The sequence below is a fragment of the Triticum urartu genome, chromosome 1, assembly GCF_003073215.2.
Source record: "Triticum urartu cultivar G1812 chromosome 1, Tu2.1, whole genome shotgun sequence".
Taxonomy (NCBI): domain Eukaryota; kingdom Viridiplantae; phylum Streptophyta; class Magnoliopsida; order Poales; family Poaceae; genus Triticum; species Triticum urartu.
In genome coordinates this window covers 508,149,781-508,220,829 of record NC_053022.1, presented here as the reverse complement: position 1 = coordinate 508,220,829, position 71,049 = coordinate 508,149,781, and the positions used below count along the sequence as shown (strand labels likewise).

Genomic DNA, 71,049 nt, shown 5'->3' with positions numbered 1-71,049 from the left:
CTTGAGGAGACTTTGCAAAGATCTCATATTGACATGGGCTAAACGGCGATGCCAAAGCCATCCCACATCAACTTTAGCCATTAGGCATGTCGCGGTCTTAGTGGGTCGCTCTGAAAAGTTAATCACATAGAGACCATTCTCGACATGCCCAACAAAAGCTACTTTAAGAGTCTTGCTCCACAAGAGGGCCACGGTATCTATATCAAAGAAAGTGGCAAAGCCCATGATAGCAAGTTGACGAACGGAAAGTAAATTGTATGCAAGGGACTCAACAAGCATGACCTTCTCGATCGTGAGATCATGAGAGATGACCACCTTGCCAAGTCCCAATACCTTAGAAGATGAGGTGTCACCCCACTCGACATTGGTGGGCATAGATGGAACTTTGTGCACGTCCACCACCAAGTCCTTGCTTCCGGTCATATGATTTGTAGCTCCGCTATCGAGCAACCATGATCCACCACCGGAAGCAAACACCTACAAGAGATCAATGCTTGGTTTTAGGTACCCATTTTGTAATGGGTCCTTTGATGTTAGTAACAAGGGTCTTAGGAACCCAAATAGACCATTCAATGTACTCATGAAGAGAACCAACAAATTTGGCATAAACATGCCCATCACTAGCACGACATAACACATAAGAAGGGTTAAAATCGCCGGCTTTGTTGAGAGGGGTGACATTGCCCTTCTTGACATTGTTCTTCTTCTCCTCAGGGGCACTCTCTCCCTCCCTCACAAAGGTTTGCATGAGGGGAGGAGGTCGTTTGGTCTTGTCATTCTTCTTCTTGTTCTTGGAGTCGGGCACGTACCCAACCCCTTCCTTGGCCACACCTCCCTTTTGGTTGATCAAGAGATCGTTGAGGTTCTTCTTGCCTTGTATGCAAGTCGCAAGACCTCTCTCAAGTTGCTCCTTTAACTTAGCATTTTCCTCAGCAAGATGTATATGCTCACAACACGGGTTAGTAGCATTTGCATTATCAATTAGAACCATATGAGGAAAAGTTGCTTTCTCCTTAGTTAGCTTCACTTGGAGTTGATCATGAGACTCCTTGAGACTAGCGTGAATACCCTTCAAGGCCTTGTGGGCCTTGTCAAGTATATCAAACTCCTCTTTGAGTCTAGCAAGATCAACGCCGAGTTTGGCCTTCTCGGAATTTAGCACACGAGAAACAATGAGGACATGATCATAATCTTTCTTTAACTTAGCATGATCAACGTTGTGTGACTCCTCAAGAGCCAAACGAAGACCACGCTCTTCCTCAAGAGCATTGGAAAGATCCGAGATCTCATCGGCATAGTCACGACTATGCCCTTCCATCTTAGAGATGGTGTCTTCGTGAGCCTCGATCATGTCATTGGCTTCACCAAGTTGTTCCAAGAGAGCAACAAAGTGCTTCTTGGATTTTCCCTTGAGTTTGCCCATAAAGGCCTCAAACTCGTTAGCCTCCACATTAGCTCCCTCAAGTTCATTAATGCTATCCGTCGGGGAAGGATGATTAATGATGGTAGTTTTGATGTTGGAGGTTACCTTGTTGGTGGCTTTAGCCATGAGGCACTTGGCGGTGATGCTCTCGTTGGGTGAATCGAAGAGAGACACCCGTGACGTTGTTGCAATGGCAACGGAGGCCATGGAAACCGACTCACCATCTTCATCATCGTCATCATCCTCATTGTACTCTTCTTGCACAACCAAAGCCTTGGGAGGAGTCTTCTTGGTGAAGTTGTTCTTGTTGGGGAACGACTTGGCCTTGTCCTTTCGGATGAGCTTGCCACCATTGTCTTCCCTCTTCTCATACGGGCATTCCGCAACGAAATGACTCACGTTGCCGCAATTGTAGCAAGTCCTTACACGTTGCTTGCCCCTTGTGCCACTCGAGTTGCTTTTGCTAAAGTTTGGCCTCGAGTTTTTATTGCTCCAAAATTGCCTTGAAGCAAGTGCCATGTGTTCATGATATGCATACTTCGTATCTTCGGGGTTGCTCTCCTCTTCTTCCTCTTCTTCTTCTTCCACGGTGAGCTTGGCCTTCAATGTAAGGTTAGGCTTCTTTGCCCGTTGAGAACGGAGCACCGCATTGTCGGTGGTCTTATCCAAAATGTTCATGGCCACAAACTCATCCAACACTTCACTTGAGGTCAAAGTGTGGAAGTCCGGTCTTTGACGAATGACGGAGGACATGGCCTTGTGATAGGGCATCATTGCCTTGAGGAATTTGCGCTTGATCCAATTGTCATCCGTGTCCTTGCTCCCGTGATCTCGTAGTGAGATCGCGAGTTTGGTTACTCTCCGGTAAAGCTCACGAGGTTCTTCATCTTCTTTCATTGCAAACTCATCGGCCTCATCTTGTACCACTTCATAATTGGAGCGTTGAATGCTTGCGCTTCCCCGGTAGAGAGAGACAACACAATGCCATGCATCTTTGGCCAAGGCGAAGGGATGAAGATGAGGTAGGTCTTCGGGTGGAATTGCATCTTGAATGATGAAGAGAGCATTCTCATTGAATTGATTATCCACGGCTTCTCGAGGAGTGAAGTTGCTTGGATCATGCGGATAAAAACCTTCTTCAATGATTCTCCAAAGGTTAGTGTTCACATGATTTAAATGATGTTTAAAGCGGTAAACCCAAGAATCAAAGTCCTCATTTTTCACAATCTTAGGAGGAATACCGGCATGATTCAAATAAGTGGAAGGAATCGGTCCACCAAAAACAAGTGGTGGTTCCACATGGGCAAAGATGCCGGTGCCATTCTTACCACTAGAAGAAGGAGCCTTTTCACTATTAGCTTCCCCCTTGTTGGGGATAGCATCAGTCACCTTGTTGGCGGGATCACCCACTTTCAACGGTGCGGTGGATAGTTTAAGCCCCTCAAGAAATTTAGTAAACATGCTCTCAACTTCGGTCGTCATGGAGGTTTTCAATGTCTCCAAGGCCACATTGAACTCCTCACGAGAGACCGAGGTTCCCCCATCGCCCGTAGACGAGATAGGATTCACACCGGAGTGTTCCTCCACACCGTCTACGGTATCAACCATACTCTTTGGACGGTAAAGTCCTTAATAAATAGACGAGGCTCTGATACCAATTGAAAGGATCGATATGGTTGACTAGAGGGGGGGTGAATAGGCAACTAACAATTTTTAGCTTTTCTTTAGCAACTTAAACTTTGCATCAAAGTAGGTTGTCTAGATATGCAACTAGGTGAGCAACCTATATGATGCAACACGGATAGGAACACAAGCAAGCAAGATATATGAAACAAATAAGCTTCCACAAGTAAATGCACGAGATAACCAAGAGTGGAGACGGTGGAGACGAGGATGTGTTGCCGAAGTTCCTTCCCTTTGAGAGGAAGTACGTCTCCGTTGGAGCGGTGTGGAGGCACAATGCTCCCCAAGAAGCCACTAGGGCCACCGTAATCTCCTCATGCCCTCACACAATGCGAGATGCCGTGATTCCACTATTGGTGCCCTTGGAGGCGGCGACTGAACCTTTACAAACGAGGTTGGGGCAATCTCCACAACTCAATTGGAGGCTCCCAATGACACCACGAAGCTTCACCACAATGGACTATAGCTTCGCGGTGACCTCTACTGTCTAGGATGCTCAAACACCCAAGAGTAACAAGATCCGCAAGGGATTAGTGGGGGAATCAAATATCTCTTGGTGGAAGTGTAGATCGGGGCCTTCTCAACCACTCCCGAGCAAATCAACAAGTTTGGTTGGCTAGGGAGTGAGATCGGGCGAAAAATGGAGCTTGGAGCAATAATGGAGCTTAGTGGTGGAAGAGGTGAGTCAACGGGGAAGAAGGGGACCCCTTATATAGTGTGTGGAAAATATCCAACCGTTACCCACCAACCAGCCCGCGGCCAGCGGTACTACCGCGCCTGGCCAGTGGTACTACCGCAAGGCCGCGCGGTACTACTGCTTGCAACCAAGCGGTACTACCGCACGGCTGTGCGGTACTACCGTACCGACCCACGGTACTGCCGCAACCCCAGCACAGAACCGATAAACAGACGCACAGGAGCTGGGGGTGGTACTTCCGCACGCGCGGTACTACCGCGCCCCCCATGCGGTACTACCGCGAGGCAAAAATCCCAGCCAGGGGAGAAGGGAAACTTCCGTGCCTACTTCCGCAAAGAAATGGAAGTAGCAAAAACCCGACACAGTAGTACTGCCGAGGGGCGGTACTACTGCTTGACTGCATAGCGCGGTACTACCGCTCGGCGAAAACGGTACTATCGTGGTAGGTGCGGATGTAAAAAATTACATCCGCTCCTACTACCGCAAAGGGGCGGCACTAGCCTGGTGGGCAGCGGTAGTGCGGCTCCAGGGGAGCGGTACTACCGTGGGCACCTGTGGTACTACCGCGCCACCGCGTGGTACTACCGCGGATGCCTATGGTACTACCGTTGACCTGGGAGCAGTACTACCGCAACCAACAACGGCAGCCAGACAAGGGAGGCAAGAAAACCGAGGAAGCTCCAAGGAAGAGGGAGGGGAGAAGAAGGAGACGTGTACGTGATGATTTCACCCAAACCTTTCCAACGCGGACCCTCTCTTAATAGTACGGCTTTCCTATGACTCAAATCCACCAAAAAGAAACGTAGAAAAGACGCCGTCTTCGTCAGTCTTCGAGGGGCACCCAATCGTCTTGTGCCTAGCAAAGAAGTGTCTGGAATACTCATGGCACACGATTAGTCCGCAAATGCGTTGTCATCAATCACCAAAACACTTAGGGATAAATGTGTCCTTACACACATGTGTGCGAAGCACGTCGGTAGAACCAGTCTCGCGTAAGCGTACGCGTAATGTCGGTCTGGGCCGCTTCATCAACAATACCGGCGAATCAAGAATCAACTAGTGACGGAAAGCAATATGTATATACCCACGCCCACAACTCCTTTGTGTTCTAATCGTGCATATAATATCTACGCATAAACCTGGCTCTGATACCACTGTTGGAGAACGCAGTAATTTCAAAAAAATGCCTACGCACATGCAAGATCATGGTGATGCATAGCAACGAGAGGGGAGAGTTTCGTCTATGTACCCTCGTAGACCATAAGAGGAAGCGTTATGACAACGCGGTTGATGTAGTCGTACGTCTTCACGATTGACCGATCCTAGTACCGAAAGTACGGCACCCCCGCGATCTGCACACGTTTAGCTCGGTGACGTCCCACGAACTCACGATCCAGCAGAGTGTCGAGGGAGAGCTTTGTCAGCACGATAGCATGATGACGGTGATGATGATGCTACCAGAACAGGGCTTCGCCTAAGCACCGCTACAATATGACCGAGGTGGATTATGGTGGAGGGGGCACCGCACACGGCTGGAAACAATCAACTTGTGTGTTCTAGGGTGCCCCATGCCCCCGTATATAAAGGAGCAAGGGGGAGGCCGGCCGGCCCTAGTGGCGCGCCAAGGGTGGAGGAATCCTCCTCCTAGTAGGAGTAGGATTCCTCCTTTCCTAGTCCTACTAGGAGGAGAAGGGGAAGGAAGGAAGGGAGAGGAAGAGGAGAAGGAAAGGGGGCGCCCCCTCCGTAGTCCAATTCGGACTCCCTATAGGGAGGGGGCGCGGCTGCCCCTTGTGGGCTGCCTCTCCTCTTCCCTATGGCCCATGAAGGCCCAACTTTCCCGCGGGGGGGGGGGGGGGGGGGGGTCCGGTAACCCTCTAGCACTCTGGTTTTCTCTGAAATCACCCAGAACATTTCCGGTGTCCGAATATAGCCGTCCAATATATCAATCTTTATGTCTCGACCATTTTGAGACTTCTCGTCATGTCTGTGATCAAATCAGGGACTCCGAACTACCTTCGGTACATCAAAACACATAAACTCATAATACCGATTATCACCGAACGTTAAGCGTGCGGACCCTACGGGTTTGAGAACTATGTAGACATAACCAATAGCGGAACCTAGATGTTCATATTGGCTCTCACATATTCTACGAATATCTTTATCGGTCAAACCGCATAACGATATATGTTGTTCCCTTTGTCATCGGTATGTTACTTTCCCGAGATTCGATCGTCGGTATCTCAATACCTAGTTCAATCTCGTTACCGGCAAGTCTCTTTACTCGTTCCGTAATGCATCATCCTGCAAATAACTCATTAGTCATAATGCTTGCAAGGCTTATAGTGATGTGCATTACCGAGAGGGCCTAGAGATACCTCTCTGATACTCAGAGTGACAAATCCTAATCTCGATCTATGTTAACTCAACAAACACCATTAGAGACACCTGTAGAGCACCTTTATAATCACCCAGTTACGTTGTGACATTTGGTAGCACACAAAGTGTTCCTCCGGTATTCGGGAGTTGCATGATCTCATAGTCATAGGAACATGTATAAGTTATGGAGAAAGCAATAGCAACAAACTAAACGATCATCGTGCTAAGCTAACGGATGGGTCAAGTCAATCACATCATTCTCTAATGATGTGATCCCGTTAATCAAATGACAACTCATGTTTATGGTTAGGAAACATAACCATCGTTGATTCAACAAGCTAGTCAAGTAGAGGCAAACTAGTGACACTCTGTTTGTCTATGTATTCACATGTGTACTAAGTTTCTGGTTAATACAATTCTAGCATGAATAATAAACATTTATCATGATATAAGGAAATATAAATAACAACTTTATTATTGCCTCTAGGGCATATTTCCTTCAAGGGTGTGTTTGTAAACCATGGCTTTCTATCAGATCCTTCCATGCAGTCTCAAACTCATCATCTGTTAGCATGTGTTGGATTATCTTGTGAAACTCTGATCTAAATTTGCTTCGTTTTGTATAAAGTGGGCCAAGTTTTTCCTTTGCACTCTTGAGCACGTGCCACTTGCACCACCTGTGAGTTGTGTCGGGCATGACCTTCTCCAGTGCTAGCTCCATCGCCCTGCACTGATCTGAATCGAAAAGTTGTTTTTTACCATAATTGTTATTTTTGCCGAATAAATACATGTGAAATGTAAGAAGAAGTTGGAAGGTGTCGGGTTGTATGTTGTCTAACATGTAAGTACAGTTTGTGGGTGTTTACCACCCATCATACAGATGAACTCGGTGAATACCCACTCAAAGGTTTCAACTGTCTCATCTCGAACCAGGACGTCGCCAAAGATAATAGTCTGGAAGTGATTGTTGACTCCCACAAATAAGCCGAAAGGCATGTCGTACATATTTGTCTAGTACGTGGTGTCAAATGTTATTGCATCACCGAATAAGTGGTACCGAGACCTTCTTGCTCCTGTTGACCACAACAAATTCCTTATCTCCTCATCTGGCTGCACCCTGTAGTACAAGCCAGAGTCTTTTGCTCCAAGCTCAGCGAAAACTTCCATTGTTTTGCGCACATCATCATCAGCGTGTTCTCTGCCGATCTGTCCACACAGCCCCCTGAAAGCTCTCTTGATGAATGGCACGTTGCTCATTGCACCGAAGAAACTACCAATTATGTTGTACACCTTACCTCGCGCAGCTGCTTGACAACATCTCTTGTGTATATGTCAATATGTCTCTGTGACGGCCAGTACAGCTTCTCACCACAGTTTTCCGTTAGTGAGTGATTATGGGATGCTCTGTGCTCACTAATATACCAGCCATTGTCATTTGTCCGGAGTATCCTTATCATTGCGGGACATCGGCAACGACGGGTCCGTGTGTTGCTTCTTTTGGGGACACCCTGAAGTTTTGACAGACGAATCAAATGTTTTGTTAGTTTGTTCTTCACGTGTATTGGCTGTTGTAGGTACTAATCGGCAAAGATGCGGACTGAATATGTAAAGTTGACATAGTGAAGCATCTTGCTTACCGAGCAACCACACACAATCTCTTGCATGCACTTTGTTCTCTCCACATTTAGCCTGCTTTTGTCGTACATGATTCCAAACCCTTTTTCCCATGAATAGAGATTGTAAAAATCGTACGCCTCCCCAAGTGAATCAAATGTGCTTCCGACTACATGTACTATGACGTTTGGTGTCTTCTCATTTGCATAACCTCGAAGTGCTTTTTCCAGGGCAGATGTCCTGCCGGCGACGCGGGGGGGGGGGGGGGGGGGGGGGGGGGGGGAGCAAGCACGCAAACCAGTAGTCCTCTCATAATCTCCGGCGGCAGCGGTTTGCTTTATGTGATATATGGAGTTTCAGATATAGGTTGCGACTCAGATCTTGCAATGGAAATCAAAATTCAGAACAAGTACGAACTGGGCAAACCGGAGCGATTGAGAGGGTATACCTCCTTGTCCACCCAGGAGCCTAAGGATCGTCCTTCCCTGTCGGCGTCTCTGAAGGTGCCACCGTCAGGGCGACGGCTTCGCAAGTACTGTTCAGATCGGCATCCACTGTGAGTGCGGCATCCCCAGCGTCGCCCATGCTGGACTCTGACCGGGCACGGATAAGAACTTCAGCGCCTTCGTCATATTCCAGGGAGTTGTCGTGGGATAGATCCATCGGCGGAAATCTACCAAAAAACAAAGCGACTATTGGATGTCTTCCTGTACGGCGCCACCGGCAACTTGGACAGAAAGGCAAAAGAAAAGTGAAGGGAACATACATGTCAACGGGATCCGATAGGAACTCGAAGCCATTGCTTTCCGCCTCCGCCATCACCATGCCCGCGAGCTCGGGAGCTTGTGCGGCGGATCAAGGGATATGGTTTCTTTTCTTTTTCTTGCCATAAAGCCGAGTTAAGTCGGAGGTCCCACTGGTGGGGCAGGGGCAGCTAGGGGTAATTTTCCGTTAGAGGCAAATTGGATTACGTTACAGGTTAACGGGTTAAGTATCGTGTTGTTGCCGGTTAGTCTAGTCATAGTGAGGAGTAACTTTGACTAGTGTCATGCATATGACACTAGTCTTTGTTACTATCTTCATACTGCAAAGTAGCATACAATTAGTATTATAGATGATAGCATTTATTACATCATGGACTCATTTAGCTTTGGGTTGCGTTATGTTACAGTAACATATTATGTTACTCCAAAAACCTCTCTCTTCATTAACTCTATGCCACATAAATAAATCTGTTTTGATATGTGCTATGTTACTTGCTAAGTTACTCCCACTATGACCAGCATTATGTACCAATGGAACATCAGGAGGCCACCGTCGGAGTTATCGGCCTCAGACGGGCCTGTTTCCGTATATGACTGTTGCCATCTACGGTCGTATCCCCCGCACTGCCACTGCCGGTGGAGGCAATCGTCGCGTCCACGCATCAATCTCCAGTTCGCCAGCACTAACGGGAGCAGGCGAGGACGAGCGCTCTATCGCCGCACTCCCAAAATACATCTCAACATCATGCAGTTTATCATTTTCTTTTCGAGGATCCAACGTGCAGTTTATCCATGTGAGTTTTTTTTTTAGATTCATCAATCAATGAGCGATAAAAAGGAAGTCTATTCTGAGGCGCAGCTGGACCGGGCCTGGCCCAGGTAGCATTTGGTCCGGAAAAGATTGGACTGGAGATCCCGACTCGGTCTGGACTAGGGTTCGCGTCTTGCTTTATTTAGATCGAGATCGAGACGACACCCCCAGACTCAGACGGCGCATCTTACCCCACAATCGTTCGGCGGCGAGGAATCAGGCGATCCCACCCATGGCCGATAAGAAGGGTTCCACTAGTAGGCAGCGACGAGCAACCGGCGAGGCGACCGGCGGTTTTTCCCTGAGGCCGTGCACCACCACCAAACAACATATGGCGGCGGCGACCGGCGGAAAGGGCGAGGCGTTGAACATGTTCCCGGCGCAGGCGGCGGAGGGCTGTCGATTGGGCGGGCCGACCCACCCTGGCGGTCGACCTAGTAGAAGACGAAGCAGAGCTGCGGCGGAGAATCAAAGCAACCCTGCTAACCTTCCCGGAGTCGAAGGCGTTGACTGCACAGCAGATGGAATTGGCAATTGACAGGATCGTGGAGGAGTCCAAGCCCGAGGCGGCTTCCGTCGCCGCCCCAGGCATGGTTCGGATGAGTGACTTCGACATACGCTTCTTCTTGTCCCTCCCGATGGTCCCCACCGTCGACGAAATCCTGGGCGTCGACGCCGGCGGGGTGTTCCCTCCAGGGTGGATCCATGAAAGGAAGAAGTTCCTTGATGAGCATTGTCAGGTCAAGAACAGGAAGGATGGAGACAAAGTCGGGCTGATGGACAAGATCCGCGTCGATTTGCTCACCAGGGGCTACGTCGAGGTCCAGAAAGAATATGTGGAGTTGGGCTCTGATGATGAGGAGGACTCGGACGATGATGATTGTCCCTATGAACCATATGATGAGAACAACCCTGGAGGTGTGGTCCTGCTGATCTGAGATTGAAGCAATCCAAGTATTCTGCACAAAGTGGTAGAAATGCATCCAAGAAGTTCGTCAACATCCAAGTATTCTACACAAAGTGGTAGAATTGCATCCAAGCAGTTCGTCAACATCCAAGTATCTACACAAAGTGGTAGAACTGCATCCAAGAAGTTTGTAGACTATCTGATCAGTTTAAGTTGCAACTCTAATCTAGCAGTGCCCTGTATATTTTTTACAATTTCAGTTTGGCCGATGTCTGCATCATGTGTTGTTGCTTAGCAAATGTAGATTCATGAAGGTGGCATATCAGTCCACAGCTTATGTAGTCCTAACTCTCAAAGTCGATAGAACAAAGTTTTAACATATGTTTATTATTTTTCACTGATTAATAATTTTATCCTCTTTCCTAAATAGAATTGCCTCCCAGCACTGATTTTTCCTACAGTCTGGGGAGCCATGTCATCTGCTGGCTGCAGCATTGCAGCCCCCTTCAAGTGTACCCCCAAATTAAATCTTTTTAGTTTTTACCGATGCCCTTCAACCTGTACTTCCTCACAACACGGTGAAAAGAGCGCAACTTTGACCCCAGTCGGGTTATTACTTCATGGTTTTTCTTTTGAATCTTTTTTGTTACAGAAATTCGAAAACTATTAGAGCCCCAAACTGAAATTTGCACAACTATCAGCGTGTCGTTGCCACCTCAATTGTTTTCGTAGCGGCTAGCAACCCATAGTTGGGCAGCAACAATTAGTAGTTTGGCTGAGACAGGAGTATTAAATCGAATTTCATCTCTGACTTTGTCTTTGAGGCCACAAGATGACAATCGAATTTCAACCTCGAGGAAGAGCCCCATGTTGTTCTTACCGATGCCGAGACCTCACCATATGGTGCATCTTTGGGTAAGCAGTTCTTGTTTGAGGCTTGCTTCTGCCGGAGCTAGACCGTTTATAGAATCAGAAATGGCTGTGCTGTTGTAATAGCTGGAATCCAGTATGACGAGGCGTTCACGGAAAGCAAGCTTTTTGTAAAAATGACTGTTAGTCGTTATTCCCCAAACGCAAAACAACCAGTTTTCGGTAAGGGCGCTTATAGGCGCAGGCGCAGGACCAGCGCCGTACGATCTAGTGATTAGGAGCCACATGATTTCCTCTTCCTTCTTTGGACGTCTCTCTTCTATTTGAAAAAAAAAATCCCCAGGCGCCGCCATGGACGACGAGGCGCGGGTCTCGAAGCACCTCCTCGCGCGTCTTCCCTGCCGTTGCCCTCGCCGCGGGTCGCCGCCATCGCCTCCTGGGTTTCTCTCCAGCAAACATGCGCCCACGGTTGCAGTTCCTGTGGCGACGATTGCAGCTCCAGTGAGCAGGTCCGCGTCTGTGGTGGTGCCGGTCGCCGGTAACAGCACGACCCATGCAACAACTGGACATGCACGCTGGGCACCCAGGCAGACATCGCCTGTTTGAATGGACGTAGCAAAAAAGCATCACCGGTCGTAACAAAAATGACAGACGGTTGCAGCAAATCGTGGTCGCCGTCGTCGCAAGGTCGTAGCCCGCCTTGCTGGATGTACCAAAAAACTTCGCTGGTGGTAGCAAAATCAAACTGTCTGCCTGTTTGAATGGACGTAGCAAAAAAGCATCACCGGTCGTAACAAAATTGACAGACGGTTGCAGCAAATCGTGGTCGCCGCCGTCGCAAGGTCGTAGCCCGCCTTGCTGGATATACCAAAAAACTTCGCTGGTGGTAGCAAAATCAAACTGTCTGCCTGTTTGAATGGACGTAGCAAAAAAGCATCACCGGTCGTAACAAAATTGACAGACGGTTGCAGCAAATCGTGGTCGCCGCCGTCGCAAGGTCGTAGCCCGCCTTGCTGGATATACCAAAAAACTTCGCTGGTGGTAGCAAAATCAAACGTGTCTCCCTGTTTGAATGGGCGTAGCAAAAAAGCATCACCGGTCGTAACAAAAATGACAGACGGTTGCAGCAAATCCTGGTCGCCGCCGTCGCAAGGGCGTAGCCCGCCTTGCTGGATGTACCAAAAAACTTCGCTGGTGGTAGCAAAATCAAACTGTCTCCCTGTTTGAATGGGCGTAGCAAAAAAGCATCACCGGTCGTAACAAAAATGACAGACGGTTGCAGCAAATCCTGGTCGCCGCCGTCGCAAGGGCGTAGCCCGCCTTGCTGGATGTACCAAAAAACTTCGCTGGTGGTAGCAAAATCAAACTGTCTCCCTGTTTGAATGGGCGTAGCAAAAAAGCATCACCGGTCGTAACAAAAATGACAGACGGTTGCAGCAAATCCTGGTCGCCGCCGTCGCAAGGGCGTAGCCCGCCTTGCTGGATGTACCAAAAAACTTCGCTGGTGGTAGCAAAATCAAACTGTCTCCCTGTTTGAATGGGCGTAGCAAAAAAGCATCACCGGTCGTAACAAAAATGACAGACGGTTGCAGCAAATCCTGGTCGCCGCCGTCGCAAGGGCGTAGCCCGCCTTGCTGGATGTACCAAAAAACTTCGCTGGTGGTAGCAAAATCAAACTGTCTCCCTGTTTGAATGGGCGTAGCAAAAAAGCATCACCGGTCGTAACAAAAATGACAGACGGTTGCAGCAAATCCTGGTCGCCGCCGTCGCAAGGGCGTAGCCCGCCTTGCTGGATGTACCAAAAAACTTCGCTGGTGGTAGCAAAATCAAACTGTCTCCCTGTTTGAATGGGCGTAGCAAAAAAGCATCACCGGTCGTAACAAAAATGACAGACGGTTGCAGCAAATCCTGGTCGCCGCCGTCGCAAGGGCGTAGCCCGCCTTGCTGGATGTACCAAAAAACTTCGCTGGTGGTAGCAAAATCAAACTGTCTCCCTGTTTGAATGGGCGTAGCAAAAAAGCATCACCGGTCGTAACAAAAATGACAGACGGTTGCAGCAAATCCTGGTCGCCGCCGTCGCAAGGGCGTAGCCCGCCTTGCTGGATGTACCAAAAAACTTCGCTGGTGGTAGCAAAATCAAACTGTCTCCCTGTTTGAATGGGCGTAGCAAAAAAGCATCACCGGTCGTAACAAAAATGACAGACGGTTGCAGCAAATCCTGGTCGCCGCCGTCGCAAGGGCGTAGCCCGCCTTGCTGGATGTACCAAAAAACTTCGCTGGTGGTAGCAAAATCAAACTGTCTCCCTGTTTGAATGGGCGTAGCAAAAAAGCATCACCGGTCGTAACAAAAATGACAGACGGTTGCAGCAAATCCTGGTCGCCGCCGTCGCAAGGGCGTAGCCCGCCTTGCTGGATGTACCAAAAAACTTCGCTGGTGGTAGCAAAATCAAACTGTCTCCCTGTTTGAATGGGCGTAGCAAAAAAGCATCACCGGTCGTAACAAAAATGACAGACGGTTGCAGCAAATCCTGGTCGCCGCCGTCGCAAGGGCGTAGCCCGCCTTGCTGGATGTACCAAAAAACTTCGCTGGTGGGAGCAAAATCAAACTGTCTGCCTGTTTGAATGGACGTAGCAAAAAAGCATCACCGGTCGTAACAAAATTGACGTACGGTTGAATCTTTATTATCTATGATTGAAGCTTTTTCCGTGGTAGGTTGCAGCAAAAAATGACGTGGTTGTAGCATCATCATCGCCGGGCGTCGTTCTGGTTGCAGCTTCTATCAAAACGATTATAGCATTTGTTGGCATCGGTTGCAAGCTTCATCGACCCATGGTTGTAGCATTCATCGCCGCCGTGCAAAAAGAAAGTCGCCATGAACGGTTGCTTCAAGCAAAAAATGTAGACGGTTGCAACAAAAAAAGACCTGTGCGTAAGCGGGATCCAGCTTCTTCTGCCCAAGGTTGCAGCTCTGTTGGGCACGGTTCCAGCTCTGTCATACACTGGTTGAAGCTCGAGAAGTCGATGGTTGCAGCAAAAAGGACGTCTAGTGCGTCAATGGGCTCCTAATTTTTTTGGCACACGGTTGCAGCTCTGCAGGGTGTGGTTCCAGCTCCGCTACGTACCAGTTGGCAGTTGCAGCATCTCGCCATGGCGTAGAGACGGGGTGTGTGTGATAGCGTGGTGGTCGCCTCCTGTGCTCGTGCGGAGAAAAAACAAGGAAGGGGCGGGAGGAAGAAAAGAGCCACAGAGAAAAAAAGGAAAGGGAGGTGGTGGGCCAGGCACACGTGGGTTACGTGGGGTGACTAGTTAAACCTGTGCGGGAGCAAACTCGCAAGAAATAAAAGCCATCAAATACACTGTGTGATAGCAAGAAATAACATGAAAAAAAAACTCCATAACAACGGCACGATCTGGCCAGGCGGCCGAACTATGCTTCAAATTCAACTCCTACCTAGAAAGCTATACAATCCATGTAGCGCTCTGCAATTTTCTTATTTTTTTTCCAAGTTCCTATTTAGTTTTATAATGCTATACAACTCCCATATGAAAAATACAATTATCAATATGCTATTATTTTATATTTTAAATATTTTTTCATTTTCATTATTGTACTTCGAAGAGGGAGACATGAACTTAATTTATGTGTATTTAAATATTTTAACCTATATTAGGAATTATTGTCTAAATTTAAGAATAAAAAATGTCAACTGTGTTTGTATAAATGTAAGGATAATTTACACAATAAATTTTTCACACGCGTTGAAATCTTTTAAAAATACATGTTGTAAACTTTTTTAACGCATGACAAACATTTTTCAAAAATGCCTTATAATTTTCTAATACATGTGAAACATTTTCCAAAAACATGTTGACATTTTTCAAATGCACTAACACTTTCTTGAAGTTAATGGCAGTTGTATTTTGTTCTTATAATTTTCTTTTAAAATGGTAAAAATAATATGAAAAATAATAACAAAAGAACTTGAATTTTTTTGAGAGGTACATAGCAACCAAAGCACGGTGGCCACCGAGCATGTTTTTTCTTAAAATTTGTAAAACTGGCACTTCAAAGTTTCATACAAATTTTAAAAATTTCACAAAAAATGTATGCAGGTGCTCTAGGTGACTTCGAAGTTTTTTTTTTGAAATTTTGTTATATTATACCCTGCAAAAAAGAAGAAAACAAATCAGGCAAAAAAGCTGATTTTTGCATTTATTTTACCTTTTTGTATCTCTCACAAACAAATACAGATTTTGATAAAAAAATCACATGGATATATTCACTTCTATGTGTTCATGTACAAAAAATGTCCGGAGTTTTTTAGCTGTAGAAATCCGTTTATTTGACTTTCAGAAAAAGAGCACAATGTGTCGGTGCTTCAAAATTACATTTTGCATTGCAACGCAATATATAAAGTTGACCTAGTCTATATCTACTAGCCACAGTATAGCCTGGTGGACAGCCTGTGCGTGAAACACAATATGTCAATTTGTGAGGCTTTTATATGTGATTAAATAGGGGTTTTCTAAAAAAAATCTCATGTCTGGGTGGGCCACCGGCATGTGGGCACGCCACGCAGGCTGGACATACGTCTGGATACGAATGAAGGCACCGTATTTGCATAGTCAGATAAGTTCAAGCACCAGTTTCATGTATTTTACAACTTTAAGCACTAAACTGATCGCGCAAGACAAGTTGAGGCACCTTCACCGTATTTAACTAAATGAATAAATCTTGCTACTTGTTCTTAATTACAGCTTAATTATATCAAAGCTCCTGCTTAATTATACAACCTTACTTATATCTGTTCGGTGTTTCTCTGCTATGAAATTCCTGCTTAATTCCTGCTGCCCTTGATTTGACTTTTATTACTACTTGTTATTGTTTCTTTGGCAAGCGTGCGTCATCCTGCAATTGACCGGTTATTTATATTATTTTTCTTGGAGGCGCGTCTAAATGTGTGCCCTATTGCTATCCACAAGAAGCACCAAGACAAGGCGATAACGTACAAAGGCAACCACCAAAACATTTTGATGGCATTAAACACTTTTTAACTAACAAATACTTTTAAAAATTCTATAAAGAATTTTCAAAATGTTACCAATATTATTTTTAAATGCATGCACATTTTTTTCTTTGTATGAAACATTTTCTCTATATTATTCGGAAAAACAATTACATTGTAGAAATATTAAAAAAATCATGTAACATTTCTGAAATGCTTGAACATTTTGTAGAGGTCACCAACTTTTTTAGAAGTTACAAGAACAAATATTTTGCGCAACTTTAACATTTTTTCAAAGACGTGATTAACAATTTTTTAAAATTTTAATTAATTAATTTTTACAGTAAATGTATTTTAAATAAAATATGAAATAAAACCAACAGAATAAATAAATGAAGTAAAGCAAATTGGGGTGGCCCAATACAGTAGTTCCTTCGGCGAGTAGCTACCCGGTTTGCTTAAAGCGAGACATAGCCGTGCAAGACCTCCTAATCAGCGCTTCCGGTGCCAAATCAACGCATAACGCTAAAACGGTCATCGCGCAAGTTGTGGCCCATTTGTGGCTGGCTTGCTCACTCTTAGGGTGGACATGTCCTTTCGCTTGCTCGCTGACTGCCCAAACGTGCGTGCGCTCGCTTTGTTTTGTTTTGCTCGCCTTTCTTTTTCATATTGCTCTGTTATAAAGAAGAGAAATATTTACTGGTTTTCAAATTAAAAAACATCTACAAATTTAAAAAGGGTTCACTAATTTGAAAAGGTTCACCAATTTGCAAAAGATTACGAATATAACAAGATTATTAATCTGAAAAATCATCGAATTGAAATAAGTTTGCAATTTTGAATTGTTTTTACGAAATTTAAAGAAAGTTCATGAATTTAACATATGTTTTTATTTTTAAAAGTACTATTAAAAGAAGTAAAACAAAGCAAATGAAAAACAAAAAATAGGAATGAAAACAAAATATGAAAATGACCATAAGCTTCCCAAAATCATTCCGAAGAAACAAATCAAAACTCAATTAGAAAAAATTTAAAAGAAGAAGAAAAAGCCTAAAAATAAAAAGTAAAATAGAAACCGACCAACAAAACCAAAGTAAAAATAGAGGGAAACCAGCCAAAACAACCTCAGGGAATTTTATTCAAATTCGTTGGGAGTAGCTAAAAAGGGCCGACCCATTTAATTCACTGTACAGTAACGTTGGAAGTGGGCGTGCACTATCTACCGAAACCCACGTTTTTTTTAGGAAGTAATCGGCGCTAGAAGAGTAAATAGATAATGGCAGGCCGCGCCCATTATGTATCGCCTGAACTGATTCCTAATAAGTCTCGCCTACAGTACGACGCTATTTGGCCGGCCCAATACTATAGCTGCGCGCTAGTTGTTCTTTCTGTGACTTTTTATCGGTATTTTCACTGTTTTGCATCGGCGTTCTTTTCCTTTTCTTTATTTCTTCATTTCTTTCTTTGTCTTTCACATTGTAATTTTTTTCGTATATATAACATTTTTCATACATGTTTAAACTTTTTCAAATACATGATCAACATTTTCTCAAATATATGTTTTGGTGTCTACTTTTCTTCATACACATGTTACATTTTCTGTGTATATCTAAATCTTCTATATATATGAAACATTGTTTCTGTATTATGTGAATATTTTTTAAATGCATGATTAACATTTTGTTTCCAACACATGCTTTGAACATTGTCTTCAAATATGTGTTAATTGTTTTTCCAAACACACATTGAAACATTTTTTAGTGATTGAAATATATTTTCAAACCATGCTAGCAATTTTTGCGTTGTACAATTTCTTTTTAAATGTCACAAACATATTTGTTGAATTGCGTGAACATTTTTTTAATGTAACTTACATTTTGTTAATGGTACGAAACATTTTATTAAAATTACATGAACATTCTTTTACATTGTATAAATATTTTCTAAAATGCCACATAGATTAGTTTACACGCATAAACATTTTTAAATGTGACAAACATTATTCTGAAAGCTATCAACATTATTTAAAAAATCACGAACAGACGAGGGGGCGCAGAGGGCAAATTGCATAGGCGCACACGCGCCACATCACGATTGGACAAAATATCTGACTGTTTGATAGATGACAATATGCTAGCTGCCAGCAATGCAAAGAATCCATATAATTCGTCAGTATCCACTAGACAGTATTATTTTTTCCATCAACAAACTTTTCCGGTTCATAGCAAATAATTCCTGCGACTAGGATTGTGGCGCCCTCTCCATCTCGATAACCATGACACACTAAGTCATGAGTGTGCGTCGCGATATACAGTTAGGTTGTGTTTGGTTTGATGACAGGGATGATTGGTTGGCGATATCCACTGACAATACCACGGCTTGGCTGATGCAACAACATTGGTGCAAGAATGTAGGATATTCAACTCCGCTTCCAGGCTTCCAGCTCAGGCATTCTTAGCTTACCAACGGGATTCTGAATTGAAGTGCACAATGGCCACAACAGCTTCAACATTTACTCGGTGCTGGCAGCTTATTAACTTCATGAGTTCTTCGCATTATGACCAACTGAATTTTTTTTCTTAGGCCCTCCTCTGTATGCTGGCTCACAAAGGAAAGAGCTCAGCACCACCATACTGAAAGGCTCAATAAATCATTAAATTTTCACCCTTAGCTCCACCTGCAAAAAATCCCAGCACAAGAGCTTTGCGTGCCTCAACCTGTATGTGACTGCGCCTCAACACACTCCAGCACAGTACAAATCTCAGCATGCAGAGGATGCTGGCTGCCACCGGCCACAAACTCATGCACCTCACCGTCAAGCTCGACCGAGCTGCACCCTGGAGTTTTCTTCATCCGCAGGCTGTTCATTTCCCTCCTCTCCCTGGCGAGGCCGCTCCAGTTCTGGGCTTTTGCGTACATGCTGGACATCATCACCCTTGCCCAAGGGTCATCCGGATCCAACCTGGTAACTTCCGCCGCCGCAATCTCGCCAAGCTCCAAGCTGCCATGGACTTTGCATGCGCTCAGGAAGGCTCCCCATATCACCATGTTAGGTTTCATTGGCATTGTCTTTATCATCCTATATGCCTCTGCCAATCGCCCGACGCGGCCGAGAAGATCGACCATGCAGCCATAGTGTTCAATCTTGGGTGTGATTCCATATTTCTCCTGCATGGAGTAGAAGTAGTCAAGGCCTTGGTCCACTAGCCCTCCATGTGCACACGCATTCAGGACCCCGACGAGAGTAACATCATCAGGGCGCATACCACCATCTTGCATCATGTGAAACATCCGCAAGGCATCAGCGGCACGACCATGCATCGCTAGTCCACAAATCACTGTTGTCCATGAGTAGAGGTCCCTCTTCCCAGGTGCCTTCTCAAACACCTGCAAGGCCGTGTCAATGCTTCCACATTTGGCGTACATGTCTATCAAGCATCTATCCAGTGTGCCATTGTGATTCATCCGATTCTTGTCAATATACGCATGGACCCAAATCCCAGTCTCCAAACACCCTGCAGCTCCACAGGCACCAAGGACAGTGGACATTGTAGGCCCATTCGGGTGCACCGGGCATGAGGACGGAGACACCATCTGGCGGAACAAGCCTAGCGCCTCCCTGCACCGGCCGACCAGGCAATACCCTGCTATCACCGTGTTCCACGACACCACATCCCTCCTCGGCATGGCAAGAAAGAGCTGGTACGCAGCCTCCACATGTCTATTCCTGACATACTGATGCACCATGGCGTTCCAGGCGACGGCACTCTTCGCCGGCATGTCGTCGAACACCCTCCTGGAGACCGCGAGCTCCCCGTGCTCCCCGTAGACTCTCACAAGCTGGGTAGAGACGAACATGTCCGGCTCGATGCCGCTGACGACGATGAAAGCATGGACCATCCTTCCCGCGGCCAGCGTGCGAGAGTGGCACGCGGCCAGCACGACGGCCAGGGCAACGTTGTCCGGGGCGAGGCCGTCCGCGAGCATGCCCCGGAACACCCGGAGGGCCTGGGCCGGCTGCCCGGACGCCGCGTGCGCCCGCGCCATGGCGGTGCGCGCGACGAGGCCCTGGTCGGGCATTTCATCGAACAGAGCCCGCGCGTGGGCCGGGCGGCCGAGCGCGGCGTAGGCCGTGAGCAGGGACGTGGGGAGGTGCGCCCCGGCGTGGAGGAGCCCCGGCTTGAGGAGGAGGCAGTGGATGGCGGCGGCCGACAGGAGCGCCCCCGGCGCCGCCGGCGAGAGCGACTTGATGAGGCGGAGGAGCGAGCTGGAGGACAGGGCAAGCGGGTGCATCATCTGACTGACTGGGCCCACGGCGCGCGAGCCCCGTAACCGTAACTTACCGTAACACGTTGAGGCCTTGAGGGGGCAAATCGTAAATGATGAAACACACCGGGGTGTAATCGGATAAACAAAATAGCAGCCAGACGATATGCCAAATCCAACCACTACAATGCTGGTCGCCGTAGTATCCTCGGGAATCCGCGGCTCCTACTCCTCCTGCCCCGTCGCCACCGCCGCGAATCTATTCCGCTGTGCCTCCTCATCTGCTCGTGCTCGTGCTCCGGCCTGTTTGCGGCGCAGGTGACTCCCAGAATCTTCTTTCGGGAGGGGGGTCAGGGTGAGGTGCGTTCTTGGATTTTTGTTCTTCTTCTTGTGCTGTCTTGGATGCACTTCAGAAGGATGCGTTCTTGGATTGCTACTGTCTGTTTGCAGTCTGATGTACATATAGATAGTTCTTGTTTCTGTTGATACCCATGATTCTGTCAAACTATAGGGGCACCGCAGTCCTCAACTTGCTCCAGTTAGTGTTAATTCTTGTGTAGATCTTTGCCTCCGGTTCAGAAACAAAATATGCTAGTACTGTATATTATTAGAATTAGAACAGAAGCAATAGGGTCCTGAACCAATGAATCCTTTTGGCCGATAAAAAGCAAGACCTGCCTGCGAGTTCGATTTTTTTGTTTTTGTTTTTGACTGACAGTCCATGCCTTGGACATGAACTGTGCATGTAGTAGAGATGCTAATTTTTTGAGTTGACTGATAGTGACCCACTCAGGATCTCAGTCTGCCTCATCGTCTTATTCCTATTCGGTTCACTTTGGGTTCTGCAGCCAGTTCCATCTGGTTTAATCGCTTTCACTACACAGCTACAGCAAGACATCTTGGCGTTCAAAAGCCATGGCTTCTGCCCATCCCTCGCAAGGATTGCCTTCAGGGATGGACCCTTCTATGGTGGATGAGTACGCTTCCCAGTCCAAGCTGTTGCAAGAATTTGTCAAGATACCCAGCATTGGCAAGGCTTGGGTCTTCACTTCCAAAGATGGTATGGACGGTTACTGTTGTATGTATATCCACTTATCTTATCCACTTCTTGTCAAATTCAAATTTCTCACTCTTCTTTTTGGTTGTTTAATTTTAAGAAAACGCATCCAGGGCAATGGTTTCTGTTAGCCAGTCGGATCTTTTGGCCAACAAAAAGAGGAGTTTCCTTCTAAATACTCACATCTCAAAAGGTTCCTCAAAGTCGGCGAGTTTCCAGTGGTCTCCCTTCCCGGTTGAAATGAGCGGGGTGTCAGCAGTCGTTCCATCACCGTCCGGAGAAAAGCTTCTGCTAGTACGGAATGCTGAGGATGATGACTCCCCTACAAAATTAGAGATTTGGGGGCCCTGTCAGTTGGAGAACGAAATACATGTTGCACGATCTGTTCATGGGTCGCTGTACGCTGATGGATGGTAAATTTCATCTTTCTTTTGTTTTTCCTTTTTGCGACATCGTGCATTTCTTCATTTTGCTTTTGTAACTCTGATATGCGCTTTGCATTGCTATGAATGTAGGTTTGAAGGGATTTCATGGAACCAGGAAGAGACCCTTATAGCTTATGTTGCTGAGGAGCCTCCCCAACCAAAGCCAGAGTTCAATGATTCAGGTTACAGGAAGGAAGGTTCATCTCAAAAGGACTACAGGAGCTGGAAGGGACAAGGGGATACAGAAGATAACTGGGGAGAAACCTATAGTAACAAAAGGATACCTGCTTTGTTCGTCGCTAACATCACTAGGTATGCTTCTGGCTGACGTGAAAATATAAATTCGAGAAAGTTTACAATATACTGTATTGTGGTGTTCTGAGGAAACTTTCCGCTGCAGTGGTGAAGTACGAGCATTGAAGGGTATACCTAGATCATTAAGTGCTGGCCAGGTGATTTGGGCTCCATCATCTTCATATAGTTTGGTTTTTGTGGCATGGTCAGATGATAATGGTTTCCAAGAGACACCAAGGAAACTTGGCATCAAATACTGCTATAACAGACCTTGTGCTCTGTATGCTGCTGCTGATCCTTTCAAGGAAGAAGCTGACAAACCATCAATTGAGTGAGCATATCTGTCCTTGGTAACATTAATTATTCATTTTTCTGTTCTTACCCGTTGCCAGATGCACATTTTTTATACATTTGAAGAATTCATGTTGATTTTTGATGTTTTTTATTTCCTATTTTACCTTAAAGACTTGCATCAAATATATGTTGAAAGATCTTTTCTGTACAAGATAACAAGACTGGTCACATATTTTTTTACTTCCTCATCATCCTAGTTGTAGGAAAGACTATGCTATATGCAGCATGGCTCTCTAAGCACAGATCATTTTTTCATTTTTCCATAGAAAGGTTATTTTATTTTCTGATTACCTGTTTCTATTTTGTAACAGCTCCAATAAGGGTGATACTGCAGCTCTGGTCAAGTTAACAGCAGACTTGAGTAGTGCTTTTTTCCCACGGTTCAGGTAGGATGACTTCCATTGTTCAATGGTGTTAATTTATGTCACAAGGATCAACTAGATGTATTGGAAGTAACAACAGATCCACTGCTGCATATTTTAAATTTTGCTAGATTTTCCTCTTTATTTTCTCTTTTGCGTTAAGATTCTTTAGGCCAGCATTTTTTGATCATCGGTGTTAGTACATAACATGGATAAACACCGTGTAAAGGAGAACCGAATGACAATGGCTGGGGGGGGGGGGCAATATTTTTTCGAAAAAATGCAAAAGCCTTGTGTTTCAGTTCACGGATAGAAAGAAGAGTTTGAACTAGCCCGTAGAGGGGCACACCCAGTGAGGGGCACACCCAGTGATACAACACAACGCACTAAAAAGTAGTCGCCGCCTCTGCCGGTAGCAACGCCGCAAAGACCCCTCGCGCCTGCCATCACCCAATCCCTGGCTTTCGCCCCGATCGCCTCGACGAGGCTAGCTTGGCTGAGACGGGCGTCGCCGAAGATGATCGTGTTGCGATGCTTCCATATGCATCATGCCACTAGCATGATCCAGAGGACGCGCCCTTCCGGCAAAGGTCTGGATGGAGAGGCAAGTTTCCTGCTACCAGTCCACGAAGTCATCCCACGTGACGGCTGAACAAGCCATCGATCGTGTCCAGGACTCATGCCACACCGTGTGTGGAAGGGAGCAGCCTGTGAGGAGATGTGCCACTGCCATCGTCTCTTCCGACTGGTCACATAATACTCTACAAGGTGTATGCTGCAGGCCTCGATGCGCTGGTCGGTCGGCAGTCCAACAACGGTCTTGTGAAAATTAAGCCACACAAAAAACTTAATCCCTGGGGGAGCCCATGACTTCCAGTTTTGCTTCCAAGCGCTCGAGCTGACTGCTCTCTAGAAGAGAGCGTCGTAGTAGCTCTTGGAAGTGTCCATCCAGGGTCTGGCGCCACTGGAGGACATCCGGCGAGGTGGGAAGCTGCAGGCCTGTGCACCATCCGGCAGACATGGATGTACTGTCATAAGACCGGCAGACTTGAGGCCTCCCTAATGTCCGAGATCCAATGGGGATCTGTCAGGGCGTCTAACCTCCGCCGCTTCCTAGTGCACCCTGAGACCAGAAGCAGTAGCTCAGGCACAAACCCAGAAATGGCATGACCGTCAATCCATTGATCCTCCCAGAATAAGGCAGATGCTCCGTCGCCAACTGCCATCTTGGTGGATGCGGCAGACAAATCGCGCTCATCCCAGGAAAATTGCAGGTCCAGAGGATGGAGGGGTCGGTGTGCATCGTCCAAAACCATCGGATCCTGAGGCTCATCGCCACCCTGGCAAGGACCGGAACAACCAAACCCCCAAGCGGAGGGGCCTGCATACCCTGACCCAATTGACGTGGTAGTGGCTTCTCTTCGCGGGCGCTATGCCCGCCCAAAGGAAGCCCCTCAGGATTTTATCCATCTTCTTCTGGGTTCTCTTGTTCAAGCTTAGTGTTAGTAGCAAGAGCACAGCTAACACTGATTTGGGGCTCCGTTTTAGGGACTGATTCCCCCAGCAATCATCGATTTCAAGTTCCAACTAATTAAGATAGAATCAGGACTGAAAAAGATCATATCCCTAATAATAAAATCGCTAAGAAAACTCCAGCAACCTGTCGGGTTGTGGTTACCGGCCTCCTGTATATGTGGTTTTGATGGCCCATAACCGGACGCACGTCTACTGCCATGCTGCCACCCAACATGTGCATGACATATGGTTAGAAATTACACTGATAACACTATGTCACTCCTTTTCCCAATGCAAGCCACACCAATAGATGGACCATGCACATTAGTGAGTGTATGTGATTGTCTTTTAATGAGTTGTAATGGGACTTGCCTGTCACTATTCAAACAACAATAAATCCCTGTTTGGTGTAATTTTAATTTGAAAATACATAATATGGCCATGCCAAATCAACATCATCAACATTTCCTTGTTGCTGTAGAACCTGGCCTCAGTAGTATGAATCTTTGTGCACCGCAAACAGTTTTTGTTGATTATTATTATTTATTATTATGCAAGAATGGTTATGTCAAGTTTCTGATGCATTTACGCTATCAATACATTGTAATGCTTAATAATGAGAGCTTTTATTGCACAGCCCGGATGGGAAGTATCTTGTGTTCATCTCAGCAAAGAGTGCTGTGGATAGTGGAGCACACAATGCCACAAATTCAATGCATAAAATTGACTGGCCTACCGACGGCAAACTAGAGGGGAGCCTCAGTGTTTCTGATGTGGTATAATGATGCCGTTCCATTTCCTTAAGTATATACCTTTGCATAAGAAGTGCTGGATGTCCAATATCAAATGCTTAATACATTAGTTATTATTTAGGTACCCACTGTAATGAGCCCTCAAGATGGGTGTTTCCCTGGGATGTACTGCTCTGGCTTACTTCGGTTTCCATGGCTTTCTGATGGACGGACTATGATTTTATCTTCTGCTTGGGGAAGCAAGGAAGTAATACTTTCTATCAACGTTGCGAGGTAACTACACACATCTACCTGTTCTATTGTTAAACTCATTGGCTAACTCGTTTATTTGTCCGTGAATTCACTGTGTCCCTCCACAGCGGCGAAGTCTCAAGAGTTAGTCCGCAGGATTCAGATTATTCCTGGAACGTTCTCGCACTTGACAATAATAACATTCTTGCAGGTAACCCTAAATTCCTACGGTTTTAAAGCAGACTTCATATTTCCATCAGCTAAATTTCCATATTTATGTGCCTTCTTCCTTCCAGTTTCCAGCAGCCTTGTAACGCTGCCTCAAATGTACTATGGATTTGAAGATTCTCACACAGACAAGCCTTGCCAGTGGGACTGGCAGGAAATTCCATCTCCATTTCCGAAGCCATCTGATAAGGTTTAACTTAAACACAATATTTTCAGTCCATCCTTTGCCACTACTCCTGAATTCTCACAGAAGATTTGATGGCGCAAACTACACATTTCTATGATGTATATTTCACAGGTCAGCTCATTGTTAGCCGATCATAAGTTCAGTGTAATCAAAATCCCAGTCAGCAATCCTTCTGATAAACTTCCAGATGGTATGCAACAACTTCAACACCACATATGCCTTTTACTGCTCACCAATTTTACAGAAAACTGCTATAATTTTATTATCTTTTTGTAACTTCGTATGAAGTTAATACTCTTCTGTTTATTTCTTTCTGTAGTGATTCTCTTTTTACTGCAATGAGTAGAATGCTATATACATATATATCGTGATTTGTGTGTGTGCCATGACATAACTGTGTTGTATTAAATAAATGATTCACTGGAATGCTTGATCGAAGAGAAGATTGTAAAGTTCATGATAGTCCAACTTCTATTTTGGTTATCTGCTGGGCTCATAATAGGCAATTTCTAAGAAATCCTTTATCGAGATTGCTACCACTACTTTTAAAATGCCTTGATATTTTCTCCTTCAAAACCTTCACTGGACTAGTATGCATGAATGCCATTCTTATTCACCCAGCATTTCACTTTACAATTCGATCAAACACTTAACTGTATATGTTGGACTAGTAAGCTCTAATTGTTTCAGTCGGAAAAACTCCACTTTCAACCCTGAACTCTGAAAATGCAACCTTGAACTATTGAAACAGTCCACTTTTCACCCTCAAGTGGTTTCACAAGTGATTTCGGCAGACATGCATTCCACCTCACTGCCATGTTAACAAATTTCAATTGTTTTTATTCATTTTGACCACCATTTCTTCCATTCGTAGTAATTTGTTGTCAACACTGAGTTCTCTCTGCTTGCCTTCTCTCACTTGATAATGTTATATTTTCTCTATTCAGGCGCTAATCTCCCCTTTGAGGCTATTTTTGTGTCTGGCAAGGATTCAGCAAGTAGTCCAACGATTGTTGTTCTTCATGGTGGCCCTCACTCAGTCTACCCATCAAGCTATTCGAGATCCTTGGCCTTTCTATATGCACAGGGATATAACCTGCTTGTTGTAAATTACAGGTGAGCCTTGAAATTACGAGTATATCTTGTAAATGATTTGTCATGAACCATGTTTCATCATGGGGTATCCGTCAAGCGGGAGATCATATGGTGATGCTTTGGGCTAGAACAGCTCTAGGGGAAGGAGATCAACGGCCGAAGGAGGAATGTATGGTGATGCTTAGGGGACTAGAGATTTGTTATTCCATCTCTTAATCCAAAGAGATGGCAGTGCCATGCTTATAAGGCACGCTTCTAGTTAATCCAACTACGAACATATGCACGCATGCTGCTAACTCCTTTTGAGTTCCATGGTTCTGTATTTTGAATGTTAACTAGTTTTGCATCACACTAACACGGAATATCTGCACACACTACTCTGTTGCTTAGGGGCTCGTTGGGGTTTGGAGAAGAAGCATTGCAATCTCTTCCTGGAAATATTGGTTCTCAGGTGCTACTAATTTACTTCCATGTTTAAGATAATTTTCCTTAGATGTCAAAATTATCATGACCGATCTGTGATCTTATGTGCAATTGGTTAAATGCTCATGAACAGGATGTGAATGATGTATTGACAGCTTTGGACTTTGTCAAAAAGAGAGGACTAATAGATGCATCTAGAGTAGCTGTAGTTGGAGGTTCACATGGAGGTTTCTTGACAACACATTTGATCGGCCAGGTTTTTCTGACTGCCTTCTTTCTTCTTAATTATTTCTCTAGGCGCTTGCTTCTTTTATCGGTCTTTTTGTGCTTACTTTGTTTGCTCACAGTTTATATTCTCAACGGAATTTACCATGCAATTCAACGTCTGTCAGTTGGATAATCAGATTTCATTAGCAAATTGAATTCTGATGAATATCAATATTCAGCAAACTGAAGCTACAGCCTTTCTTTCCTCTTACACTTGAGTTGTGGTGATTTAACCAATTCTAGCCTATTTTTGCTTCAAGTACTAAAGAATAGTCCATACAGAAATGCCCTTGTTCTCCTTTTAACGTATTGACATTTTCTTGTTGAAATCTACAAGTTGAGACTTGAGAAAATACAATAGCTTTGTGTCTTGATGCGTCGATAAAAAAGAGTTTTAGTTACAAGGCCCGGGCTACGCTATTACAACATGCTCAACACACATGGCTAAGGTGCTGAGGCAGGATAACCCACAGGCTCTGACGCCTGGCCAATCCCTACAATTTGAGTTTGGATGTTAGCGTAGATCATTTCACTGCCAAAACCTACAGGAAACTAGTATTGGCGTACTGCCTTTGGGAACTCGGTCCAGAACTTAAAAAGCTCAAGGCACATAGAGTTCATATATCACATGATGTTAGTCATTATCTTTTATGATCTAGAATATTGTTGACTTGGGTACATTTCTTGGAATGCAGGCTCCAGAAACATTTGTTGCTGCAGCTGCCAGAAATCCAGTGTGTAACTTACAATTGATGGTCGGTACCACTGATATCCCTGATTGGTGCTTTCTGGAGGTTTATGGAAAAGAAGGGAAAAACTGCTTTACAGAGTCTCCTTTAGCAGACACTCTTACAAAGTTTTACCAGAAATCACCGATATCACACATTTCCAAGGTAAATAATTAGTCGGTTTCACATTCGTATGAAAATCATTTCTGAAATCTTTGCTTGAGGAAAAGGTTCAGGTTTATGTGTGCAAAGGAAGAGACTGCCAGGACACTTTTATCAGAAACCAATTGCTTGACAATATATATTATCACATCTGCAGGTTAAGACACCAACACTCTTTCTTCTCGGAGCAAAAGATCTCCGTGTTCCTGTTTCTAATGGCCTACAGGTACATCCATGTGCAACTGTGTACTTTTCAAAGTACACATGATTATGTAGATCCTATTCTGTTTAATAGATTCGGCAAGCTTTGCGCTTTCATAAAAAAAACAGGGTACATGAGGCTGCTTTCAAGCCCTTGTATAATAGAATTAGTTCCACTACTTTTGTGTGTGTTTGGACAGCTCAGATCATTTTCATGAAAGAAACCCCATGACCATCATCGTTGAGCTGTTCATGCTGCACAGCTCAATTCAATTTATACTTAACAACGGTTGTTGCAACATTTTCAGTATGCAAGGGCTTTGAAGGAGAGGGGAGTCGACACCAAAATTATTGTCTTCCCAGAAGATATTCATGGACTTGACAAGTTTGTCCAAACTTAAATTTACTTGCTACGATTACTATGCATGTGTCCAAACATTTCACTAAATCAAATTTTCTTTCTTTTCAGACCACAGTCCGACTTTGAGAGCTTCCTCAACATAGGGGTTTGGTTCAAGAAGTACATGAGCAAATAAGCATTGGGCTTCTTAAACACCATGATCTCCTTGTATTTTTCATTCTGGTGGATAAATGGTTGTAATTTAGGTCACAGGAACCTGTGCCATGAAAATAGTGTTCGACTGGCAGCTCTTGTAAATAATATCTTGTGTGAACTTGTGGTGCTACTTTAATGGTACTGGTATGGATTAGAACTTGTGATTCCAAAAAGAAAGCTGATGCATTTTAGAGCTCACTGGGAGTCTTGGATCTGTCATTGCTACTCCACTGCAAAAGTTCCTTTCTCTTTAATCCCCAAGGCTGCAAATCTTAGTTCTTAATTACCAAAAATTACATAATCGAAACACAAGCAATACCAGTGCTCAACAGAAAGAAACCTTTTTCTTCTTCTGAAAAAATAGAAATATGACGATCCTGAATGAAAACAGAGCTTGAGTCTCAGTCATGAAAAGTAACCAATGGGAATGACCAAAAACACCATGTATGTAGCAAGTAGAAACTGAAGCACTCTTTTGGGGCTCGCCCTTTTTGTGCTTGTAGTTTTCATCTTCTAATATGGATGTAGGTGACATTAATCCCAAGCAAGCTAAGCTAATAAGCTCCACATCACCTTGACCTAGTAGAATATAAGAAGTACAGCATATGTATTTGAGATGCTTTCAAAAGCTTTTGGTAACTTAAAAGGAAATCATATTGTTGGAGAAAATAAAGCCATGTTTTAAAACGATGCATGATGCAAGATCAAATTATGTATTAGTATTACTCACCTCCTGGTTCCATCAGTGTTGCCTTCATCCTTGCATTTTTCCTGGTCACTTTGAGTCTCTTGGTTCCCCAAAAATAGTAATTGTAGGATGGTTGAGGTTGACCTCGCAGCAGCTGCAGCCTTGCTCTCGGAAGGTGCACAACCATCTGTGCCAAGCACCGCGATTACTTGTTTCAGACAAGTGAGATGCTCAATGCCTATGTAGAAGCCATAGGTAGTTGCCACTGACACAAGGCATGGAATACCAAGCTTCTTAAGCTTGGGCATAGCGCCTTTCATGAACGTTAAGTATGCCTCGGCTTCACCACTGATGTTGAACTCCTTCAGACTTGGGAATCCAATGTCTTGGACTATAATTAGCCTATCTTTTGGTCCTATCTTCAACCACAGTTCTAGGCAAAGTAAGGATGGGATCTCCCCAACAACGAGTAGACCCTTCTCCGTTAATTTAGTTAAATTAATGTCCAGGTAAGTAAGGTTGTTGAGTGTTGGTGCAATCCACTTTGGAACATTCACGAAATAGCAATCGCCGGACATATAAAATAGTTGAAGGGAAAATGGCAATGGAGACCAAGAATCCAAGAACTCAAGGGAACCACCATACATAGTTATTCGTAAAGACATGAGTTTATAGTTGCTAAGCTTGCATAGTGAGCAAAGTAACATTTGTTCATGCCTTTTGTACTCCTTGGGTCCTCCACGATCTAAATATATGTCAAGTTCAAACAAACTTGTTAGGTTCCCGAGATCGTCCACTACAGCTACTGGGCTACGGGTAATATTGAAGCCTGAAATGACTCGCAAGTTCCTCATTACTCCAATTCCGTTTGGTAACTTAGTTCCCACTGCAACAAGTAGGTGTTGTAGTTTAATGAGCTGCACTATTCCACATGGCAACTCTTGCACACATGTATCCCTAAGATCTAGGGTCTCTAGCCCACCTAACATTACAATCCCTGATGGTAGCTTTGATATGACCGTGCACCTATAGCTGAGGTATTTTAGGTTGAACAATTTGTCCATATTGCGCATATCATAATCGTCAAAACCCTCACAATCCTTAAAATCTAGTACACGCAAAGCTTCAAATTTAACAAGGCAAGGCAAGTGTTTGATGCAATTTGATGACGTTGCAGTTAGTGATCGAACATGGCTTAAATCTAAACATGCCAACACATTTGCAAGCTTCCGGTCAATGTATTGGATGGATAGTCGTCGAATAAAACCATGATGGTTTGGCAAGCACGTTTGTCCTCCTTCTCCATCGACAACAATAATGAAATTATCTTGAGACGATTTTGAAATGATAATATCAAGCATCATGTCATGGACTCGGCGGGTACTAGCTTTGCCATCATAATCAATGTACACTGGTTGAACCAAGCTTTTATTAATAAGCTTGTAGAAGTAGTTCTCAGCGACCTCTTGCCGACATTGCCCATGCTCTTCAGAGATAAAGCCTTCTGCTATCCATCGCCTCACTAGCGTGTCCCTATCAATCACATAATCCTCAGGGAAGACACTTAAATACAACAAACATGTCTTGAGATTAGATGAAAGATCATTATAACTAAGCCATGGTATGTTATTCATTCCTCTTGGATCTTGTTATTTTCCAAAGTAGAGCCAATTGACCTATTAACCTTCTCCCACTCTACCTTGACAACTGGTTTGTTTGCTAGTAAACTAGAGATAGTAATAATTGCAATGGTAGACCTCCACATTTTTTGAGGATTTTATCTGAAACCTCCTTCAAACATGTTTGGGCAGCAGTTCTCAGAGCCAAAAATGCTTTTGTCGAACAATGTTTTGGAGTGCATATCACTTAGGGCTTCCATGTCATACACATGGTCATAATACCTTGGACAACACGACCTTGCTACATATCTAATGCGTGTAGTAGCTATAGTTCTGCTAGAACGGTTATTCTCTAGGAAAGCACACCTGATATTGCTCCATGCTTGTGTACACCATATATCATCAATTATGATAAGATACCTAACATATAGTAATAAATATCATACACCACCCAATTATGATAAGAAATTGAACTAAAAGGTGCAGATCATGCATGCCATATGTCGGAGTAAGTGGCCACGGGTAGCCTAGCCGGCTTCCCCTGGCCTTTCTGAAAAAATTACGAGCCGATCCGGCTCTCAAGAATCCAAGACATGGGGCCGCCTTCCCCTGGCCGGTTGTCTCCCAGGCCGGCTATCGGAAGGCGGCCCGACTTCGGCCCTCATGAAGGAAGCCGCGGGAGGGCCGGCTCCGAGGAGCCGGCTGCGATAAGGCCGACTCCAAGGAGCCGGCTGCGATAAGGCCGACTCCAAGGAGCCGGCTCCCATAAAGCGGTCGAGATTGTACCCTCGAAGTCTGCACCCACATAACGGCGATGTGACGGGGCGTGGCTACAGTAAGGCTGGCCATCCCCGAATCCCGGAGCACGCCTGGCATAGTGTCGTACGGGTGGCCGTGACCCGTCCGGCGCAGCACTGTTGCCACGTTGACCCTGATGTCATCCACGACGGGCTGCCAGTATGGCCCACGGGCGGTGGGCCCCTTCGGGCAGAGAGACACCCGAAGGCGGCCAGACCTCCCCCAGTCGGCCCAAGATAGAGTCGGCTCCCCACAGCCGGCTGGCTACCTCCCTCGAAGAAGACGTCCCATTAAGGAGACAAGACGTGGAGGGGCTACAGTGGTCGCCCGCCGGACGGCAGCACTGTAGCCACGCTTACCTCGGCAAAGCCCTCGTCACCAAGATTGAGCAACAGTAACCAGCCACCGACAAGGCCCTGGACAGTGGGGCCTGCCTGTCGACCCAGGGGCCGGCAGCCGGCGGGATCCACTAGTCGGCGGGCCCCAGCAGCCGACGCGGAAGCCGGCGAGCATAGACACAGACGGCTGGGCCCCACGCCCAGCCGGATTACCATTGTACCCCCGGGGGTAGGCCTATTTAAACCCCCCGGGACACCCATGTAAAGGGTTGATCCCTGCTAGCTTTAGACACCACGTAGGGAGGAGAAGAGAGCAAGCAGAGCCCTTCTTCCTCCTCTCGCCAAACAGCTCAAGGAGCATCGTGTAGCTACTTGTTCATCTAGTGATCATGCGGAGACCCCGCAGAGCAGCAGTAGGGGTGTTATCTCCACGGAGAGCCCCGAAACTGGGTAAGATTCGCCGGCGTGTATGTCTTCGCCTCATCCCGTTTCCAGGCACCGGCGATGTTTTACTGGCTCCCACAATGATAAGCCACCCGTTGGCGTATGTCGCACCTACCACCCGACATTTGGCGCCCACTGTGGGGCCAGGTGCACCGTCGTCCGGAGACCTGTTCTGGACGGGAACCCTCTTCCTCCCCCGCGAGCGCAGCCAGCCCGGCACGCCCGATGGCGCTTGCCACGACGCGCTGCATGACGTCACCAGCGCCTGCGCAGCGAGCAGCCTCGCTGATCTCCTCGACAAGACCCTCATCTCCGACGAGCTCGCCTCCGATGCGGGCACCGACCACCTCGTCAACCTCCTCGGCCGGCTCCATGTCTCCAGCGAGCCTGCTGTGGACTTGGAATCGGTTGGCTCCACCGATCCGATGCCTGTCGACTCCGACACAGCCTCATTCGACACCTTCCCCACCAACGTCCACAGCCGCCTTGGTGATGGTCATCGGCCACGACGGCGCTGCTGACGAGAGCGCCCACGCCGCCCCGCACGCGGCGGTCCACGACTTGTCCATCCCCCTCCCGGCCGACGCCGACGCTGAAGCACCGGAGGCTCGCCGCCTCGCCCTCCTCGCGGAGGGCCGGAAGTTGGTTTCCATGAGACGCCTCGCTGAGGCCCACCGACGCGAGGCCGACCGCGCCGCCTTTGGCACGCCGCCCCCAGGCGGGCCTAGCCGGGCCGGCGTTGTCAGACAGCGCGGTGCTGTTGTTGCCAACACGTTAGGAGTCGACCGCCCAGTCTACGCCACTCCACTCGAAAACCTGCGCGTCGCCCAGGCGGCCGTAGACGAGCTAGACGGACTGGGGGCCGAAGAACTCCCCCACATGACCCGACGCATCCAGCAGCTGATCGATGCAGCCGCGCAGCGGCACGAAGCCGACGCCCGCGCGAAAAGCCCTCCCCCGCGCCGAGATCATGGCGCGACGTCCCGGACGCCGACTGCGGGTAGAGACCGCGCGCGGCGCGAGAAAGAGCCGGCTGCCAGCCGAAGCCAAACCCGGATCTCCATCGAACGAGACGCAGAAGGCCACCCTCGGGCCGTGGAGTGGCGGGGCAACCCGCCTCCGCCCCGGCCCCGTGGAGAGACATCCCACCCCGCCGCCTGTTGCGCATCCGACTCTCAGCGGCCGGCTAGGTCGCCGCGAAGGAGTCGGCGAGAACGACGCCCGCCATCGGATCGACCGCCTGGCGCGATCCCTGGCGCTGGAAGAAGAAGATGATGTCGGTCCGCCTTGCTTCGGCCCCCGCATCCGCGACGAGCCCTTCCCCAAAGGGTTCTCGCTCCCAAGAGACACGCCCAAGTACAACGGCTCCGTGAAGCCGGAAGATTGGTTGATCGACTACTCCATGGCGGTTAGCATAGCCAACGGCAACCGGCGCGTTGCCGTGAAGTACGTGCCCCTCATGCTGCAAGGCACGACGCGGACCTGGCTCAACAGCCTCAAACCACACAGCATCAACAGCTGGCTAGATTTCACAGAAGCTTTCGTCCGCAACTTCACTAGCACCTACAAGCGGGCTCCCAAGCCCAGACAGCTCTCCTTGTGCGTACAAGGCCCCGCCGAGTCCACTCGCGACTACCTCACACGTTGGCCCGAGCTCCGCAACTCTTGCGAAGGGGTGCACGAGGTGCAAGCCATAGAATACTTCACTGCCGGGTGCCGAGAAGGCACCCTCCTCAAGCACAAGCTTCTCCGCGACGAGCCGACTACCCTCGACGAGCTTCTGGACATAGAGGACAAGTACGCCACCGCCGACTCCTCAATGAAGACCGAGCTCCGGGTAGACGCGTCCGGGAAAGTACTCAACCCGGCGCCCAAGACGCCGGCTGGGGATTCCGGCCGACGCCCACACTCGAACGACCACAAGCGCAAGGGCCCCGCGCCGCCTCCCGTCAGCCGGCAGGTGGCCACAGTCGAAGACGTGCCGCCCGAAGGGCGGCCCGCGCCCAAGAAACCCAAGGGCGGCAGGCCGGCTTGGCAGCCGGCCTTTTCCTACGAGTAAACTCTCGACGCCCCGTGCAAGTTCCACAGCGGCGCGAAGCCGTCCAACCACACAACCCGGAAGTGCCACTGGCTCACCCGAATCTCTAAAGGCGAAGGGCTCGCACCGCCTCCGCCTGCCGGCCCGCCACCTCCGTCTCCGCAGCCGCCGGCCGACCGGCCCGCAGTCGGAGCCGTGCACGATGAGTTCCCCGACGAGCATGCCGCCTATATCATCTTTACAAGTCAGCCCGAAGACCGGTGCAGCAAGCGCCGAGAGCACCAAGAAGTCAACATGGTTGCTGCCAACCCCGCTGAGCACATGCACTGGTCAGAAAAACCTGTCAGCTGGAGCCGGACCGACCACCCAGAGGTGATGCCGTCTCCCGGCTCTTATGCGTTGGTTTTGGATGCCACCCTTGCAACGGACAGACGTGCTGCCCGATTCTCCCGCGTGCTGATAGACGGCGGGAGCAGCATCAACATCCTGTACCGTGACACCATGGAGAAGCTGAATGTCAAGACGAAGCAACTCATGCCTACTCGGACTGTGTTCCACGACATCGTACCCGGCCTGTCCTGCGCCCCCATTGGCAAGATCAAGATTGATGTACTTTTTGGGGACAAGGAGCATTTCCGCCGGGAAGCGATCTGGTTTGAAGTGGTGGACCTGGAGAGCCCTTACCATGCATTGCTTGGCCGACCTGCCTTGGCCAAGTTCATGGCAGTTCCCCACTATGAATACCTCAAGATGAAGATACCAAGCACCAAAGGCGTCATCACCGTAGCCGGCGATTACAAGAAGTCCTCCGAGTGCGCAGCAGCCAGTAGCTGGCTGGCCGAGTCCCTTGTGATTGCCGAAGAGAAGAAGATGTTGGACCGGGTCGTGGCCATGGCCGGCAAGCAGTCGGCCCTGTCCCCCGATCCCAAGGAGTATGATGCCCAAGGATCTTTCCAGCCGGCCAAGGAGACGAAGAAGATACCTCTTGACCCCGAGCACCCAGAGAGGTTTGCCGTCATCGGGGCAAACCTAAACAGCAAATAGGAAGGCGAGCTCGCCGACTTCCTCCGTGAGAATCAGGACATCTTTGCATGGTCCCCCAAGGACATGCCGGGTGTTCCGAAGGAATTCGCCGAGCACAAATTACACGTCCGAGACGACGCCAAACCAATCAAACAACCCCTCCGCCGACTGTCGGAGGAGAAACGCAGGATCGTGGGAGAGGAGATGGCCCAGCTTCTGGCAGCCGGCTTCATTATGGAAGTTTTCTTTCCAGAGTGGCTCGCCAACCTGGTCCTCGTGCTAAAGAAGAACAAGAAGTGGCGCATGTGTATAGACTACACGAGCCTCAACAAGGCCTGCCCCAAAGATCCCTTTGCCCTGCCAAGGATTGACCAAGTGATAGACTCCACGGCCGGATGCGAGCTGTTGAGTTTCTTGGATGCTTACTCAAGATACCACCAGATAAAGTTAGATCCGGCTGATCGCCTGAAGACCGCCTTCATCACGCCATTCGGAGCCTTCTGCTACCTGACTATGACATTCGGCTTGAGAAATGCCGGTGCCACTTTTCAGCGTTGCATGCAGAAGTGCCTCCTCAAGCAGCTCGGCAGAAATGCTCACGTCTACGTAGACGACATTGTGGTGAAGACGGAGAAGCGCGGCACCTTGCTGGAAGACCTCAAAGAAACATTTGAGAACCTACGCCGTTTCCAAATCAAGCTCAACCCCGAGAAATGCGTGTTCGGAGTACCAGCCGGCCAGCTCCTAGGCTTCCTGGTCTCCGAACGCGGCATCGAATGCAACCCGGTGAAGATCAAGGCCATTGAGAGAATGGTGATTCCCACCAAGCTTCGAGACATCCAGAAGTTCACCGGGTGCTTGGCCTCCCTAAACCGCTTCATCAGCCGGCTCGGAGAGAAAGCTCTCCCCCTCTACCGCCTCATGAAGAAGACCACTCACTTCGAGTGGAATGACCAAGCTGACCAAGCTTTCCACGAGCTGAAGAAGATGCTGGCCACACCGCCAGTCCTGGCAGCGCCGACTGAGAAAGAACCCATGCTCCTCTACATTGCCGCAACCAGCCGGGTGGTCAGCACCGTCATCGTAGTCCAACGCCCAGAAGAGGGCCGAGCCCAGCCGGTCCAGAGGCCGGTGTACTATTTGAGCGAGGTACTGTCCGCCTCGAAGTAGAACTACCCGCACTACCAAAAGATGTGTTATGGCGTGTACTTCGCCGCCAAGAAGCTGAAACCCTACTTCCAAGAGCATCCCATCACGGTCGTATGCACCGCCCCGCTGGCCGAGATCATAGGCAGCCGGGATGCATCCGGCCGGGTGGCGAAATGGGCCATCGAGCTGGCCCCTTAGGCGATCTTCTACCAGCCTCGCACCGCCATCAAATCCCAAGCATTGGCCGACTTCCTCGTCGACTGGGCCGAGACCCAGTACCTGCTGCCGGCTCCCGACTCCACTCATTGGCGCATGCACTTCGATGGGTCCAAGATGCGCACCGGCTTGGGAGCCGGCATCGTCCTCACCTCTCCCAAAGGCGACAAGCTCAGATACACGCTGCAAATCCACTTTGCCGCCTCCAACAATGTAGCCGAGTACGAGGCGCTCATACACGGGCTCCGGCTTGCCAAAGAGCTCGGCATTCGCGGGATCCTATGTTATGGCGACTCGGACTTGGTGGTCCAGCAATCATCCGGCGACTGGGACGCCAAGGACGCAAATATGGCAAGCTACCGCTTCCTCGTTCAGCAGATCAGTGGGTATTTTGAAGGATGCGAGTTCCTCCATGTACCGCGAGCCGACAACGAGCCAGCTGATGCTCTGGCTCGAATAGGCTCCACCCGGCAAGCAATACCAACCGGCGTCTCTCTACAACGCCTCCTCAAGCCGTCTCCAGAGTCCGATTCCATCTTCGTGCCGCCTGACCCCGACGCGGCCGGGTCCGGCTCGAAGAGCCAAGCAGGTGACCCGGGGACTTCGATAGTCGGCCCAGGAACGTCAGCAGGCGGCTCGGGGACTTCCGTAGTTACGCCCGACCCGGGGACTGCCTCACCCGGCTCGGGGACTACGGTAGTCGGCCCGGAGGCTACACCAAGACAACAGGCGGCGGCCGACTCCAGCATTTCACCGCCCAGCCCGCCCGCCCTGGTCGCAGTAGCCGTTTTGGCAATAGAAGAAGTCGCAGCTCTGTCATGGGCCCAACCCATCCTCAACTTCCTAATAAACCAAGATCTGCCGGCTGACGAAGTAGAGGCAAGACAAGTCCAACGCCGAGCCGGAGCATACACAATCGTCAACAGAGAACTCGTCAAGCGCAGTGTCACTGGAGTCCTCCAGCGATGCGTTGAGCAAGAGAAGGGCATTGCAATCCTGAGAGACATCCACCAAGGAGAATGCGGCCACCATCCGGCCTCAAGATCACTCGTCGCCAAAGCCTTCCGCCATGGTTTCTTTTGGCCGACTGCTTTGGATGACGCCAAGGAGTTAGTTAAACATTGCAAAGGGTGCCAACTCTTCAGTTCCAAGCAACACATGCCGGCTTCAGCACTCAAGACCATTCCCCTCACTTGGCCCTTCGCCGTTTGGGGACTGGACATGGTGGGCCCATTCAAGACAGCGCGCGGCGGCATGACACATCTGCTTGTCGCCGTGGACAAATTCACCAAATGGATTGAGGCAAAGCCGATCAAGAAGCTGAATGGGCCGACTGCCGTCACATTTATCGCAGATATAACAACTCGGTACGGCGTGCCACACAGCATCATCACCGACAATGGCACGAATTTCGCCAAGGGAGCCTTGGCACGTTTCTGCGCGACGCAAGGCATCCGGTTGGACCTAGCGTCCGTCGCCCACCCGCAGTCAAACGGCCAGGTCGAGCGAGCCAACGGCCTCATCCTCTCCGGCATCAAGCCCCGACTGATCGTACCACTGGAGCGTTCAGCCGGCTGTTGGCTCGATGAGCTGTCGGCTGTCCTTTGGATTCTGCGCACTACACCAAACAAGTCAACCGGCTTCACCCCTTTCTTCCTCGTGTATGGTGCCGAGGCGGTCATCCCAACTGACATCGAGTTCGACTCGCCTCGGGTAACCATGTACACGGAAGCGGAGGCCAAGGAAGCACGAGAAGACGGTGTCGACCTGCTGGAAGAAGGCCGGCTGTTAGTCCTCAGCCGATCCGCCATCTATCAGCAGCGCCTGCGTCGCTACCACAGCCGGAAGGTCAAGCCAAGATCCTTCCAAGAGGGCGATCTTGTGCTCCGGCTGATCCAGCGAACAGCCGGCCAGCACAAGCTCTCGCCCCCTTGGGAGGGCCCCTTCGTCATCAGCAGAGCCTTAGGCAACGACTCCTACTACCTGATCGACAGGCAGAAGCCGAAGGCACGAAAGAGAGATAACTCCGGCAAGGAGTCAGAACGACCATGGAACGCCAACCTCCTCCGAAGGTTTTACAGCTGAAATGCAGTATGTATCACGCTAACTTTTGTACTAAGTACGAGACAATAGGCCCCCCGAGGAGAGCTCGGGGACTGCCATCTTTTATCTATGAATGAATAGTATCATGCTTATGACCTTGTCATTACATTTATTTGTTCCGTCCGGCACCGGGTTCGACTAGTCGGCCCGGGGACTGGCCGACTGGAGTTATATTAGAAGTCCTACCCGCGGTGAGACAAGTAGTGTGCCGGCACCCAAGCCTTCTCTTGCCAAAAGTCGCAGTTCGAAGAACTGGCTGTCCGGCTGGCAAGAGTTAAAGGCAGGAAAGGACGCCCACACGAAAAACGGCTAGGGACTAACGGACTAGTATAACAAAAGCCGGTTTCTCTCCCACCACCGACCGACTACCAGAGTAGCCGGTCGGCCGGCTTCCATTCACTTCACTTCAATCCAAGAAAGCTCGAGTACTTGCCTCCCCAAAAGGGGAAGGTGGCAAAGGAAACAGCCTAAGGATAAAAAGCATACATGAATGGAAACCAAACATGCACAAGTTAATATTTACATAAAAGACCTTCAAAAGGCCAGCATTCAACATAGTTTGGATACACCCCTAGTGGGTGAAACTGCGGAAGCTTAATAAAATTGTTCAGAAGGCAACAAGCAGGAAAAAACAAGGACGGCAGATTAAGCCGGCGGAGCGACTGACGAGCCGGGCAGGTCGGTGGAGACGGCAGTGCCGGCTGGAGGAGTGGCCGGCTGGCGAACCTCGGCATGATCACCGCCTCCCGCAGAAGGCGCGCTTGCACGCGCCTTGTTGCTGGAGGCACGGTCAGGCTGAGGCTGGCTGGCTGTTCCACCGACCGGCTCGACGTCTCCGCTTTCCTCTCCTTCGTCGTCTTCGCCTTCGTCGCTGGAGGCGATCTCTTCTGCCGAGTCTTCACCCGCCGCCGGGTCCAGCCCGAACCACTCCTCCGGCTGGGCAACGCCGTCATCATTAATCTCGGGAGCAAAGACGCTGATGTCAGTACACTCGGCGATTGTCGATGCGCGCTGAGCGATAGCCGGCCGCACCTCCGCTAGCTCTTCGTCGGCCTCCAGCCGCCAGGTGCGCAGCTGGTCCAGGTTCAGCCCCGGATACCAAGCTCGGACGAACTCCAGCGCCCGCCCAGCTCCAAGCCGGGCCGCCGACGCCTTCCAGGCCTCGAAGCGGCCAACCGCAACCTCCAGCCAGTTGGCAGTCCGGCTCGGGGTGCGGGGAATCGTCTCGCTTGGCCAGAGGGCGGCCAACACCCGCGCTCCGGCGCGCTGGAGGCGGCGGAGCATACGATGAGCCGGCTGCAGCCGCACTTGGACCGCCAAGAGTTGCTCTTCGAGCGACCGACTCGTGTCCGGCGCGACTTCAGCCCCCGCCTGCCGGCGCGCTTCGTGATGGGCCTCGATGGTTTGGGCGGCGAAGACGGAGTAGCCAGGAAAGTAGTCTGCACAGAGAATAAAAATCAGCTCAAGTCAGAACACAAGTCAGGCGGCAAGGGGCAGGCAAGGAGCGAGGAAAGCGGCTTATCATCGATCAAATCCTCAATACGGCCGAAGCCTTCATTCAGCGCTTGCCTGGTCTCAGCCCAGCCCGCCGCTTCAGTCTCGAACTCGGCCTTCAGGGCAGCTTCGTTATCCTGCGCCTTCTTCAGAGCCGCCTTGTGGCTCTCCTCCTGGTCAGCCAGCTTCTTGGCCAGGCGGTCATGCTCCAGGACCAAGGCGTCGTACTTGGTTTCCTTGGCGTGAAGGGCGGCCTGCGCCTCGCTGAGCTGCCCCCTTAAGTCGGCATTGGCTTCTGCGAGCACGAAAGACAAAAGAAAAACCAGTAAGGTGAAGTCGTCAGGAAAGATCCGACCCGACTGCTCAGCAGTCGGCCTGAATCTCGGGGACTACACCCAGTGGGTGCGCTGACGCGCCCCCACAGGAGATGAACGAAACCAAGTACGTACTCCGGCTTCTGATCAGGTCTTCGGTTCTCCGACCCAGCTCCTGAGCCTGGGAGTTGAAGGCGGCAGCGCGGAGATTATGATACTCCTGGAAGATTAGACAGGAGGCGAGAATAAGGTAGTCGTCAAGGAAGATCCGACCCGACTGCTCAGCAGTCGGCCCGAATCTCGGGGACTACACCCAGTGGGTGCGCTGACGCGCCCCCACGGAAGAAATCAAGAGAACGAAACAACCAAAGATAGAAGACTCACCCGGATGATGGCCCGTGTCGCAAGGAACTCCTGGGTGTATTGCTGCAGCGAGGCGGCTTGGGCCTGAAGCCGGTTCCGAATCTCTTGGGCCGCCACATTCAGCTCGCACGTCCCGCTGCTGGGAGTCCACTCGGACGTGCCGGTGCTGGCCGCCTCCAAGGCCTCCGCCGTCTGGCCGGCACCCGTAGCTCGGTGCGGCTCCGGCGCAGCGGTGCCTCCCCCTGCGCACCGGCGCATTGCCGGCTGCACCTCGAGGTTGGCTCCTGCTTCCGTCTCACCCCGGCCGGCTGCTCTGGCGCCGCAGCTAACTGGCTGCCTTGACCCGCTCCGGTTGGCGCTGCCGGCGGTGCCCCCTCCACGAAGATCACGGAGTCCTCCCTCCGCTCCATCACCGGCGGTTCTTGGTCGACCTCCTCCAGCGGAGGCACAGGAATGTCGGGGGCCACGGCGCGGAGGGGAATGGCTAGCAGCGGAGGCTGGTTGTGTGAAGCCTCCGCCTCCATCTCCGCAGCTGCCGCCTCCGCCCAGGCCTTGGCTGCTGCCTCGGCCTGCTCCTTCGTCGCCTGGGCGGCCCTTCACTCCGCCGCCTCCCGCTCCTCCCGCACCTCTCGTGCGTTCCGCTCCGTGGCCTCCCTGAGGTCGGCGCGGGGATCCACGCGGCGGGAACCTGAAGACCCTCCAGTCGGCCCGACTATGGAGCCGCCCGGACCCCGCTCAAGGGAAAGCGGCGCCCTGTCCGGTGAGCAAAGAAAGGTTTTAGAAGAGTTTTCAATCGAAAAGAACAACAAAAAATATGTATCCAAGTATTCGACGACTTACGCTGAGACCGTCTGCGGCTGCTTCACCGCCTTGCGGAAGCGGGCCTCCTTCGCGGCCGCCTCATCTCGCTTGGTCGCCACTGTGGAAGCCTTGGACTTCTTCGGCCGGCTGCCGAAGAGGATCGACACGGCCCGGCGCTTCTGGGCGCCGCCGCCAGCAGCCGGCGCGGCGGAAGAGCTCGCGCCTTGATGATCAGGCGCCGGCTGGCGGCACGGGGCGACTTCGACCTCGGCATCATCCGGCCAGTCCTCGAAGCCGGCCGTGAGCCCCGCGCCTCCGGCCTCGTCGCTTTCCCCCATGATGGCGTCTTCCATGGCGGCCGCTCCCAAGTCCGGGTCATCGGCGTCGTCCACCGTGCGGTCAGGGACGAGCTGGCGCTCTACCCCTGCGGCCCTGGTCGTCGGCGGAAGGAGAGGGTTCTACAAAAGGCAAATCAATTGATCAAGAGTCGACTATCATGAGGCCGGCTACAAAAGGAAGAAAAGAAGAAAGAACTTATGACGGGCGGAGGGTTGGCGCGAGAGTACGGCCCCTTGCCGTACCGCCAATCCTCGGCGAGTTTGCAGTTGGAGATATAGTTCACCATGTAGGAGACCTCCGCATGAGGCATCTCCCTGGTGCTCAGCCGGCTTGGGTCGAAGCGGCCGCTCATCTGACAAACCATGTGAGGTCGGCTTTGGAGGGGAAGAACCCGGCGCTCCACGAAGGCGGCCACCAAGTCGGCTCCGGTCAGGCCCTCCGACTGGATCATCACCCGAAGCCGGGAGACAGCTGCGTTCCCGGCCTGAGACAACGACCTGGCCCGGTAGCTCCACGAAGGTCGCCTCCCAGCCGGCGGGTCGGCTTCATAAGCCGGCAGGTTGACGTAGTCGCCTTGCTGCGCGACATTCTTCACGTAAAAGTATGACTTCTGCCAGAGCTTCACCGACTGGATCAGCGGGATGGGCGGGAACGAGTTGTTCTCGCTCGCCCGCCTCATGGCAATAAAGTCTCCGCAAGGGGCGGGCACGCCCGCGACGACGGTGCCGAGCTTGCTTTGGAAGAATTCCGCCCACAGCTCAAGCGTGGGGAGGACCCCAAGGAAGCCTTCGCACAGCGTGACGAAGGCCGACAGCAGCATCACCGCATTGGGCGTGAGGTGATGCGGCTGGAGGTTGTAGAATTCGAGAAAGGCGCGGAGGAACCCGCTCGCCGGAAGGCCGAAGCCACGCAGGCAGTGCGAGCGGAAGATCACTCGCTCTCCTTCCTCCGGTGTCGGCGAAATCTCCTCCTCCGGCGCTAGACGAACCCAAACGAAGTCCTCGCCGGGCAGGCGTCGCGTCTGGCGAAGGAACGCGACGTGGTCCTCATGGACGTTGGAGCCATCCCACGAGCTTGACAGCGCCATGGGGCAGCGCGGCGAGAAGCAAGACGATGCGGCGGCGGAACGGCGCGGCAAAGACTTACTGCGGCGGCGGGAAGGAGAAGAAGGAAGACGAGAGGGGGCGGAGCGAGGGAGAGCGTGCGAGCCTCTGCCGCTCCCCCTCCTCCCCCTACTTATAGACCGCGCGGCGGAGCCGAGGAGGCGTGGCGTGGGGGAACGTAGGGATCAACTGTGCCCACTCCCCCACGTCCCGTGATTATTACGCCCTAATGGCGTAATAAAATCGCTGCGGGAAGGCGAGCGGTCCGCATGGGCCGCAGAAGATCCATGCTCGGGCCGAAGCCTAGTAGTGGCGGGCCCGGTCCTACGGCAGCGTCCCGTCGCGCGCGTGCACTAGCAGGGTTTCCTTGCCACATGGCCCGCGGGATGGCCTGCGGACAGCTCGCAGGTCGACCGCGTTCCCGCCTACGAGAAGCGGAGCTCTCCGAAGTCGGCACGCACAAGCAAAGCCGGCCCCTCAGGATAGGAAGCTGACCAAGCTTCTCGTCCCTTTATCAGCCTCGAAGCTCGCTCAGCTTCGGGGACTACTGTCGGAGTAAGTGGCCACGGGTAGCCTAGCTGGCTTCCCCTGGCCTTTCTGAAAAAATTACGAGCCGATCCAGCTCTCAAGAATCCAAGACATGGGGCCGCCTTCCCCTGGCCGGCTGTCTCCCAGGCCGGCTATCGGAAGGCGGCCCGACTTCGGCCCTCATGAAGGAAGCCGCGGGAGGGCCGGCTCCGAGGAGCCGGCTGCGATAAGGCCGGCTCCAAGGAGCCGGCTCCCATAAAGCGGTCGAGATCGTACCCTCGAAGTCTGCACCCACATAACGGCGATGTGACGGGGCGTGGCTACAGTAAGGCTGGCCACCCCCGAATCCCGGAGCACGCCTGGCACAGTGCGCCGTACGGGTGGCCATGACCCATCCGGCGCAGCACTGTTGCCACGTTGACCCTGATGTCATCCACGACGGGCTGCCAGTACGGCCCACGGGCGGTGGGCCCCTTCGGGCAGAGAGACACCCGAAGGCGGCCAGACCTCCCCCAGTCGGCCCAAGATAGAGTCGGCTCCCCACAGCCGGCTGGCTACCTCCCTCGAAGAAGACGCCCCATTGAGGAGACAAGACGCGGAGGGGCTAAAGTGGTCGCCCGCCGGACGGCAGCACTGTAGCCACGCTTACCTCGGCAAAGCCCTCGTCACCAAGATTGAGCAACAGTAACCAGCCACCGACAAGGCCCTGGACAGTGGGGCCTGCCTGTCGACCCAGGGGCCGGCAGCCGGCGGGACCCACCAGTCGGCGGGCCCCAGCAGTCGACGCGGAAGCCGGCGAGCATAGACACAGACGGCTGGGCCCCACGCCTAGCCGGATTACCATTGTACCCCCGGGGGGTAGGCCTATTTAAACCCCCCGGGACACCCATGCAAAGGGTTGATCCCTGTTAGCTTTAGACACCACGTAGGGAGGAGAAGAGAGCAAGCAGAGCCCTTCTTCCTCTTCTCGCCAAACAGCTCAAGGAGCATCGTGTAGCTACTTGTTCATCTAGTGATCATGCGGAGACCCCGCAGAGCAGCAGTAGGGGTGTTATCTCCACGGAGAGCCCCGAAGCTGGGTAAGATTCGCCGGCGTGCATGTCTTCGCCTCATCCCGTTTCCAGGCACCGGCGATGTTTTACTGGCTCCCACAATGATAAGCCACCCGTTGGCGTATGTCGCACCTACCACCCGACACCATAAATAGACCATTTTTTGCGGGAACATTGTGTGTGCTTCATGTACTCAACTAGCAATTAAATCAAGTTTATTATGCTTATTGTTTATGTGTATCGTGCTCATTACTTAAGTTTACGTATGGAGTTTATTCTACTTGTGTAGTATGTCGACTTCATTGAATTTTGTACCTAAAGGAGACTCAACTCTAGTTACCTAACCAAAAGAAAAATCTATTTTCACTGTTTATAATTTGGCAACACTATGTCACAATACATCTTTGAGTATCTATGAAACTAGAATAGAAGATATAGTGAATGGGCCATGCAACTCCAGCGTTGTCTGTTGAAATAATCACAAATGGATTTATTGATTGCATAAGAGATATGGAAGAAACCAATGGAAGTTATATATGAACCTCCAACGTTGTAAATGCTTCATAAACTCTTAAGTTAGTTTAGTGTACCACGAATATTTGTTATGTTATCATATCTAGTTTATTGTAAATATGTATCATGACCACACTGTAGATAATATATGAAGAAATGCTAAAGAAATATGCACGAGTCATGTTTTGTAGGAAAACAATGAGTTGAATTAACTCTTATCTTGTAGTAGCTCTCTCAGCTTTGCAATAGATGTAATTTCATCCCAAATGTCGCTACCATTTGTGAACCCATCTGGGTGAGGCAATCTGTAGACCGGATCATTGATAATTTTCCTTATGTTTGGCTTCTGTGAAATTGATACAAAAGCCCGACAATCAAAACGCCCTTGAACCTTGCGATAAACCTCATTGGCTAATATTGTCTTCCCTAATCCACCAAACCCAACAATAGACAAAATCCTACTAGTACTATATGACTGTTTCGTCCACTATCCACTTGGCAAGATCATCTCTTGGACCATCAATGCCCACAAGATTTGTCTCCTCGACAAAAAGAGCACATAGTCGTGGATCGACGACTATATGGCTAGACATGCTACAAGTAGTAGCATCTAGATTGTAACTATTCTTGAGTTCTTTCACTTGCTTGATCCGAGTCTTGAGTTCATTGATTTGGTTGGCGATTCCACATCGCGCTCCAAGGGCCTTTAGTTGGCGAGTGGTAACGCGGAAGAAGTCCTTGAAGCCGGTGTGAAGCCCACCATTTCCGATCCGGTAAATGAAAATATCTATGCAATCCTCTATATCGTATGCCAACTCTCTCACCATGGAGATCCATTGCTTGACCTAGATGTCTGGATCTTCTAGTATAGCATACTTCCAGACCGCAACTTCCATACTGGCTAGCTCACATCCGAGTGACATGATCTCACGTCGAACGCCTTTGAGGCGGCCATACTCACCAGCAAGGGGCCCAATACGCCTAGTGTATTTTCCCATATGTGTGCCTACTTATCATATTATTTTAGGTACAGATGATGTCGATACACTAGGAGTGGCTTCATTCACAGGGGTCAAGGCAACATCAAATTTTTTCTCAAATACGCACGAGTGTGCGTATCATAGTATAAAGAAGGATCGGGGAAGGCACCCGTCCACAGAGTTCGTTACATTACATGTACATGACAAATCCACCTCCACCCTACCTATCTTCCTAACTAACTCCTCGCATCTGCCCACCTAGACAGCGCACTAAGGAAGGGCTCGAGATCACCCTTCAGTAGCCCTGCCGCTCTCCACGCCCTACCTTCTCTCTCAATGATTGTAGCTGATCGAGGGATTGAGGGTGCAGCACCAAATTTTTAAAAAGAGATAATAAGAGAAGACCATGCATACCTCTATTGAATGACAAGAGAAGATCATTCAGATGGGATAGGAAGAGGTTGGAGAAAAGAGAGGGGTAACTAGAGTGGCGAGTTTAGCAATTTTTGAATCGTTTCTCCTTTTAGTGTCTTTAAGAGAGAAGATTATCTTTTTCAAACCGTTTCCCCTTTGATAATTGTTGTGTGGCATTAAATTAAAGTGTGTATCATTCATTACACAGAAATTTACCTAGGAAAGCTAATGTATCACACATTCAACTTTGCCCCTTTTCTGTTGTTACTGCCATCACACCACCATAGATGCCATCTCTTAGTTTGTCCGACGTCACATAGCTTATGGATCTTCTGTCAGTATTGTCGTCTTGATATGTCTACCTCAATCTATTGCCTCCGCCTAACGATTTATTTTCAAGTGAACTAAAATGAAACTGAACTTATTCCCGGTCTCTGCGTCCCAATATGCACACAACAGTCCAGAATCCGAAAACTCTTAAGTCATCATTAAATCAGTGTAATGCCGTCACCACCGGTGGAAATCAGTATAGGTATAGGAGTTTGATGTTCATCAACGAGGAGGTTGACCAATAATTTGTAACATATGATGTGATTGAGAATTAGCATAATTTTATTTTCATCAAATATGGACTATCTGTATGTATTGCAATTTAATTCTATTTTGCAGCGTTTTCATTTTTTTAATTTAAATCTTGTTGGGTTGTCACCGTCAGTGTTGTGTTAAAGCACTGCCTATGTGTTCAGTTCAAGTCCTATCTTTCAGGTCGCCGTACGTGGAAGATTATACTCACACAAATCCCCTTCAGTTTCACCACAAAAATTGTGGAAAGAAAGATCAAACCCAACCAAAAAAACAAAAACAAAAATCGAAATTACAAGAACGGAAGGTAAGAAGAGCCCAAAGATTTCTTGGAGACTCTTCTCCAATCCCCCCCTTTCCCCTCCATGGCCACGCTCCGGCACGCTCTCCTCACTCCGTCCCCGCTCTGCTGCTGCTCGCACGCTCTCCTCCACCCAAGGGCCAGGAAGATATCTCCGAGGTTTCCACATGGGGCCTTCTCCACGGCGAAGCCGTTCTTGCGGCGCGAGCTCTCGGAGAGGGGCGGGGCCTTGGCGCGGAGAATGGCGGGCGGGCGGCGCCTTGGCGTGGCCGGGGCCGGGAAAGGCCCCTTCTTTGGCGGCGGGCGGCGGCAGGGGTCGACCGGCCGCGGCCGGGTCGTGGGGAACCTCGCCTTCGTCGCCCTCGTGGCCTACCTCGTGGTGAGCGGCCAGTTCCGGTGGCTGCTCGACGCCATCGTCTCCCTCTGGGTACGAGGCTCCTTCTCCTGAAATGTTTTAACTTGTAAAATGGATACTACCAGTTTACGACTAGTTTGTTGTCTCGATGACTAGCTTGGTTGATATCGGAATAGAGAAACTGGATAAGGTTCAGAAAACATATGGTTCTGGTAGAATAGACAGCTTAATCTCTGAAATCGACCCACCTTCCCTGTATTTCAATATGATTTTGTAATTTGTGCCAAAAACTAGCTTCCCCCAGTTTTCCAGACAGTTTGCATTTTTTTCACCTAGTACTGTTACTTGGTATAAGCTGTATTACCATTGGTTGCTAGTCTGTCAACTGAATGCTACCTTATATGTTGCTGCAGCAAATTGAGCATTCTGATTCCACAGTAACCTGTAAACTGGAAACCATCAACTTTGATTTAGTTCGCTCTGCGGTGCTAATAGGCAGCAGCATGGATAAGCTTATGCAACTAAGAGTTTGGATTTAGAATATTAGCATAAAGGGATATCTTATCTTGTCTTTGGTAACTTAACTTTAGCTTTGTACGTCTCTCTTTGATAACAGCTCCTCACGGTACTTCTGCCTATTGTGGGTCTTGGTGCGCTCATATTCTTTGCACAACGAAATATACTTCAGAGCGATGTAAGTCTGCACATAAATTTGGTGTTTGGTCAGTTTATACTCCCTCCGTTCCTAAATATAAGTCTTTTTAGAGATTTCAATAAGGACTGCATACGGATGTATATAGACATATTTTAGAGTGTAGATCCAGTGATTTTGCTCTTTATGTAGTCCACATTGGAATCTCTACAAAGACTTATATTTAGGAACAGAGGGAGTACTTTCGAATAAGTATGGTTTCCACGGATTTCCTACTACTGTACTTTTAGTTTCTTAAATATAGATGATGAGGGTAAATGTCTGTTAGTTTTAGTACCGTTATTTGTTGTTATTCCTAAATAACAATGGCAAAGACTGTTGTTTGTTTGCACAAGTTTAACATTGTCAAACATGTTTCTTTTGTTGCAGTGTCCCAACTGTGGAAAAAGCTTCCGGATACTGAAGTAAGCATAAGAAAATTTATGTTAAGCTTGCATAATTTTGTAACTTAAGTTAACTTTGATTAGTTTGCTTGTCTAATAGGACATCTGTGAAGAATGGTCCACAATTCTGTCCTTATTGCACTCAACCTTTTTCTGGTAAGCAGAACTTGTGTTTCCCATATCCAGTTTGCTAACAGGATAAAGGTCTCAGAAGAACTACGTCCTAGCTGCTTGGTCTTGTCATACTAGAAAATCTGCTACTGGAAATTTAGCCGGTGGACCATAGCTATGCAATCTTTAATGACACTATTATTTTCAGACCTTCAGTTAGATACGTGAGCCCCACTGTCCAGCTAGAATACAACCAAATTATATTTTGCTTAGTCTTTAAAACATCTGTGCACTTAATTCCATGTTACATTTTCTGCCCTTTAAGCATTTGCATGGTCCCGATTGTTCTGTGCTGGGAGCCTGGGAATAGATACAGAGTTAAGCTTGTGTTGAGTGGTTTTAGAACATGCATGTCTGATGATACATCTGGTATCACCGTATCAGAACAGAGTTGTCTTGATTTTAAGGTCAAAAACTTCTCAAGCTCTACATGGGTATGGCACATTCGCGACTGAAAAGAAAATCATGAGCATTGGTGATGGTATCAGCCAAATGGAAGTGGAGAATCATGGAGTTTATCCATGGCTTGAATGTCCCACGAAACATAGTTATCTTTACTCCTTTTTTATTTTTTTTCTCTCCGTTGTTTAGCATTTCTCATGTGCTTGTCTAGATGAGACTATTGTTGGAGCTAAATCATCATTGTACATGCTGCAGTTCAGGGCAGTAAGTTTGTCAGAGAAGCTGCTAGCTTTTCCTCTGGAAGGACCCCTACAAATGCACAACAAGCCTTCAATGAGTTATTCAACCGTGGATCAAATGGTATTAGCAAGCTACAGTCTTTCTACTGCCTGTATTTCATTTGCCCATTTAATATTTATCCATATGAATTAAACTAAACGAGGTGATCCCTTATATCATACACAATAATTTCTAGATGAGGTTGGGTGAACAATGAAAGATCAGATATTCATGTCAAATACTTTTTACAACATGTCACGGGTTAAAGAATGATTGCTAAGGCTGATAAAGATCATACATCATCAGCGAATGAAGTCGGGCTGTATCATTCTGCATATGATGGGATGCACTCAGCATAGGTCATGTAGATGATTTGGCTTTCAGCTGTTATTGAAATTAGACGTCTGAGTCTTTTCAAGCAAATTGTTCCTTCACCACACCTTTTGATTGAGATCGAGGTTTTTCTTGGGAGTTGGTGCATGTTAATTAATGATCACAATGTTCCCTGATGTATGCAGGAAAAGCACCTTCTGGTTCTGGGACGATTGTAGATGTTGAGGCTGAAGTCACGGACATCGAGTGATATTTCTTCAGGAGCGCATCAGGGTCAGTTTTGCTGCTGTTCGTTGGGGGCCAGTTTTTATCTCCAATGTTGTACTGTATAAGCCTGTAGCACTCTAGGAAATAGGTTTGCAGCCTAGTTCCAAGCGACTTCCGAAGCTTAGAGGTGAGACCAATTGGCAGATACAGATCGAAGGCAGATGTAACAGATTAACAGGGTTGTGAATATTTACATTGCTTCTTTTGTATATTCCCAGGCTTGCAAATACACCCAGGGTTTTGTATATGTAACATATGCTGCAAACTAGGGTGACATTGACGCCTTTGAACATGTTGTACATGATGCTCGGTTACTGAACTAGGGCTTGTTCATCCAGACCTACTTTCTTTTACTTGCGTCGACTGTGTGTAGGTGCTCCAATTTCTGCATTTCCATTGCTCGCTTGGGGAGGAATTACTGGTGTGACTACCTCTGTTTTTTGACTGTTCACTGTCATGTTTTGCAGAATTAGATACAGGGTTTTCTGATTCTCTGCATTCACGTCTTGCAATCCGAGCCGTTGAATCCATTCCAATCGGTATCTTTGGTTGTCAGCCGTTGGATAACTGAACTTCTCTTCTCCTCTTCAGTAACCACTTGGTTCAGGTGCTGACAGACAGCCTGTGCCTGCAGAGAGGGCACATCTCGCTCCCCGTCAGGGTGAGCTTCAGGCACGCGCCATGGAAGACGTGGGGCAAGGAGCACCCCGGCCACACGGCGAGGTCGCTCTCCAGCAGCTCGAAGCAGACGGGGCACTCCTGCCCGGCGACCTCCTCCGCGGCGACCTTCCGCCGCTTCGCCGTCCGCTCGCAGTCCACGTCCTCGCCGTCGGCGGCTTCAGCAGCTTCGTCGGCGCACTGCACGTGCACGGGCTCCGGCAGGCGCAAGTCCATGGCGACATGGTACCCGGGCCATGGCTTCGCTATCATGCCCTGCAGCACGGCGCTCACTTGATCCATGCGGCCCCGCGTGTGGTACTCGAGCCGGAGGATGCCGACGTCGGCGATCAGCTTGAGACGCGTGGTCCCGGCGGGATGCCCACGTTCAAGACCAGCCTGGACCAGAGGGCCTGGAGCTCGCTGCTGTGGCGGGCGGGGTATATCAGCGGCGCCAGCGACGACCCGGCCCATCGGAGCGAGCCCGCCGCGTCGCCGGCCGGCGGGACGGCGAAGCGGAGATAGTGCAGCTTCGTTTTCTTGGACACCTCCAGCTCCAGGCCGTCGGGCGCCGGCTCAAACTCGGTGTAGCGGTAGAGCACCAAGATCTCCTTGTCCTTGCCTCCTCCTTGTTCTTTGCTGCTGGCGGCCGGGCGATCAGGCGGCGGCAGCACGACGGCGACGCCCAGGAAGCCGGCCGTGTTCCCCGCGGAGGCGAACCGCGGCGCCGGCCCAAGGAATCTCCCTTCGGGCACGTACAGCCTCCGGAGCAGCGGCGGCCCGTCCCTGACGCCACTCGCCCCGGCCGCTACGACTCGATCGATCTTCAGCGGCACGTCGACGTCGTCGTCCCTGTCCTCCTCATGGTAGCTGCCGTCGCTGCCGTCCTCCTCACCGTCCTTGTGAACCTCATAGTAGCTGTCGTCCTCGTCGCCGTCGTCGTCCGACTCCCCCCTCTCCTCCTCTTCCTCCGTGTCGCCCGCCAAATCCGAAGGCCGCGCGAGCGGAAGGACGTGGCCCTGAGCGGCGGCGGAGTCGCCCATCGATCGACCGTGGCCGGGCTTCTCGATCGGTCGACCGAAAGCGGCGCGAGCAGAGCACGCGATCGAACTTCTAGTTGACACAACACAATAAAATATCGAGTGGAAAGGCTGTGGAACTAGGGATGTGAGTCTCACCACTTTAACTAGATGATGTCCGCAAGTTGTTACGGAAATGTTTTGCAATATTTTAAAGAAAACACTACCTTTCAGTCGGCAAATGCAAGCACACCGTCCGCCACTTGCTTAGCCGTCAGATCAATTCTGATCCGCTGACCACAGGTTAATCCTATAGCCAGTTTTTTTTATAACAAGAGTCTTGTTTTAGTAGATTTCTGCAATACAAAACTAGTTTCAGAAAGAGAAAAAATGATTCGATGGTGAAGATTTCTTTTTCAGCAACAGGAGTCTTGTTTTAAAATGTTTCTGCAATAGACTCTCGTTTCACAACGTATTGTTTCACAAAGATTAAAAATGGTTTGATGGTGAAGTTTTTTTTTTTTCCAAAAAGGGTCTTGTAGAAACATAGTCCGAGTTGTAGAAAGCGTCGGAGGAGCGCCTCACGTTAGAGAGCGAGTGGTCAGATTTTGCAACATGAGGCATGTTTCAGAAACATCGCTCTAGTTGTAGAAAACGCCGAAAGAATGCCCGACATGAGAGGTCGTCGTCGTGCTGGAGTGGAGCTGCAGTTGCTCGCGGGGCTGAGGCAGAGGAGGAGCAGCAACTCCGGTGAGCGGCGGCGCCTAGGCGCGTGGCCTACTGCCTCGGCGGACCTTTGCCAGAAGGTCCTTGTTGCAAACCCCCTAAGCGCAACAAGGTAGCTGTTGCAAAGGTCCTCGACTGGTTGGGATGATAGATCGGCCGGCCATTGTTATAAATGTTTCTGCAACATCACTCTTGTTGCAAGGGAGGTCAAGCACGTGGATGAGAAGATCGGATCGCGTCCATCGAACGGCCAGTTAGGCGGCGGACGTTTTCTATTTGTCCACCGGCCGACGCGTAGCGCGGCCCATACTTTAAAGAGGTTTTGATTATATGAAACATTAATATTTAAAATAATAGTTTTTGAAAGTATATAAGAATTAAATGTAGATAGCATAATACTCACTCTGTTTCCAAATATAATTTTTTTTAGAGATTTCAATAAGGATTACATACGGATGTATGTAAAAATATTTTAGAGTATAGGTTAACTCATTTTGCATCGTGCGCAGTCCGCATCGGAATCTCTAAAAAGACCCATATTTAGAAGGCCGAGGGAGTATAATGGAATTGTACATGCATGCATGTTTGCATGTTGAAGTGGATTTTTAACATATACTCTCTCCATTCCTAAATATTTGTTTTTTTAGAGATTTCAATAAATGACTACATATGAAGCAAAATGAGTGAATCTACACTCTAAAATATGTCTATATACATTCGTATGTGGTAGTTCATTTGAAATCTTTGAAAAAACAAATATTTAGGAATGGAGAGAGTATAGTTGTGTGTTGAGGTGAGCTTTTTCGTATGTATGTTGTGATGAGGAGATATATTTACATGTTGAGAGAAATATGTTAATGAAGGCTAGCTATTTGGATATAGTAGAAGATATAGGTGGGTTCCTCTTCGTTCGGTGATATGGATTTGTGCGTATTTTCGTATACGCACGCCTCTCGCCAAGGGAATTGATGCACGAGTGTGCATGTCCAGATTCTTTTAGTATGTCTAACTTGTATACCTTTCTGCTAGTTTAAGTGAAAAGGAATCGGGTCACCTAATTAAAACCTTATTTGCACGTTGATGAACTACTTATTTTTCGTCTTCAAATATTAAAGAAAATGTATCAAAACTGAACAACTTATCCAAACTATTCAGAAAAGCTATGCACTACTTTTTAGTTTTGTTGCTATGCACTTTTTTTTGAGATCTGTTGCTATGCACTTTTGGGACAGTGGTATGTGGGTGGGCTTTGCTTGGAACCACACGATCGAGTAGTAGTGTGCATCAATGCGATGCTGATGGGACGGGTGCCCGATCGATGGGTCGTGCAGGATGGGAGAGGCTGTGATGGACGAATATAATGAAGAGACACCCACACTATTGCCCCTACCTCGGCACATCCCCTTCCATCTACCCCACACCACATCGCATTCTACGTCCAACCGCCCGACTTTATTCTTCCCCACATTGTAAACGACATGTCAATTGTTTGAGGAATAAAGTTTAGGCTTTGTTTGGTTGCAAGGTAAATAGAATCCTGGGCATCAATCCCTCGGCATGGTTTTTCCGTGTGCATGTGGTATCCCTCCAACCATGGGGGAGATGTCCCCACTATCCGTGGTGTCCAGATGGTAACAAGCGGAGGTAAGGAAGGAAATCCCTCACATGCTAATACAAATATTTCGCATTAACCAGACAAAGATCATATGTAAAATTTCCACAAACTAAAAAACCACAAAAACTCACAATTTTTCATAATAGAGTTCAAAATTCACATAAACCAGAAGTTTGAAAGATATTACAACTAATATACATCACTTCGCCAAGATGTGAATATCCGTCAGTTTGCCTAAACCATTTTCGTGCGTCAGCATAAAAGCAATCATTACAACCGATATTAATGCATGACTGTCCTATTATATTTGCTACCGATAATTCTAAATTATGCGGTTGTGATGCCCGAGGCAGAGACACTTTTCAATAGGATGAGCTACAAGGCGACAATCACTAGTCCTACTCACGAGTCTTTTCTTCACTCCGCATCGTCATCACGCACTAGAACTCGATGTTGGCTGAACTAGGAAAAAATAAGGAAGTTAGCAATCATGTATCCAACTGAGAATTGTAACAATTACATGAGTGCATGATGACTAGAGCTTGGATTTCTACGACGGCGCTACCAGATCTACCACCCCACGCGTTGCATGTGCGAAATGAATGTACGCGCACACACCCCTCTGGCTGACAGCACGGGACCACCTCACGCGGGGGCCAGCCGCAGCCAGGCGGATCAGAGAACCGACACCTGCAACCCTCGCCCGCGAAGGCTCCCGTTTACCCATGGGCAAACCAATCTGCAGCGTTTTACCTGGCGTGTAATAAAGCTGCGCCTATCCCTTTCACGCACCCAACACATTGCCATGCCGCACCATCACGAAGCAGGGGCCACCAACATAGTTACCCACGCGAAAGCCATCGGCCAGCCATCGCCCACTCTTAATTGCGACGTGAATGGCGCAGTTGTGCCTAGCACCTCGATCGTCCTTTGTAAGTTAGATTTCTAATAATAATACAAATGATGGCCTTGCCCAGCCCTGTACGACGCTGCCAGATCCACCACCCCACGTGCTGCATGTGTGAAACGAACACACACGCACACACCCCTTCGACTGACAGCACGAGACCACCTCACGCGGGGGCCAGCTGCAGCCACGTGGATCAGAACCCAGGGGCAAGCCAATCTGCAGCGGTTTACCTGGCGAGTAATAAAGCTGCGCCTATCCCTTTCATGCACCCAACACACTGCCATGCCGGACCATCGCGAAGCAGGGGCCATCAACATAGGTACCCACGCGAAAGCCATCGGCCAGCCAGCGCCCACTATTCATACCAACGTGGATGGCATGGTTGTGCCTAGCACGTCGCTCATCCTTTATAAGTTAGATTTCTAATAATAAAACAAACGATGGCCTTGCCCAGCCCTGTACGGCGCTGCCAGATCCACCACCCCACGCGCTGCATGTGCGAAATGAACGTACGCGCACACACCCCTCCAGCTGACAGCACGAGACCACCTTACGCGGGGGCCATCCGCAGCCACACGGATCAGAGAACCGACGCCTGCAACCCTCGTCCGCGAAGCACACTCCCTTTTACCCAGAGGCAAACCAATATGCAGCGGTTTACCTAGCGTGTAATAAAGTTGTGCATGTCCCTTTCACGCGCCCAACACACTGCCATGCGGGACCATTGCGAAGCAGGGGCCACCAACATAGTTACCCACGCGAAAGCCATCGGCCAGCCAGAGCCCACTATTCATGGCGCGGTTGTGCCTAACACCTCGCTCATCCTTTATAAGTTAGATGAACATCATAACCTGTTGATAAAAAGGACAAGAACTAGAAAACTAACTGTTATCTCTAGTTACTGTAGCATAAATTTCAGTAGTAATTCTAAATAACTAAGGACAAAGATAATAAGCAGCAGATCATCAAATCATTGCCGAACAAAGTGAGTAAATCCGTAACTAGCTAGTTTACCACATTTAAGTACAAACTATCATCTGAAAAAGAAGAGTTGTCCTGAATTGCAAGATGTACCATGCAAGTATAGATTGTATATTTTGTAGGAACATTACTCTAGTCAGGTTCAAATCACTCTCAAACCATAGATAATTGCAACTAGGATGAAGCAGCAACAACACATTCAGAGACCCAATTGTTGAAATATGAGATGGGCCTAGAGCCCATATGACAATTTCAGATTTGATCTCTAAGGGCCCATGTAGGTGGCATGACAAGGTGGTGGGAAGTTTAGTCCCACCCCGGAAGTGGAAGGAGAGTTGGAGTGGTTTATAAGGGATCCTCTCCCTCATGCTATTGGAGCTTGAGAAGAGATGAGGCCCTCGCGCACTCCTCCTCCTCCGCTCGCCGCGCCGCGCCGCGCCGCGCCGCGGGTTGCGGGATTGAGCCGAGCCGAGCTCACTCCTATGCGCTTATTTTTGCCGGTCAGGAACAGGTAGGCCCACGATCTGAGACGTCGGATCGTGGGCTACCGACTTGGATGTGGGTTCAGCCCACGTCTCTCCACGCGCGGCCGAAACAGAACACATCTCCGCCTCCACGCCCACGTCGTTCCTCTGTTGCTGCTGCCGCCGGCGACCCCGTCCCGTTCACCGCGTACACGGTTGACGGGAGAGCAGGCCTCCGAAACCCCACTTCTCCGGATCCTGTACGGGAGAGGGGCGATTAGGTTTTTGGGTAGCGATTACGCGACTGCTCGCTTCTGTTCATCTACGTCCGCATCACCTTCGTCATCACCATGTCGACTGTGCCGCCGCTGAGAAGGCCGAGACCGACAAGAAGGCCGCCGAGGATGCCGCAGCTGCTGCCACCGCCACCACCGCCGCGTGGCCGATTGGAGGGTATACATCGTTCATCCTTCTCGTGTTTCTTTCTGTTATAGCAGTACTAGCGATATGCGTAGATGTTTCTACTATATGCGTAGTACATGCTCTGTTAGACCGTAATCAATGTGTTATCAATGCTGTCCATGTCATGCTCATGATTTATTCATGGATTAATTTAATTGAAAAACTGCCTATTTTCTTATCAATCCAAAAACCTAATGTGTGTAGGAGTTTTTTGAATTCTGGTTTTGCTGCTGCACTGAAACCGTCCCCGTTTACAGGGACGTACTTTAAGCGTTGGCAGACTAAAACCACCTTATGGCTCACGGCCATGAACGTGTTCTGGGTCACTGGTGTGACTCCCACAGGAACGATCGCTCCTGAACAGGAGAAGGCGTTCAAGGAGGCCACTGTCGTGTTCCTCGGGGCAGTTCTGAGTATGATTGGAGATAAGCTGGTTGACGCATATTTGCATGTGTGATCTGCCAAGGACTTGTGGGAGGCGCTCGAATCTAAGTTCGGGGCTGCCGATGCAGGGAGCGAGATGTATATTATAGAGCAGTTCCACGATTACAAGATGGTTGAAAACCGTCCTGTATTGGAGCAGGCTCATGAGATAATATGCATTGTTAAGGAGCTTGAGCTTCTTAAGTGCGAGTTACCGGGCAAGTTTGTCGCGGGCTGCATAATCGCTAAGCTTCCCAATTCCTGGAGGAACTTTGCCACCACTCTGAAACATCAGAGGCGTGAATTCTCTGTGGAGGATGTCATAGGCCATCTGAGTGTTGAGCAGAATTCAAGGGCAAAGGACTCGCACGGAAAAGGGGTAGAAGGAACTTCTGTGGCCAATATGGTGCATCAGAAGAACTCCAATTCCCACAAGTCCAAGGGAAAGAACGGTGTCCAACAGAGTGCCGACTTTAAGAAGAAGGGTAAGAAGACCTTCAAGAAGAATAAGAAGGATGAGGGCTGCTTTACTTGTGGTTCGCTTGAACATTGGGCCAACAAGTGCCCAAACAAGTATAAGAAGCAAGGGCAGGACTCCAAGTCTGTCAATATGATTGTGAGCAACAATGAGAGTGGTGCATCTGGGTACGGTAATTTATTTGCTATATTTTTAGTTTGGCCGTCCACCGATTGGTGGGTCGACACAGGTGCAGGTGTTCATGTGTGTGCTGACATTTCATTGTTTTCTTCTTACCAGGCCACAGGTCACGGGTCCGTACTGATGGGGAATGGTGCGAGTGCTTCTGTTCTTGGTGTTGGCACGGTCGATCTGAAGTTTACTTCGGGAAGGATCGTGCAGCTGAAGAATGTGCAGCATGTCCCCGCCATCAAGAAGAACCTCGTTAGTGGCTCCCTTCTATGTAGACAAGGGTTTAAGTTGGTATTCGAGTCTAATAAATTAGTTGTTATGAAATATGGACTATTTGTTGGAAAGGGTTATGAATGCGGAGGCATGTTCCGCCTTTCTCTTGCAGATCTATGTAATAAAGTCGTGAACAATATTCATTTGAGTGTTAATGAATCTGAAGTCTGGCATTCACGTCTTTGTCACATTAGTTTCGGTGTTATGACGCGGCTAGCAAAATTGAATTTAATCCCGAGTTTCACTTTAGCCAAAGGTTCTAAGTGCCATTCGTGTGTGCAATCTAAGCAACCTCGCAAGCCTCACAAGGCAGCAGAGGAGAGACACTTGGCGCCACTAGAACTCATACATTCCGATCTTTGTGAGATGAATGGTGTGTTGACTAAAGGTGGAAAGAAATATTTCATGACTTTGATAGATGATTCCACTAGATATTGCTATGTGTATTTGTTAAATACTAAAGATGAGGCTCTACACTACTTCAAAATCTATAAGGCAGAAGTTGAGAATCAACTTGAAAAGAAAATTAAACGAGTCCGGTCAGATCATGGTGGAGAGTACTTCTCGAAAGAGTTTGATGCCTTTTTTGTGGAACACGGCATTATTCACGAGAGGACGCCTCCCTACTCACCCCAGTCAAACGGGGTTGCCGGGCGGAAAAACCATACTCTAACTGATTTGGTTAACGCCATGTTAGATACGTCGAGTTTATCCAAGGCATGGTGGGGGGAGGCTATAATGACATCCTGTCATGTCCTGAATAAAGTTCCGACAAAGGATAACGAGATCACTCCTTACGAGAAGTGGACCAAGAGAAGGACAACACTCTCGTACTTACGTACCTGGGGATGCTTGACGAAAGTTAATGTGCCGATCCCCAAAAAGCGTAAGCTTGGACCAAAGACTGTGGACTGTGTTAATTTGGGCTACGCTATGAATAGTGTTGGCTATAGATTTCTAGTAGTGAAATCTAAGGTACCTGACATGAAGGTCGGTACAATTATGGAGTCTAAAGATGCTACATTCTTTGAGGACATTTTCCCCATGAGAGATGTACAAAGCAGTTCTAGACAGGAATCTGAGGAGACTCCTGAACCTGCCATTCCGATGGAATATTATAACCAAACACATGATGAAAATCCTAAGGAGCATAATGAGGAATCCCTTGGTAGGGGCAAGAGACAAAGGACTGTAAAGACCTTTGGTGATGATTTCTTCATATACCTCGTGGAGGATAATCCCACTTATATTTCAAAAGCGTATGCATCTCCAGAAGCTGACTACTGGAAGGATGCGGTCCGTAGCGAGATGGATTCCATCATGGCTAACGGGACTTGGGAGCTTACTGAACGTCCTTATGGTTGCAAACCATTGGGATGCAAGTGGGTGTTCAAGAAGAAGCTTAGGCCCGACGGTACGATAGAAAAGTATAAGGCTAGGCTTGTGGCCAAGGGCTACGCCCAGAAAGAAGAAGAAGATTTCTTCGACACATATTCACCTGTGACCAGACTGACCACCATTCAAGTATTACTCTCGTTGGCGGCCTCACATGGTCTTCTCATTCATCAGATGGATGTTAAGACGGCTTTCCTGAACGGAGAGCTAAAGGAGGAAATCTATATGCAACAGCCTAATGGCTTTGTGATGGATGGTCAGGAAGGAAAGGTGTGTAAGTTGGTGAAATCTTTGTATGGCCTGAGACAAGCGCCTAAGCAATGGCATGACAAGTTTAATGAAACGTTGACACCTGTTGGCTTTGTTGTTAATGAGGCCGACAAATGTGTATACTATCGCTTTGGTGGGGGCGAAGGAGTTATACTGTGTTTGTATGTTGATGACATACTGATATTTGGGACTAATCTCAAGTTGATCGAAGAAGTTAAGTCTTTCCTATCTCAGAACTTTGAGATGAAGGACCTTGGAGTGGCTGATGTTATCTTGAACATCAAGCTATTGAGAGATGATGAAGGTGGGATTACACTTCTGCAATCCCATTATGTTGAGAAGGTGTTGAGTCGTTTTGGATATTTGGACTGCAAACCATCTCAAACACCATATGATCCTAGTGTGCTGATTCGAAAGTCTAAAGGCACAACTATAGATCAATTGAGATACCCTCAGATTGTTGGTTCACTCCAGTATCTAGCGAGCGCAACGAGGCCTGGCATCGCATTTGCTATTAGCAAACTGAGCCGGTTTGTTTCCAAACCGGGTGATGTACATTGGTGTGCTCTTGAGAGAGTTATGTGCTATCTGAAAGGTACTATGAACTATGGACTTCACTATACCGGATACCCGTCGGTACTTGAAGGGTATAATGATGCGAATTGGATCTCTGATGCTGATGAGATGAAGGCCACAACTGGGTATATGTTTACTCTTGGAGGTGGTGCTGTTTCCTGGAAGTATTGCAAGCAAACGATCTTAACAAGATCGACAATGGAAGCAGAATTAACAGCATTAGACACATCGGGTGGCGAAGCAGAATGGCTTCGAGATCTGTTGATGGACTTGCCAATGGTTGAGAAGCCGGTTCCGGCCATCCTTATGAACTGTGACAATCAAACAGTTATTGTCAAGGTGAAGAGTTCAAAGGACAACATGAAGTCCAACAAACACATAAGAATGAGATTGAAAGCTGTCAGAAAATTGAGGAACTCCGGAGTGATAGCATTGGATTATATTCAAATGGCTAAGAATCTGGCAGATCCCTTTACTAAAGGGCTATCACGTGTCGTGATAGATAGCGCATCAAGGGGGATGGGTATGAGACCCACATGAGTTGCCTTGGTAGTAACCCAACCTATGTGATCGGAGATCCCGTGAAGTAGGACCTAGGAAAACAAGCCAGTGGTGAACTGAGGAGAGTAACTTTAATTACCCACTCCGTTGGAGATGCAATACTCTCGGAAACTGTATGGAAGGATGACTACTGTCTTAATGTGTTCCGAGGCTTATATGCATAAGCAAGATGCTATCCTACAGAGAGATCTTTGGAGGAACACACCTATATGAGCCCGACTGCTAGTCACAGTCTATGAGATTGGGGTGATCTCTAGCAAGCTCATGAACAGGCCAGGAGTGTGACTAATATGCTCCACCCGAGGGGTCGGCCTTCGGCAGCCTCATATCAGTGAGACTTGTGGTGAAACTTCTTGACGCCAAACTGACAATTCAAGGCATAGTCCATTGTTCAGTTGTGAAGGAGTGCAACTACTTGGTCTAGCTGGAGCTCAACCTTAATCGGTCTTCACTGAGATGCTGGTATATCAAAACAGTGTTTGGAACAAAGGACAAAGTGGGCCCCTGAGATCTGGTGGGGGATTGTTGAAATATGAGATGGGCCTAGAGCCCATATGACAATTTCAGATTTGATCTCTAAGGGCCCATGTAGGAGTTTAGTCCCACCCCGGAAGTGGAAGGAGATTTGGAGTGGTTTATAAGGGATCCTCTCCCTCATGCTATTAGAGCTTGAGAAGAGATGAGGCCCTCGCGCACTCCTCCTCCTCTGCTCGCCTCGCCACGCCACGCCTCGTCACGACGCGCCGCGGGTTACGGGATTGAGCCGAGCCGAGCTCACTCCTGTGCGCTTCTTTTTGCCGGTCAGGAACGGAGAGTCTTTGACAGGTAGGGCCACAATCTGAGACGTCGGATCGTGGGCTACCGACTTGGACGTGGGTTCAGCCCACGTCTCTCCACGCGCGGCCGCACATATATATGTGGGACGCTGCCAACCCTAGCCGCCACGAAACAGAACGCATCTCCGCCTCCACGCCCACGTCGTTCCTCTGCTGCTGCTGCCGCCGGCGACTCCGTCCCGTTCACCGCATACACGGTTGATGGGAGAGCAGGCCTTCGAAACCCCGCTTCTCCGGATCCTGTACGGGAGAGGGGCGATTAAGTTTTTGGGTAGCGATTACGCGACTGCTCGCTTCTGTTCATCTACGTCCGCATCACCTTCGTCATCACCATGTCGACCGACGCCGACCGTGCCGCCGCTGAGAAGGCCGAGGCCGACAAGAAGGCCGCCGAGGATGCCGCGGCTGCTGCCACCGCCACCACCGCCGCGTGGCCGATTGGAGGGTATACATCGTTCATCCTTCTTGTGTTTCTTTCTGTTGTAGCAGTACTAGCGATATGCGTAAATGTTTCTACTATATGCGTAGTACATGCTCTGTTAGACCGTAATCAGTGTGTTATCAATGCTGTCCATGTCATGCTCATGATTTATTCATGGATTAATTTAATCAAAAAACTGCCTATTTTCTTATCACCAATAGCTAGGAAGCTAAGAGTTTGTATCTGGAGATTGTACTAAGAGTTTGTTATACTATGCTGGGGCATATGCTTTTGGGTCACAGGGTGTGTCTTTAGTCCCTCGTAGTCCTGAACTGCTTGGAAGGGGAGAGCCCTTCTTTTATATATAAAAAAGAAAACTAGGAAGCTTAGGAGTAAAAACAAATATAGTGATATTCTAACCTCTGAGGCTTCCTTCAAATGGTACTGATGGACATGCTCCCTTCTATTAAGTATCAATTACTAATGGGAAAATCAGGGTAATCTAAAGTTAAGTTTCCAATTTTTCATGACGCATTTGTTGACAAGGATTAGAAAATAGAACACACAATTGGTCAAATGGAGAAATAGCAAATCAACCAAATCAGAATGATATTAAACTACCAGTAAAAAGTAAGTGGTTTTGTTTAAGGCAAATCTTTAGATGATCGATCCTGGGCATGGCTATACTAGTGTTGGTAGAGTTCCGGCAGTGTTCGGGGCCGTGACAAATTATTTATCTATATCTATATCTATATCTATACCTACTAATAAAGCAAGGTGAGTTTCTCTGATTTTTTCATCCGTTCATCGTCGAAAAGATTCTTTTATTTTATTTGAGGTGGTACTAAATTTTTGTGCGTCAGTCTGTTCGAACTCTGGCCCAGCGAATCCAGCCCACTTAATTTACTGCCCATGTAGTCAGAAAAATCCTATTTGCTGCACAGTGCGGCATATAGTTAGGGTTTCGCACATGACAGCCAAGACTGGGCCGGCCCATTTTATTTTTTTCTGTAGTTTATATTTTACTTTTTCTTTCCTGTTTATTTTACCTTTTTTCCTTTGGAAATTTATTTTAATTTTTTTTCATAAATTCAAAATTTACAGAATTTCAATCTTGGAAAAAATTTGAAAACTTTTCGGAATTTTGAAGCAACTGCTGTTTTAAAATATATTTTTTGGCATTTTATTTTACTTTTGTCGTTCAAAAAGTTGTTCAAAATTCATAAAATGATAGGATTTTCCAACTTTGTTTGAAATTAAAAAAACAGTTACATTTAAAAATGTTCAAAATCGCTATTTTACTAAAATGTTCACAAATTGAAAATAACGTTCGCATTTCAAAAGTTGTTCCGAATGTTCAAAATATGTTCCTGTTTAAAAAAACAATCACAAAGTAAAAAAATATTTTTGATTTTATAAAAGGTTCATGTTTTCAAAAAATGTTCTGGTTTCAAATTATCTATCCCGTTGCAACGCACGAGAATATGTGCTAGTATTCATAAGGAATGACAAGACAGGACATAAACATCGCCAACCACATCTCTTGTTGACTAGTCGATATGTTTATACCTGTGAAACGATGTGGGAAGCATAGAACCCTTCGTCTGGGCCGCGTTGTATATATTGAGCAATAGCCTTGGCGTACAAGTTGTGGGAGAGATCGTTACAAAGAGATACGAGAGCAGAAGCAGTTACAGAGAGATACGAGAGAGAAGAAAATATAGAGGAGGATTATAAGTTTAAACAAGATTCCTACCTCTATACATTTTATTCTAACACTCCCACTCAATCTGAACCTCAAGGAGCTTTGCCAAGGTTGAGATTGTACTTAAACTTATCCAACCCTCTCATGGTAAGGGGTTTTGTAAACCCATCTGCAAGTTGATCTCCTGTAGGAATGAACTTGATCTCAAGCAACTTCCGAGCTACTCTTTCTCTGACAAAAATGAAAATCAACCTCAATGTGTTTTGTTCGTGCATGGAAATCAGGGTTGGCTGAAAGATAGGTTGCACCAATATTGTCACACCATAGTCTCGCAGCCCGTGGAGCCTTAATTCCAAGCTCATATAGTAGTGTCTTGATACGTCCATTTTGCATCATGTTTTTCTACTGTTATTTATGATGTTTTTATGCATAATAAGGCTTTTTGGAGTAATTCTAATGCCTTTTCTCTCATAATATGCAAGGTACACACAAAGAGGGAGAATTCTGGCAGCTGGAAATATGGACCTGGAAAAGCTACGTCAGGCTACCTATTCTGCACAACTCCAAACAAGCTGAAACTTCACGAAGAACTTTATGAAATATATGAAGAATATTGGAGCAAATAAGTACCAGAGATGGCCTCCCTGGTGAGCATAAGACACCAGGGCGCGCCCTGGTGGGTTGTGCTCACCCAAGCCCACCTCCGGTGCCCGTCTTCTGCTATATAGGTCATTTTGACCTAGAAAAATAAATAAAGAGAGGACTTTCGGGATGAAGCGCCCCCATATCGAGGCGGAACTTGGGTAGGAGCATGTTTGCCCTTTGGCGGAGCGATTCCGCCAGGGGAACTTCCCGCCCGAAGGGGGAAATCATCGTAATCATCACCAACAACTCTCCCGTCTTGGGGAGGGCAATCTCCATCAACATCTTCAATACCACCATCTCATCTCAAATCCTAGTTCATCTCTTGTGTTCAATCTTATTACCGGAACTATAGATTGGTGCTTGTGGGTGACTAGTAGTGTTGATTACATCTCGTAGTTGATTACTATATGGTTTATTTGGTGGAAGATTATATGTTCAGATCCATTATGCTATTTAATACCCCTATGATCTTGAGCATGTTTATCACTTGTGAGTAGTTACTTTTGTTCTTGAGGTCACGGGGGAAATCATGTTGCAAGTAATCATGTGAACTTGATATGTGTTCGATATTTTGATAGTATGTATGTTGTGATTCCCTTAGTGGTGTCATGTGAACGTCGACTACATGACACTTCACCATATTTGGGCCTAAGGGAATGCACTGTGGAGTAGTTATTAAATGATGGGTTGCGAGAGTGACATAAGCTTAAACCCTAGTTTATGTGCTATTTCGTAATGGACCGATTGGATCCAAAAGTTTAATGTTATGGCTAGAATTTATTCTTAATAATTTTCTCATAGTTGTGGATGCTTGTGAGTAGGGCTGGAAAAAAAGCTCGAAGCTCGTGAGCTAAACGAGTAGCTCGTGACTCGGCTCGAATCGACTCGAACTCGAAGACTAACGAGTCAAGCCGAGCTTTAGTTTAAGATCGTTTATAGACCAGGTTAAACGAGCCAATCTCACGAGTACTCGTGTAACTCGTTAGGCTCGGTACAAAAGATCAGCCACTCAACACCCTATGTCCTAGGCGCACAATACAAGGCCTAGAGGCCCAACTGCTTAGGAGACTCATGCGTTACAAGGAAATTACTATTGTTTAGTGATATATATGTTTAATATATACATAATAGTTTTTATAATATTTGAGGGTTTTATGTTCATATCTTTAACAAGCTTAACAAGCTAAATGAGCCAGCTTGCGAGTTATACAAGTCGAGCCAATCTTGAATTTGAGCTCGTTAATAATAACGAGTCGAGTCGAGCTAGCTCGTTAACGCAACGAGCTCTAGTGAGTCGAGCCGAGCTGGCACGACTCGGCTCGAATTCCAGTCCTACTTGCGAGGGGGTTAATCATAAGTAGGATGTATGTTCAAGTAAGAACAACACCTAAGCACCGGTCCACCCACATATCGAATTATCAAAGTAGCGAACACAAATCGAATCAACATGATGAAAGTGACTAGATGAAATTCCAGTGTACCCTCAAGAACGCTTTGCTTATTATAAGAGACCGTTTTGGCCTGTCCTTTGCCTCAAAAGGATTGGGATACCTTGCTGCACTTTTGCTACTACTATCATTAATTGCTCGTTACAAATTATCTTTCTATCAACTACTCCGTTACTTACAATTTTAGCACTTGTAGACATTACCTTGCTGAAAACCACTTGTCATTTCCTTCTGCTCCTTGTTGGGTTCGACACTCTTACTTATCAAAAAGAGCTACAATTGATCCCCTATACTTGTGGGTCATCAAGGCTATTTTCTTGCGCCGTTGCTGGGGAGTGAAGCGCCTTTGGTAAGTGGAATTTGGTAAGGAAACATTTATATAGTGTGCTGAAATTTATTGTCACTTGTTACTATGGAAAACAATCCTTTGAGGGGTTTGTTCGGGGTATCTTCACCTCGACCAGAACCACAATTAGCTACCCCTCAACCTACTGCACCTACTGAAAATATTGAATATGAAATTCCTTTGGGTATGATAGAACAACTGCTAGCTAATCCTTATCCAGGAGATGGAACCGAACATCCTGATATGCACTTGATATATGTGGAACAAATTTGTGGATTGTTTAAGCTTGCAAGTTTTCCCAGAGATGAAGTTAAGAAGAAGGTTTTCCCTTTATCTTTGAAGGTAAAAGCGTTGGCATGGTATAGGCTATGCGATGATATTGGATCTTGGAATTGGAGTTCCACCAAAAAAATTATCCTATGCATCTAGTTCATCATGATCAGAATTACATATATAATTTTTGGCCTCGTGAAGGAGAAAGTATCACGCTAGCTTGGGGGAGGCTTAAGTCAATGTTATATTCATGCCCCAATCATGGGCTCTCAAGAGAACTTATTATCCAGAATTTTTATGCTCGGCTTTCTCATAATGATCAATCCATGCTTGATACTTCTTGTGCTGGTTCTTTTATGGAGAAGATTATTGAATTCCGGTGGGATCTTTTGGAAAGGATTAAACGCAACTCTGAAGATTGGGAACTCGACGAAGGTAAAGAGTCAGTTATTAAGATTAAGTATGATTGTGTTAAATCTTTTATGAATACCGATGCTTTTCAAAAGTTTAGCACTAAATATGGTCATGACTATGAGATAGTAGCCTCCTTTTGTGAATCATTTGCTACTCATGTTGATCTTCCTAAAGAGAAGTGGTTTAAATATCACCCACCTATTAAAGAAGAAATTAAAGAACCAGTACTAGCTAAAGAAGAAACTAGACTTTATAATATTGATCCAGTTGTTCCTACCGCTTATATTGAGAAACCACCTTTCCCTGTTAGGATAAAGGAACATGCTAAAGTTTCAACTGTGGTCAACAAAAGTTATATTAGAACACCTAAACCTAATGAACAAAATTAAAGTAGAACCTAGTGTTTCTATGGTTAATGATCTCTTGGAAGAAAATGTAGATGGGCATGTTATTTACGTCTGTGAAGAAGCTGCTAGAATTGCCAAACCTGATAAAAAGGATAAACATAGACCTGTTGTTGGCATGTCCGTTGTCTCAGTTAAAATAGGAGATCATTGTTATCATGGTTTATGTGACATAGGTGCTAGAGTGAGTGCTATTCCTTATTCATTATATCAACAAATTATGAATGACATAGCACCTGCAGAGATAGAATACATAGATGTTACTATTAAACTTGCTAATAGAGATACTATATCACCAATTGGGATTGTTAGCGATGTTGAAGTCTTGTGTGGGAAAATAAAATACCCTAATGATTTTCTTGTTCTTGGTTCCCCACAAGATGACTTTTGTCCCATTATCTTTGGTAGACCTTTCTTGAACACCGTTACTGCTAAGATAGATTGTGAGAAACAAACTGTCGGTGTTAGTTTTGGTGATGAGTCTCATGAGTTTAATTTTTCCAAGTTTAGTAGAAAGATTCATGAAAAAGAATTGCCTAGTAAGGATGAAATAATTGGTCTTGCTTCTATTGCTGTGCCTCCTACTGATCCACTAGAACAATATTTGCTAGACCATGAAAATAATTTACATATGTATGAAAGAAATGAAATAGATTTGATTTTGTTTGAACAACGTCCTCTGCTTAAACACAATTTGCCCATTGAAACTCTAGGAGGTCCTCCTCCACCTAAAGGTGATCCTGTGTTTGAATTAAAACAATTGCCAGACACTTTGAAATATGCTTATCTTGATGAAAAGAAGATATATCATGTTATTATTAGTGCTAACCTTTCAGAACATGAAGAAGAAAGATTATTGAAAGTTCTAAGGAAGCACCGAGCTGCTATTGGATATACTCTTGATGATCTAAAGGGCATTAGTCCCACTCTATGTCAGCACAAGATTAATATGGAACCTGATGCTAAACCCGTTGTTGATCGCCAACGTCGGTTAAATCCAAAAATGAAAGAAGTGGTGAGAACAGAAATCTTAAAACTTCTAGAAGCAGGTATAATCTATCCTATAGATGACAGTAGATGGGTAAGCCCTGTTCATTGTGTTCCTAAGAAAGGAGGTATTATTGTTGTTCCTAATTATAAGAATGAGCTTATTCCACAAAGAATTGTTACAGGCTATAGAATGGTAATTGATTTTAGAAAATTAAATAAAGCAACTAGAAAAGATCATTACCCTCTGCCTTTTATTGATCAAATGCTAGAAAGATTATCTAAGCACACACATTTTTTGCTTCCTTGATGGATATTATGGTTTCTCACAAATACTTGTTTCTCAACCTGATCAAGCAAAGACCACTTTCACTTGTCCCTTTGGAACTTATGCTTATAGACGTATGCCTTTTGGTTTATGCAATGCACCTGCTACCTTTCAAAGATGTATGACTGCTATATTCTCTGACTTTTGTGAAAAGATTGTTGAGGTTTTCATGGATGACTTCTCTGTTTATGGGAAGTCTGTTGATGATTGTTTAAGCAATCTTGATCGAGTTTTGCAGAGATGTGAACAAACAAATCTTGTCTTGAATTGGGAGAAGTGCCACTTTATGGTTAACGAAGGTATTGTCTTGGGTCATAAAATTTCTGAAAGAGGTATTGAAGTGGACAAAGCTAAGGTTGATGCAATTGAGAAAATGCCATGTCCTAAAGATATCAAAGGTATTCATAGTTTCCTAGGTCATGCTGGTTTCTATAGGAGATTTATCAAAGACTTTTCTAAAATTTCTAGGCCTCTTACAAATCTTTTTCAAAAGGATGTTCCTTTCGTTTTTGATGATCCTTTCGTTTTTGATGATGATTGTTTAGAAGCCTTTGAAACACTCAAGAAAGCCTTAATTTCCGCACCTATTGTTCAACCACCTGATTGGAACTTGCCTTTTGAAATTATGTGTGATGCTAGTGATTATGATGTTGGTGTTGTTCTAGGACAAAGAGTTGACAAGAAATTGAATGTTATTCATTATGCTAGTAAAACTCTCGACAATGCTCAACAAAATTATGCTACTAGTGAAAAAGAATTCCTAGCAGTGGTGTTTGCTTGTGATAAATTTAGATCTCACATTGTTGATTCAAAAGTAATTTTTCACACCGATCATGCTGCTATAAAATATCTTATGGAAAAGAAAGATGCTAAACCTAGACTTATTCGATGGGTTCTCTTG

General features: G+C 47.7%; 3 protein-coding genes and 1 pseudogene across 5 annotated transcripts; 2 read left to right on the top strand and 2 right to left on the bottom strand.

Annotated features, from left to right (window-relative positions):
* Positions 1–18,117: 18,117 nt before the first annotated feature.
* LOC125523463 (pentatricopeptide repeat-containing protein At5g08510-like) lies at positions 18,118–20,483 on the bottom strand. The gene has a single exon (XM_048688501.1). The coding sequence runs from the start codon at positions 20,449–20,451 to the stop codon at positions 18,868–18,870; it is 1,584 nt and encodes a 527-aa protein (XP_048544458.1). The 5' UTR covers positions 20,452–20,483; the 3' UTR covers positions 18,118–18,867.
* An 82-nt stretch (positions 20,484–20,565) lies between these two features.
* LOC125523441 (acylamino-acid-releasing enzyme 1) lies at positions 20,566–29,456 on the top strand. 3 transcript variants are annotated; one of them, XM_048688477.1, is made up of 18 exons: positions 20,566–20,739; positions 21,306–21,481; positions 21,579–21,891; positions 21,994–22,215; positions 22,304–22,528; positions 22,863–22,937; positions 25,066–25,204; positions 25,302–25,453; positions 25,540–25,622; positions 25,708–25,829; positions 25,938–26,016; positions 26,774–26,942; positions 27,312–27,372; positions 27,478–27,600; positions 28,307–28,504; positions 28,659–28,727; positions 29,011–29,087; positions 29,172–29,456. In XM_048688477.1, exons 1-18 carry the CDS (start codon positions 20,588–20,590, stop codon positions 29,236–29,238), a joined length of 2,502 nt encoding a protein of 833 aa, XP_048544434.1. In that variant the 5' UTR covers positions 20,566–20,587; the 3' UTR covers positions 29,239–29,456. The 3 variants fall into 3 exon arrangements, with proteins under 3 accessions (XP_048544434.1, XP_048544447.1, XP_048544441.1); XM_048688490.1 differs by having other exon boundaries at positions 20,572–20,781; positions 21,270–21,481; XM_048688484.1 differs by having other exon boundaries at positions 20,573–20,781.
* A 150-nt stretch (positions 29,457–29,606) lies between these two features.
* LOC125532999 lies at positions 29,607–47,179 on the bottom strand (annotated as a pseudogene).
* A 1,194-nt stretch (positions 47,180–48,373) lies between these two features.
* Positions 48,374–51,713, top strand: LOC125523430. The gene is made up of 6 exons (XM_048688469.1): positions 48,374–48,885; positions 49,430–49,507; positions 49,895–49,929; positions 50,009–50,064; positions 50,737–50,841; positions 51,279–51,713. The coding sequence occupies exons 1-6, from the start codon at positions 48,523–48,525 to the stop codon at positions 51,341–51,343; spliced, it is 702 nt and encodes a 233-aa protein (XP_048544426.1). The 5' UTR covers positions 48,374–48,522; the 3' UTR covers positions 51,344–51,713.
* Positions 51,714–71,049: the final 19,336 nt, after the last annotated feature.

Excerpts from the sequence above, each read along its gene's own strand:
- LOC125523463 (XM_048688501.1), bottom strand. The coding sequence starts at position 20,451 with ATGATGCACCCGCTTGCCCTGTCCTCCAGCTCGCTCCTCCGCCTCATC.
- LOC125523430 (XM_048688469.1), top strand. The coding sequence starts at position 48,523 with ATGGCCACGCTCCGGCACGCTCTCCTCACTCCGTCCCCGCTCTGCTGC. Across the intron at positions 48,886-49,429 it reads ACGCCATCGTCTCCCTCTGG|CTCCTCACGGTACTTCTGCC; the intron begins GTACGAGGCTCC and ends CTTTGATAACAG. Across the intron at positions 50,842-51,278 it reads ATTCAACCGTGGATCAAATG|GAAAAGCACCTTCTGGTTCT; the intron begins GTATTAGCAAGC and ends TGATGTATGCAG.
- LOC125523441 (XM_048688477.1), top strand. The coding sequence starts at position 20,588 with ATGCCAAATCCAACCACTACAATGCTGGTCGCCGTAGTATCCTCGGGA. Across the intron at positions 25,830-25,937 it reads TTCCGAAGCCATCTGATAAG|GTCAGCTCATTGTTAGCCGA; the intron begins GTTTAACTTAAA and ends TATATTTCACAG. Across the intron at positions 28,505-28,658 it reads CGATATCACACATTTCCAAG|GTTAAGACACCAACACTCTT; the intron begins GTAAATAATTAG and ends TCACATCTGCAG.